General features: G+C 38.4%; 4 protein-coding genes and 1 non-coding gene across 5 annotated transcripts in view; 3 read left to right on the top strand and 2 right to left on the bottom strand.

Annotated features, from left to right (window-relative positions):
* Nucleotides 1-21,277: 21,277 nt before the first annotated feature.
* On the bottom strand, nucleotides 21,278-21,349 carry TRNAQ-CUG (transfer RNA glutamine (anticodon CUG)). The gene has a single exon. It is a non-coding gene; the product is annotated as a tRNA-Gln (tRNA).
* Nucleotides 21,350-25,273: 3,924 nt separating this feature from the next.
* LOC104229368 (lysine-specific demethylase JMJ25-like) lies at nucleotides 25,274-42,969 on the top strand. The gene is made up of 13 exons (XM_009782008.2): nucleotides 25,274-28,010; nucleotides 29,092-29,216; nucleotides 29,407-29,506; nucleotides 29,672-29,804; nucleotides 29,897-29,960; nucleotides 30,518-31,277; nucleotides 32,323-32,652; nucleotides 35,361-35,867; nucleotides 35,955-36,027; nucleotides 36,126-36,211; nucleotides 39,489-39,608; nucleotides 40,912-40,982; nucleotides 42,540-42,969. The coding sequence occupies exons 1-13, from the start codon at nucleotides 25,692-25,694 to the stop codon at nucleotides 42,649-42,651; spliced, it is 4,800 nt and encodes a 1,599-aa protein (XP_009780310.1). The 5' UTR covers nucleotides 25,274-25,691; the 3' UTR covers nucleotides 42,652-42,969.
* A 2,047-nt stretch (nucleotides 42,970-45,016) lies between these two features.
* Nucleotides 45,017-60,111, top strand: LOC104229369 (CLP protease regulatory subunit CLPX1, mitochondrial). Its single transcript, XM_070171067.1, has 15 exons — nucleotides 45,017-45,840; nucleotides 46,035-46,096; nucleotides 46,300-46,400; nucleotides 46,993-47,072; nucleotides 48,099-48,149; nucleotides 48,768-48,842; nucleotides 48,948-49,025; nucleotides 49,972-50,028; nucleotides 56,482-56,552; nucleotides 56,646-56,745; nucleotides 57,441-57,545; nucleotides 57,773-57,835; nucleotides 58,024-58,146; nucleotides 58,946-59,101; nucleotides 59,944-60,111. The coding sequence occupies exons 1-15, from the start codon at nucleotides 45,313-45,315 to the stop codon at nucleotides 60,010-60,012; spliced, it is 1,719 nt and encodes a 572-aa protein (XP_070027168.1). The 5' UTR covers nucleotides 45,017-45,312; the 3' UTR covers nucleotides 60,013-60,111.
* Nucleotides 60,112-63,474: 3,363 nt separating this feature from the next.
* On the top strand, nucleotides 63,475-70,257 carry LOC104224649 (E3 ubiquitin-protein ligase SINAT3-like). Its single transcript, XM_009776329.2, has 3 exons — nucleotides 63,475-63,973; nucleotides 68,573-68,959; nucleotides 69,682-70,257. The coding sequence occupies exons 1-3, from the start codon at nucleotides 63,779-63,781 to the stop codon at nucleotides 70,042-70,044; spliced, it is 945 nt and encodes a 314-aa protein (XP_009774631.1). The 5' UTR covers nucleotides 63,475-63,778; the 3' UTR covers nucleotides 70,045-70,257.
* A 521-nt stretch (nucleotides 70,258-70,778) lies between these two features.
* The window catches only part of LOC104224650 (pentatricopeptide repeat-containing protein At3g49240, mitochondrial), a 2,391-nt gene continuing 1,402 nt past the window's right edge, over nucleotides 70,779-71,767 (bottom strand). The window contains exon 1 of the mRNA XM_009776330.2: nucleotides 70,779-71,767. This exon is cut by the window's right edge and continues 1,402 nt beyond it. Coding sequence (XP_009774632.1) covers nucleotides 71,057-71,767 — 711 coding nt within the window. The 3' untranslated portion in view covers nucleotides 70,779-71,056.

Below are 71,767 nucleotides of genomic sequence, written 5' to 3'. Positions count from 1 at the left end.
AAAAAAGATATAGTTTTGTTTTAAATATTAGTCTTATTTTTGTAGTTATTTTGCTTACATAGGATTAGTCGAACAACGTCGTGTTCTTAATCGGGTCCGGGCAAAAGAATAATATTTGGATTCAAACTACCCGGTTTTAGGCCTAATTTTCGGACCTAGCCCATAATAATCCGAGTCCACCACACGTGGGGAACACAGACGAAATCCCATACACGGGGAACCCCACAACGCGTGGGGGACACAAGCCTCGAACCCCACCACACGTGGGGCTCATTTCCCTGGGCAAAACCATATCAAATACATGGACAAACATTTTGGAAAAGGGGGGACTTTTGATTTTTTGAACGGAAGAAAATTTTTGGAGACTGTTCATCTTCTTCTTCTTCAAAAGAAGAAGAAGAAACCCTAACGATCCCGGCCCCCACTCCTAACACCTCCAGTAAACCACCAAACGACCCTTCAACTAGCTCCCTCCGTCGTCGTCACTGCCCGTCGATCACTGCCCAAACAGCCCATCGCACTCCCCACCGTGAAACCACCATAAACAGACCCAAACACCACGTCCAAACCCACCACGACCACCGTCAACCTCCAGCTCCCCCCCCTTCGTCGTCACTTTCCAACCAACGACCAAACAACCAGCGAACACCACCACCCAAACACCAGCACCAAACAGACCCAAACTCCATCGCAACCACCGGCCCCGTCGAGTAGCAGCTGTTGCTGCTGCTGCTGTGTCACCTTCCCGACCAGTCCGTCACCCATAATCATCGTCACTCCTCCTCCTCCTAGCTCCCTCCATCGTTGCTACAAACAACCCCAACTCCACCACCCGTCACTGTCCCTATCCCCCAGCCCGGCAAGCAACGCACAGCTGCTCCTTCCTCGCATCCAAACGACCCTTTTTTCTGCTTCATCCTCCTCGCGTCGACACCGTCCAAACGCCCGTCAGCAGCCCCCCTCGCGTCGACCTTACTGCTGTCGACGTTGTTTCATCTTTCGCGAGCAGCTGTGGGTTGCTGCGATCCTGCTTGGCCGAGTTTTCTGTTTTCCTTTGAGGTCGACTTTGGTTCGTCGAGGTCCGGTACGTCGAGGTTGTTGTCCGAGGTTTCGTCGCAGGTCCAACGCATCGGACGTTAATCTCAAGTAGGTTATCTCTGCCCGTGTCCTTCATGTTTGTTGTTTAGTAATATGTATAGGTGTTTGTTGAAATACAATCCTAGTTCATGCGGATAGTACGCGAAATTGCGCGAGACATATATACATGATGATTGCGAATTGCTATTTTTGATAATTAACTCCGTATGGTATTGAAATTTGGCCGTGAATGTCTTTTCCGTTGTTTCGTTATTTTAAGTAGCTATTTGACATTTTGTTTCTTCATGTTTAAATTGTTGTTATCCAAATATTTGTCGTAATAGAGGTTTGCACATATTCTGAAAGGTGTTAATTATTTAGTTTGTCTTAATAGTTATTTATACATGTGGTAGTAATGTTGAAATTATAGTAGCAATTTTAATTCCGCGGAAAAATACTCGCTTCATCAAATAAGTTCAATTTATAACCCATGATCTCGCGAAGTAGCAAAAAACGTAGTTATTTTAGCCTTGTCCTGTTTCTAAAAGAAGAAAAAAGAAAAATAAATAAATAATAAAAATGAGACGAGCCTCGCCAAATAAAAAATACAAGCTGCGGGGCCCTCTAGATGTATATATTAAATACTTAGATTCTGGGATGGGCCGTTTAGCAAATATCACGGCCCTACCCAAAAAAATAACGCGCTAGTTGCTTTAGGCGCGCCTTCAATAATTTATTCTCCTTAAACTCGGGTGCACATTTATGTGACCCAAATCCAAATCTCAACGAAGTCGAAATGTGTCTCTAATCACGAGTACATTGATTGTGACGTGGCCGAAGATGCATTTCCATGACGTTGCAAATTCCTTTAAAAAACAAGAATGAGATGAGCCTCGCCGAATAAAAATACAAATTGCGGGGCCCTCAGTAAATACTTGTGTTAAAATTATCTAGAATTCAGGAGGGTCGTTTAGCGAATTTCACGGCCTTCCCCAAAATAATAACGCGATAGTCTCTTTAGGCGCATGTTTAATAGTTTACCTTCTTAAGCCTGGGTGTGCATTTCATGCGACCCGAATCCAAATCCCAAAACATCAAATAAAACGTGTTCCGGATTGTGGGTGCATTTCATGTGACGCAGTCCAAAGACGTGTTTTAAGCGATGTTCACATTTCTTTTAAAAACAATAATAATAAAGCGGTTAAAAGATAAAATTTGCACATAAGTTCATATTGGTGTAAAATCAGATAATCAAGCCGAATATAACAGTTGAGCGACCGTGCTAGAACCACGGAACTAGGGAATGCCTAACACCTTCTCCCGGGTTAACAGAATTCCTTATCCGGATTTCTGGTACGCAGACTGTAATATGGAGTCATTCATTTCCTCGATTCGGGATTAAAAATTGGTGACTTGGGACACCCTAAATCTCCCAAGTGGCGACTCTGAAATAAATAAACCAATCCCATTTCGATTGTCCTTTAATTGGAAAAAACTCCCTTGTACCCTCGCGGGTATGTAAAAAGGAGGTGTGACAACTATATCTGAAGATTCAGCCTCGGGCCAAGCTGGAAGGGCATAACATCGGGGATAAGCCCCACCACCCTGAACTACCTCTTTGGGACGGCCTGCTGCTGGCTGGCCTCCACCTCTGGCGGCATGAGCTCCACCTCTAGGACCTCTACCTCCACCTCTAGCACCTCTACCCCCACCTTTAACTGGCTGGGCGGGCTGTGGAACACCTGGTGCATGTACCATAACACGAGAACCCTGATGCTGAGAGCTACTCGGTGCTTGAGGGCAAAACCTAGCAATGTGACCCGGATCACCACAAGTGTAACAAGCCTTCGGCCGCTGGGACTGCTGGCCCTATCGACCTGAATGACCACCTCGGAAACTCTGGAGCGGTAGTGCACTGATTGTAGCTGGTGGTGTACTGTAAGGCTGCTGATCAGAATGGTGCGTCTAAGAACAACGACCACCTGAAGTACCATGGGAGACCTGGAGAGCTGATTGAAAGGGCCTGAGAGGATGGCATCTACCATATGAATCTCTACCTCCAGACGAGGTACCACTGAATCTGCCTGAATGATGGGGCCTCTTATCCGACCCATGACCACCTCCCTATGACAAAACCATCTCAAATCTACGGGCCACATTGGCCGCCTCCTGAAAGGTGATCTCACTACTAGCCTCCTTGGCCATCTGAAGACAAATCGGCTGAATAAGACCATCAATAAACCTCCTCACCCTCTCTCTCTCTCTCTCTCTCGGTGGGAAGTATGACAAGAGCATGGCGAGCTAGATCGATGAACCTGGTCTCATATTGGGTGACCATCATGGAACCCTGCTGGAGGCGCTCAAACTGCCTCCGAAAAGCCTCTCTCTAAGTCACGGGGAGAAACTTCTCCAAAAATAACACTGTAAATTGCTCCCATGTCAAAGATGGCAACCCGACTGGCCTGGCTAGGCAATAATCCCTCCACCAAGTCTTGGCGGATCCAAACAGATGAAAGGTAGCAAAATCAACTCCATTAGTCTCAACGATCCCCATGTTCCGAAGAACCTCGTGACAACTATCCAGATAATCCTGGGGATCCTCAGTAGATGCACTGCTGAATGTAGAAGTGAAGAGCTTGGTGAACCTATCCAGCCTCCACAAAGCATCGGCGGACATAGCCGTTCCATCGCTGGTCTGAGCCACTACACCCGGCTGAACTGCCATAGCTGGCTGAACCGTTAGAACTTGAACCTGGGGAGCTACCTGCTCCGGAGTGCGCGTAACAGGAGTCTGAGCCCCACCTCCAGCCTGAGAAGTGGCTGGTGGTACAGGAAGCAAACCCACTTGGGTGAGACTCTCCATGAGGCCCACCAATCATACCAGAGTGTCCTGAAGAACTGGGGTGGCAATGAACCCCTCTGGGACCTAAGCTGGGCCCACCGGAATTGCTGGGGACGGAATCTCCTCCTCAAAATCAACTTGAGGCTCTGCCACTGGTGTTGCTTCTTGGGGCTGAGCTCTGTCCCTACCTTGGCCTCTGGCACGGCCTCGGCCTCGCCCTCTGCCTCTAATGGGAGCTGCTGCTGGGGGCTTGGGCTACTGAGCGGTAGATGAGGAAGCGCGTGTTCTCGCCATCTACGAAAGAATTGAGTAGAAATCCAATGAGCATTTGAGGAACAAATCCGCACGACAAGAAATAACAAATGTGAAATTTTCCTAACTCTATAGCCTCTGGGGGATAAGGACACCGATCCATTAGACTCTACTGAGCTTGTCCGTGAGTTGTGAGACCTATGTAACCTAGAGCTCTGATACCAACTTGTCACGACCCGGATTTCCCACCCTCGGGAGTCGTGATGGCACCTACTAATGAGAGCTAGGCAAGCCAACCCTTAACTACCTTTTTCATTAACAAATTATTTCTTTTAACAATTATCAGTGAAAGCATGAAAACATCGGAATTAAATAAATAAGCGAAAGACCTAAATTAAATAAGTTGAACAATAATGCGAAAGTCAACATATGCCTCTACCCAAGAACTGGTGTCACATCACTCACAAACTACTAAGAGTACTAAATACAGCCATTTGAAAGAAATATACATTGTTTGTCTCGAATACATGAGATAACAGAATATGAAATAAGATAGAGGAGACGTCGGGACTGCGAACACCTGCAAGGCTACCTCGGTGTTTCGGTGGACTGAAGGCAATCTCCCGCGCTAGTGCTGCTGTACAATACCTGGATCTGCGCAAAAGAGCACAGAGTGTAGTATCGGCACAACCAACCCCATGTGTTGGCAAGTGCCTAGCCTAACCTCAGCGAAGTAGTGACGAGGCTAGGACCAGACTACCAAATAACCTGTGCAGTTCAAATATCTATATGTACAGTAGAAAAGAAATACAGGAAATAATCAGTCAATATGGGAAGGGGAAACATGTTGTGGGGAGGTAACAGTTCCAAATAGAAAATCTCAATAAAATAAAAAAACAACAAAGCCAAAATATCAACAAGAATCAGAATTCAACGATTTGCACGGCATCACCCTTCGTGCTTTTACTCTCGTCCTCACCCAAACAATATTTATAATAAAAATGTGCACGACATCACCCTTAGTGCTTTTACTCTCATTCTCACCAAATCAATCGTATCATAATAATGTGCACGGCATTACCCTTCGTGCTTTTACTATCTTTCCTAACCACATAGTCAATGAATATCGGTACGGAATGGTACATCGTACGGCACGACATCACCCTTCGTGCTTTACACTCTTTTCTCAAATAGCAAACAATGTAGGGCATCACCCTTCGTGCTTTAACACTCTTCCTCACCCAAACAACAATCACAAACAAAGGGGCAAGGGAGTAAACAAATAATAATAGAAATCCCGGCAAGGAAACACAATCAAACAGTTAAATCCCGGCAAGGGAACAATATCAATAATCTCAGCATCCCGGCAAGGGAGCAATTTAATAACTCTTTCTCTTTCTTTCACTTTTACTTCTCAACTCACTTTACCACTTCAGCCAACGCTCCAAAGAGTTCAATTATCTCATATACTTTCACAATTCGTATTATAACTCGAGCCAATGCTCCTCGAAGTTCAAAGATCAGAAATTTCTTTCACATGCTTTTTACAACATATAGAAATCATCATTAACGCATGAAAGATACAACAAAAATCAGAATATCCGCAATATAAAAACTCACTATCATGCTAGACACTAACATATAGATACGTGTCACCATGCCTATACGTCGTACTCGACAATTCGCACGTAGAAAATAAGACTCAACTCCTAATCCCTCAAGCTAAGGTTAGACCAAACACTTACCTCAAACTTCGACGGCCAAATCAATCTTCAATTACCGCTTTTCCTCTCGAATTTGGCTCCAAATCGATTGTATCTATACAATAATGACTTCAATACATCAATAAATGCTAAACAATGCGAACCCAATGCCTAATTATAGCTTTCCAAGCATTCTTCCAAAAATCCCAAAAATCGACCCCGGTCCCGCTCGGTCAAAACACGAGGTTCAGACCAAAATCAAATCACCTATTCACCCATGAGCCTGAATATATAATTTGTTTTCAAATTCTACCCCAAAACGAGGTCTAAATCAAGAAAAATCAAAAAGCCCTAACTCTACCCAATTCCCTAATTTCTACCCTTAATTACATGTTTTAGGCCTAGATTTTCAGTAGATGTTGATGAAAAATGAAGGAAACGAGTTAAAGATTACTAACCCAAGAGATTATGGTGAAGAATTGCATCAAAGATCGCCTAAGAGTTTTGGAGAAGAAGAGGTTTTGTGAAATTTTGAGAAATCCCGTAAGTGTTCTGTTTTTGGCTTTTAAAAATCACTGGGTGATTTTACCCTACGCGTTCGCGACAGACCCCTCACGTTCGCGATGGGTCGGGCTGGTTAGCCTTCGTGTTCCCATTAACGGGCTTGCGATCGTGAAGCTTTAGCTTCTCAAGCCCTCGCGTTTACGTTCTACAGGTCGTGTTCGCATAAGGTAACTACCCCTCCCCCTGCCTAGGCCCATTTGGCCTTCGCGTTCGCGTGGCCAGGAACGCGTTCGCGAAGGTATAGTCCCTCGCGTTCACGACCTGTGCTACGCGTTCGCGTAGAAGGAAGTTCCTTCAGCAACATCTTACACATCGCGTTCGCAAGGGCCATCCTGCGAACGCGAAGAAGGAAATACCAGAACACCTGAACTGCTTTTTCTGCAATTTTTTCTCAAGTCCGAAACCTTCCGAAACACATCCGAAGCACACCTGAGCCCTCGAGGCTCCTAACCAAACACATGCACTAACTCAACAACATCATACGAACTTATCTATGCGATCAAATCGCCTAAATAACCTCAAAATCAATGAATCAAACCTCAAAATCAAGAATTTTTCCTCAAACTTCATCAAGTTTCTAATTTAGAATTTTAAGTCTGAAACACGTCAAACGACGTCCGATTTCAACGAAATTTTACAAAAATGACTTAAACCATATATAAGACCTGTACCGGGAGCTGGAACTAAAATATAGGCCCAATACCATCGTTTTCTAATCGGATTTCATTTCAAAATTTCTTAAACATTTTCAGAAAACAACTTTACTTAAAAATTTATTTCTCGAGCTTGGGACCTCGGAATTCGATTACGGGCATACGCCCAAGTCCCATATTTTCCTACGGACCCTCCGGGACCATCAAATCACGGGTTCGGGTCCGTTTGCCCAAAATATTGACCAAAGTCAAACTTATTCATTTTAACATCAAAACTTAGCATTTTTCACAAAATTTCACATTTAAGCTTTACGGCTACACGCCCAGACTGCACGCGCAAATTGAGGCGACTCTAAATGAGGTTTTCAAGGCCTCGAAAGCACAGAATGGATAAGAAAATAGGTGATGACCCTTTGGGTCGTCACACGGTCCCAGCCTTCTCCCTTCTCAACCGCGTCTGCGCTCCTTTGGCCGCTTTTGCGGCTCTGCACCTGCTGCCAAAACCCCACAGGTGTGGTTACACCAGATACCAGCTGTTAAAGCCCTTCTTCAAACTCCAAATTTGATCCGTTAACCATCCGGAATCCACTCGAGGCCTCCGGAACCCCAACCAATCATACCAACTAGTCCCAAAACACAATACGGACTTGCTCGAGGCCTCAAATCATATCAAACAACGCTAAAATCATGAATCGACCCCCAATTCAAGCTTAAGGAACTTTATAATTTCAAACTTCTACATTCAATGACGAAACATATCTAATCACGTCCGATTAAGCTCAAATTATTCACACAAGTCATATTTGACATTACGGATCTACTCTAGCTTCCGGAATTGGATTCTGACCCCGATATTAAGAAGTTCACTTCCGGTCAAACTTCTCAAACCCTTAAAATTTCTATCTTTAGCCAAATGACTTCAAATTTAAGTAGTTTTTTTATTTTATTCTGCACAAGCCTGTTCTCCTTTAAATCTTTGGTCTTCGCAGAAGAAATACCAGTCATAATCAAACAACTGTTTCCAAGGGGATCCTGACCTGATAGCTGAACATTAATTAGGTATAGACTAATTAGACGTATTTGTAATTTTTGTACAACTATTAATTAGGTTGTATTCCTTTATGCGCTCTCACACATACCTTTATCAGTATGGCACAAAGGAGCAACTATGTGTGTGTACAGTAATATTTTAGAAATTATTTTACTCAAGGATACTACTTTCCCAAGTCAGTTTCTTGATTTGGTTGAACATAGAGTAAATAGTATTCCAACTTCATTGATAATCACAAATTAGTAAACAATGGAGATGATATTCAAATGTTATAGGAGTAAGCGATACAGAACCGGAGCAGAGCAGAAATAACTTTCAAAATTTTTACAAGTACAAGGTAGAAATAGTTTCCCTGCTGAAATGAATTCCCCATCAGAGTGGAAGCTTTCTTTGTACTCATGTTTGCAATGTGATTCATGGAATTATAGTCTTTCTCCAACTGTTTGTAATTAATATTGAATTTTTCTCATGATTCTATATCTACTTCTTTTTTTGTTTTCTTTATTTGTTGCCTCATATTTTTAATGTGGGGTGGTTTGTTCTTACAATTTTATGGATATCAATATGCAGGTTATATTAATAAAATGGAACAAAGACTTAGTATTAGTGAAATTATACCACAAACTACAGAATGGACTTGTAAAGTCCAGACTGTAGATAAATTTTGGCCTCGAGATAGCAGAGATCAGCGAGTTCGTTTTCAGACAATAATTGTCCAGGATGAAAACGTAAGTCAAGTTACAACTATAATTGTAACATAACATCTTCTCACTTGTACTCTTCCAATAATTACTGCATTATTGTTCTTAATAACATTGTAGGAGGAACAAATTTGTGTAATACTCTATGGTGACGACATTATACGATGTGATAACTTGTTCGAAATTTTTGAGATGTATCTGATTTCAACTGCGAAGGTTAGAATTTCGCAACTATGGAAGATGAGCCAATACTTGTGAGCGATATGAAAGGAACTAACAAACGAAAAAGGGAACAAAGTACTCTATCAAAGCCACACTCAAGGTTAGAAATTCAAATACCATATTTTACCATCTACTAATTTTCTTAAATGAATATTTTATTCGTACAGTTTGTCGAGGCTGTGATGACCACTCAGATGGTATGCGATGTATAAGCACATTTTGACAGATCGTACCGATCTTTTAAAAAGGTTTAAATAGTTCTCCGCCTTAACAAAGTGTTTCACATTTTTTGTGTAAATAATTGTTAGCACATGTTGTTGTAGTTATTAGTAAACGGACCCGGACCCATGATTTGACGGTCCAGGAGGGTCCGTAGGAAAATATGGGACTTGAGCGTATGTTCGGAATCGAATTCCGAGATCCTAAGCCCGAGAAATGAGTTTTTAAATGAAATTGTTTTCTGAAACTAGTTAAGGAAAATTGAAATGAAATTTGCTTAGAACATCATGGTATTGGGGCCGTATTTTAGTTCTGGTACCTGGTACAGGTATTATATATGATTTAAGATGTTTCTGTGGAATTTGGTGAAAAACGGATGTCATATGACGTGATTCAGACTTAAATCGCAAAGTTGATGTTTAAAAAAGTTTTGAGAAAATTTCATTGATCTCGAGATTTAATTTGATGTTCATGATGTTATTTTGACGATTTGAATGCACGAATAAGCCCGTAGGATGTTTTTGAGGATTTTGTGTATATTTGGTTTGGAGCCCCGAGGGCTCGGGTAGATTTCGGGATGCCTTAGGCCTAAAAACACAGTTGAGGCAGGATGTAATTAAGTAACTTGTGGCTAGATACGAGCGAATTGGCAGTGGAATCAAGGGGTAAAGCTATAATTGAAACTTGAGTTGTGTTCAAGGCATCGAGATAAGTGTTTGGTCTAACCTTAGCTTGAGGGATTAGGAGTTGTGTCTTATTTGCTACATGTTAATTGTGGAGTATGACATATAAACATGGTGACGAGTATCTATACGTTGGTGTCAAGCATGCCCATGAGTCTTGTATTATAATTGTTATGACTCTGTTATGGTTTATTGCGCTTCATATGTTATTATCGCCATTGTTCCCTTGCCAGGATATTTGTTTTGATATTATTGTTCCCTTGTCGGGATGTTGTTGAAATATCATTGTTCACTTGCCGAGAATTTGTTATATTGCTCTTGTTCCCTTGGCGAGATTCCTTATGATTATTGTTGGCTTGTAAATGGGAGCGGGTGGTACGCCTACTACGAGATTTAATGAAATGGAAGCGGGTGGTATGCCTACCACAAGATGTGATGAAATGGGAGCGGGTGGTACGCCTACCACAAGATATGATGAAATGGGAGCGGGTGGTACGCCTACCACAAGATAAGATGAAATAGGAGCGGGTGGTACGCCTACCATGAGGTTTGATGAAATGGGAGCGGGTGGTACAGCTACCACGAGATTTAATGAAATGGGAGCGGTTGGTATGCCTACCACAAGATATGAGAAATGGGATCGGGTTGCACGCCTGCAACAAGATGTAAACTAAAAGTGAAATTTGCCTTTATTTTCCTTATCCTTGTTAGAAGTTATATTTTTGTTTCCTTATAATTTTATTGAGATTCTGCCTTATCTGTTATTCACCGAAGCATGTTTCCCCTCCCCAGTTTTAATTGTTTGTTTCTGTCTATCTTACCGTTGTATATATATACATAACTACACAGGTTTATCTGGAGTTTGGTCCTAGCCTCGTCACTACCTCGCCGGGGTTAGACCAGACACTTACCAGCACATAGGGTCAGTTGTGTTGATGCTACACTCTGCACTTATGTGCAGATACAGGAGCAACGCTTGGTTAGTAGCTTGGGAGCCAGCCTTCAGTCTATAGAGATTCCGAGGTAGTCCTGCAGGCGTTCGCAAGCCCAGTGTCTCTTCTATCCATTTAGATGTTCTGTTTTCTTTTGTATCCGAGACAGACAATAGTTCCTTTTTTAGACACTTGTATGTAGCATTCCTAGACAGTCCGTGAATGTTGTGACACCAGTTTCTGGGTACAGATATATGTTGGATTTTTATTCGTATCGGTTTTGGTATAATATTTATCTAAGTATTCCGCTTACATTTCATCTTTCATCATTATTTAAATGCTGATTACTTGCTAATTTAATTGGTAAAAAAAAGGTTAAAATGAAAGAGGTTGAATTTTCCGCATTTCGTGGCTTGCCTAGCTTCTATGAGTAGGCTCCATCACAACTCCTGAGGGTGAAAAATCCGGGTCGTGACAAGTTGGTATCAAAGCTCTAGGTTACATAAGTCTCGCAATTCACAGACAAGCTTAGTAGAGTCTGAGGGATCGGTACAGAGACGTCTATATTTATCCCCTAGAGGCTACAGGGTTAGGAAAAACTTCACATTTGTTCTTTCTTGTCGTGTGGTTAGTTTCTCAATGCTAATTGAATTTCTACTCTGTTCTTACGTAGATGGCGAGAACACGCGCTTTCTCATCCTATGCTCAGCAGCCCGAGCGCCCAGCAGCAGCTTTCACGAGGGGCAGAAGGCGATGCCGAGGCCATGCTAGAAGCCGAGGTAAGGGCAGAGCTTAGCCCCGAGCAGCAGCACCAGTGACGGAGCCTTAGGTTGATTTTGATGAGGAGGTTCCGGCCCTAGCAATTCTGGTAGGCCCAACTCAGGTCCCAGAGGGGTTTATTGCTACCCCAGTTCTTCAAGATGCTCTGGTCCGATTAGTGGTTCTCATGGAGAGTGTCAACCAAGCAGGTTTGCTTCCTGTGGCACCAGCCGTCTCTTAGGATGGAGGAGGGGCCCAAACTCCTTCTACCCACACTCCAGAGCAGGTAGCTCCCCAGATTCAGACTCCAATGGTTTATCTAGTTGGAGTAGTTCAGCCGGGTGTGGTAGCTCAGACCGATAATAGAGCGGCTATGTCTGCCGATGCTTTGTGGAGGCTGGATAGGTTCACCAAGCTCTTCACTTCTACTTTCAGCGGTGCATCTGCTGAGGATCCCCAGGATTACCTAGACAGTTGCCACGAGGTTCTCAGGAACATGGGTATTATTGAGAGCAATGGGGTCGATTTTGCTATGTTTCGCTTGTCTGGATCCGTCAAGACTTGGTGGAGGGATTATTGCTTAGCTAGACCAGCTGGATCACCAGCCTTGACTTGGGAGCAGTTCACACAGCTATTTCTAGAGAAGTTTCTCCCCATTACTCAGAGAGAGGCCTATCGGAGGCAGTTTGAGCGCCTCCAACAGGGTTCCATGACTGTTACCCAGTATGAGACCAGGTTCATCGACTTAGCTCACTATGCTCTTGTCGTACTACCTACCGAGAGAGAGAGGGGAGGGGTAATGAGGTTTATTAATGGTTTTATTCAGCCGATTCGTCTTTAGATGTCTAGGGAGACTAGGAGTGAGATATCTTTCTAGGAGGCGGCCAATGTGGCTAGGAGAGTGGAGATGGTCTTGTCATAGGGAGGTGGTCATGGGTCGGATAAGAGGCCCCGTCATTCAGGCAGATTCAGTGGTACCTCGTCTGGAGGTAGAGATTCATACGGTAGAGGCCATCCCCCTAGGCCTTTCCAGTCAGCACTCCAGGTTTCTCACAGTGCGTCAGGTAGTCGTGGTCCTCAGATGCAGTATTCTGATCAGCAGTCCTACAGTGCGCCACCAGCACCTATCAGTGCACCACCGCTTCAGAGTTTCCAGGGTTGTCAGCCCCAGCAGTCGAGGGCTTATTTTACTTGTGGCGACACGAGGCATATTGCTAGGTATTGCCCTCGAGCTTCGAGACGTTCTCCGCATCAGGGTTCCCGTGCTATGGTTCAGGCACCAGGTGTCCCACAGGTCGCCCATCCAGCTAGAGGTGGGGGTAGAGGTGTTAGAGGTGGAGCTCAAGCTGCTAGAGGTAGAGGCCAGCCAGCTGTAGGCCATCCCAGAGATGTAGTTCAGGGTGGTGGGGCCCAACCCCGATATTATGCTCTTCCAGCCAGGCCTGAGGTTGAGGCTTCAGATGCAGTTATTACAGGTACGATTCTAGTTTGTGATAGAGATGCTTCAGTGTTGTTTGATCCAGGGTCTACATGCTCGTATGTGTCATCTTATTTTTCACCGTATTTGATCATGCCTAGTAATTCATTGATTGTTCATGTTTATATGTCTACACCGGTGGGTGATTCTATTGTGGTCAATCGAGTCCATCGTTCTTGTATTGTGGTAATTGGGGGTCTTGAGACTCATGTAGATTTGTTGCTTTTAGACATGGTCGATTTCGATGTTATATTAGGGATGGACTGGTTATCACCTTACCACGCTATCTTGGACTGTTATGCCAAGACTATGACCTTAGCTTTACCAGGTATGCCTCATTTAGAGTGGAGAGGGACTCCTGGTCATTCTACCAGCAATGTTATCTCGTATGTGAAGGCTCGGCGTATGGTCGAGAAGGGGTGTTTGGCCTATTTGGCATATGTTCACGATTCCAGTGATGAGGTTTCATCTATTGATTCTGTGCCCGTTGTTCATGAGTTCCCTAAGGTATTCCCTTCAGATCTGCCGGGTATGCTACCCGATAGGGATATTGACTTTTGCATTGATTTGGCTCCGAGCAATCAGTCAATTTCTATCCCGCCGTATCGTATGGCCTTGCCTGAGCTGAAAGAGTTGAAGGAACAGTTGCAAGACTTGCTTGAGAAGGGTTTCATTAGACCTAGTGTTTCGCCTTGGGGTGCTCCGGTGTTGTTTGTTAAGAATAAGGATGGGTCGATGAGAATGTGTATTGATTACCGGCAGTTGAACAAGGTTATGATCAAGAATAAGTATCCATTGCCGAGGATTGATGATTTGTTTGATTAGCTTTAGGGTGCCAATGTATTTTCAAAGATTGACTTGGGATCTGGCTACCATCAGCTGAGGATTAGGGCATCCGATGTCCCTAAGACAGCTTTTCGCACTCGGTACAGGCATTATGAGTTCTTGGTTATGTCATTCGGGTTGACAAATGCCCCAACAACTTTTATGAATTTGATAAACCGAGTGTTCAGGCCTTATTTGGATTCGTTCGTGATAGTCTTTATTGATGATATTTTGATATATTCCCACAGCCGGGAGGAGCACGAGCAGCATCTCAGAGTGGTTCTTCAGACTCTGAGGGATAGTCAGCTATATGCTAAGTTCTTGAAGTGTGAGTTCTGGCTGAGTTCAGTGGTATTCCTGGGTTATGTTGTATCAGCAGAGGGTATTCAGATGGATCCGAAGAAGACTGAGGCAGTCAAGAACTGGCCTAGGCCAGTATCAGCTACAGAGATTCGGAGTTTCTTGGGATTGGCAGGCTACTATCGTCGGTTCGTAGAGGGGTTTTCATCCATTGCAGCCCCGATGACCAGGTTGACCCAGAAGGGTGCCTAGTTCAGATGGTCGGACGAGTGTGAGGCGAGCTTTCAGAAGCTCAAGACAGCTCTAACTACGGCACCAGTGTTGGTTTTGCCCACAGGTTCAGGGCCTTATACAGTCTATTGTGATGCATCTCGTATTGGGCTTGGTGCAGTATTGATGCCGGAGGGCAAGGTCATTGCTTATGCTTCGTGGCAGTTGAAGATTCATGAGAAGAACTGCCCGGTTCATGATTTGGAGTTGGCAGCCATTATTCACGCATTGAAGATTTGGAGATATTATCTGTATGGCATGGCATGTGAGGTGTTCATAGATCACAAGAGTCTTCAGTATTTGTTCAAGCAAAAAGAGTTGAATTTGAGACATAGGAGGTGGTCGGAGTTGTTGAAAGATTATGATATAACTATCTTATATCACCCGGGGAAGGCCAATGTGGTGGTTGATGCGTTGAATAGGAAGTCAGCCAGTATGGGCAGTCTTGCTTATATTCTGGTCGGTGAGAGACTGCTTGCTTTGGATGTTCAGGCTTTGGCCAATCAGTTCGTGAGGTTGGATGTCTCTGAGCCCAGCCATGTGCTAGCTTGCACAGTCACTCGTTCTTCATTGTTGGAGCGTATCCGTGATCGGCAGTATGATAATCCCCATTTGTGTGTCCTTAGAGACACGGTGCAGTGCAGAGGTGCCAAGTAGGTTACCTTAGATGATGATGGATTTTTGAGATTGCAGGGTCGTGTGTGTGTGCCAAATGTGGATGGGCTTCGGGAGTTGATTTTAGAGGAGGCCCATAGCTCCCAGTACTCTATTCATCTGGGGGCCGCAAAGATGTATCAGGATTTGCGGAAGAATTATTTGTGGCGTAGAATGAAGAAGGATATTGTTGTATATGTGGCTCGGTGTTTAAATTGTCAGCAGGTTAAGTATGAGCATCAGAGGCCTGGTGGTTTATTTTAGAGGATTGAGCTTCCCGAGTGGAAGTGGGAGCGGATCACTATAGACTTTGTTGTTGGACTCCCGCAGACTCGGAGGAAGTTCGACGCAGTATGGGTCATTATTGATAGGCTGACCAAGTTAGCGCATTTCATTCCTGTGGCAGTCTCCTATTCATCCGAGAGGTTAGCTGAGATCTATATCCGGGAGATTGTTCATCTTTATGGTGTGCCTGTGTCTATCATTTCGGACCGAGATATGCAGTTTACCTCACGTTTCTGGAGAGCAGTTCAGCGAGAGTTGGGCACTCACGTTTAGTAGAGTACAGCATTTCATCCTCAGACGGACGGGCAGTCCGAGTGGACTATTCAGATTTTGGAGGATATGCTCCGAGCTTGTGTCATTGACTTTGGGGGTTCGTGGCATCAGTTGCCTTTAGCAGAGTTTGCCTACAACAATAGCTACCAGTCGAGTATCCAGATGGCTCCTTATGAGGCTTTATATGGTAGGCGGTGTCGATCTCTGGTTGGATGGTTTGAGCCGGGAGAGGCTCAGTTGTTGGGTATGGATCTGGTTCAAGAGGCCTTGGACAAGGTCAGGATTATTCAGGATAGGTTTTGAACAGCTCAGTCCAGGCAAAAGAGTTATGCAGACCGCAAGGTTCGAGACGTGGCTTTTATGGTCGGTGAGTGGGTATTACTCCGAGTGTCGCCTATGAGGGGCGTGATGAGATTTGGGAAGAAGGGCAAGCTTAGCCCTAGGTTCATTGGCCCGTTTGAGATTCTTGATCGAGTGAGAGAGGTGGCTTATAGACTTGCTTTGCCGCCAAGCTTATCAGTCGTGCATCCAGTGTTTCATGTGTCCATGCTTCGAAAGTATCACGACGATCCATCCCACGTGTTAGATTTCAGCACTGTCCAGTTGGACAAGAACTTGTCTTATGAGGAAGAGCCGGTAGCCATTCTAGACCGGCAGGTTCATCAGTTGAGGTCGAAAAGTTTTCCTTTTGTTCGTGTTCAGTGAAGAGGTCAGCCTCCTGAGGCATCGACCTGGGAGTCCGAGTCCGACATGCGGAGCCGTTATCCCCATCTTTTCTCCGACTCAGGTACTTCCTTCTTCTGTCCGTTCGAGGACGAACAATTGTTTTAGAGGTGGAGAATTGTTTTAGACGAACAATTTATTCACTTGCTTTAAATTAAATTCTGTATTTCCGAGGCCTTGAAAACCTCATTTAGAGTCACCTCGATTTGCGTACGCAATCCGGGCGCGTAGCCGAAAAGCTTAAAAGTGAAAATCTATGAAAAATGATAAGCTTTGACTTTAAAATGAATAAATTTGACATCGGTCAATATTTTGGGTAAACAGACTCGGACCCATGATAGAAAAATATGGGACTTGGGCGTATGCCCGGAATCGAATTCCGATGTCCCAAGCCCGAGAAATGAATTTTTAAAGGAAATTATTTTCTGAAACTGGTTAAGGAAAATTGAAATAAAATTTTCTTAGAACATGATGGTATCGGGCCCGTATTTTGGTTCCGGCACCCGGTACAGGTCTTATATATGATTTAAGACGTTTCTGTGGAATTTGGTGAAAAACGGATGTCATATGACGTGATTCGGACTTAAATCGCAAAGTTGATGTTTAAAGAAGTTTTGAGAAAATTTCATTGATTTTGAGATTTAATTTGATATTCATGATGTTATTTTGACGATTTGATTGCATGAATAAGTCCATAGGATGTTTTTGAGGATTTTGTTTATATTTGGTTTGGAGCCCCGAGGGCTCGGGTGAGTTTCGGGTAGGTTCCGGGATGCCTTAGGCCTAAAAACATAGTTGTGCCAGGTTCAGAGAAGTTGCAGGTCTCTGAACCCGTTAGTGCGGTCCGCACAAAAACGTGTGCGACCGCGGAAGGGGGCCAGTGCGATCCCGTGGTCGGCTTTGTGCGGTGTGCGGTGGAGGCATGTGCGGCTACAGTCCATTTCGTGCGGTCCGCACAGGGCACTGGACCGCAATACCCTCAGGAAGGCCTGTGCGGCCGCAATCCATTTTGTGCGGTCCGCATAGAGGGTCTGAGAGGGGTATAAATAGACGAGATTTTCAATTATTTTTCATTTTTTAAAACCCCAAAAATATAAGAGGCGATTTTTCAAACAACTTTTCTTCTCCAAATCAATTGGAAGCCATTTTAACTAGTTTTCTTCAATCATTAACATCTCACATTATTTCAACTTCAAATCAATGATTTTCATGGGGAAATTAGGTATTTTGGGTAGAACCTAGGATTTTCAAAAATTGAGGATTTGGACCTCGATTTGACGTCTGATTTCAAAACAAATTATATATTTGAGTTCGTGGGGGAATGGAGAATCGGATTTTGGTTCGAACCTTGGGTTTTGACCACGTGGGCCCCGAGGAGATTTTGAATTTTTGGGTAAAACTTTGGAAAACTCATTTTCATGCATTCAAATTGATTCATTTAGCGTTTATTGATGTAATTAAGTAACTTGTGGCTAGATACGAGTGAATTGGCGGTGGAATCAAGGGGTAAAGCTATAATTGAAACTTGAGTTGTGTTCGAGGCATCGAGGTAAGTGTTTGGTCTAACCTTATCTTCAGGGATTAGGAGTTGTGTCTTATTTGCTACATGCTAATTGTGGAGTACGACGTATAGGCATGGTGACGAGTTTCTATACGTTAGTGTCAAGCATGCATGTGAGTCTTGTATTATAATTGTTATGACTCCGTTATAGTTTATTGCGCTTTATATGTTATTATCACCATTGTTCCTTTGCCGGGATGTTTGTTTTGATATTATTGTTCCCTTGCCGGGATGTTGTTGAAATATCATTGTTCCTTTGTCGAGAAGCTGTTATATTGCTCTTGTTCCCTTTCCAGGATTCCTTGTGATTATTGTTGGCTTGTAAATGGGAGCGGGTGGTACATATGATGAAATATGAGCGGGTGGTATGCCTACCACAAAATATGATGAAATGGGAGCGGGTGGTACGCCTACCACAAGATATGATAAAATGGGAGCGGGTGGTATGCCTACCACGAGGTTTGATGAAATAGGAGCGGGTGGTACGCCTACCACGAGATTTAATGAAATGGGAGCGGGTGGTACGTCTACCACAAGATATGAGAAATGGCATCGGGTTGCACGCCTGCAACAAGATGTAAACTAAAAGTGAAATTTGCCTTTATTTTCCTTATCCTTATTAGAAGTTAAATTTTGGTTTCCTTATAATTTTATTGAGATTCTGCCTTATCTGTTATTCCCCGAAGCATGTTTTCCCTCCCCAGTTTTAATTGTTTGTTTTCGTATATCTTTCCGATGTATATATATACATAACTACACATGTTTATCTGGAGTCTGGTCCTAGCCTCGTCACTACCCCGCCGGGGTTAGGCCAGACACTTTCCAGCACATGGGGTCGGTTGTGCTGATGCTATACTCTACACTTATGTGCAGATACAGGAGCAACGCTTGGTCAGTAGCTTGAGAGCCAGCCTTCAGTCCATAGAGATTTCGAGGTAGTCCTGCAGGCGTTCGCAGGCCCGACGTCTCTTCTATCCATTTAGATGTTCTGTTTTCTTTTGTATCCGAGACAGACTATAGTTCCTTTTTCAGACACTTGTATGTAGCATTCCTAGACAATCTGTGAATGTTGTGACACCAGTTTCTGGGTAGAGAGATATGTTGGATTTTTATTCGTATCAGTTTTGGTATAATATTTATCTAAGTCTTCCTCTTACATTTCATCTTTCGTCATTATTTAAATGTTGATTACCTGCTAATTAAATTGGTTAAAAAAAGGCTAAAATGAAAGAGGTTGAATTTTTCGCATTTCGTGGCTTACCTAGCTTCTATGAGTAGGCGCTATCACGACTCCCGATGGTGAAAAATCCGGGTCGTGACAATAATAGAAGTGCAAATTAACAGGTAAGACAAGCGATCACTTTTCCTTCCGATTTAGCTACCTTGATTTTTTATTTGTATAATATTTGTGTGTTTGTCAAAGTTACATTTTTAGACAGAAGCTAAAGCCCAAAGAGCTTCAACGCATCTTGTGATAACTTATGAAGGAGTAAAGGTAATGTCCAACAGATTGCCTTTTTTCTCTGCCTTCGTTCTGCTTCATCCTCTGATTTCTTCTTTGTTTCAACTTTCAAGTGAGTGATGAATTTGTTATCACTGTTTATGAGTTTGTTCTGAATTATTATAAGCTCTTTGTTGTTTTGATAGCAATTTCGTTGCTGCTTTCGATTTTATAGAAAATATTTGTGCCTTCCCCTTCAATGTTGATTTTTATTGCTCATTGGTGCTTGTTTTTTGGGGGTTTCCCAGGGTTAGCACAATATCGAATGTTAATTTGTCAATTTTTATTTTTCCTGATTATGCTTTCTACCTTGTTAAATCTATTGTTCTTCTCTTATGCTCTTCATTCCATTTGTTACCTACATTATTAACAAAGAATTTCTGCCATTTCAGTTCCTTTTCGAATATAAATCTCTCGTGAATATGCTTCAATTTGTTCAGATATGATATTCGTTATCTTCTTTTTACATTGCTATGAGTAGATACAATTTCTGGAAAAAAACATAAGCTTTAAGGCTTTGCACAGTGATTATGTGTCACACCCTTGTGTATTTGTTGTTTATTTTTCTTCATAATGAAGATGATGTGCTTAAAGTTTTCAAACTATATATTCCAACTTGGCATTTTTATAAAGAAACATTTTACGCACTTCTATCAGTGGATTTGAGTTGCATATCCATTTATTATGTTGCCTCGAAGTTGTTCCAACTGCTCATTTCAAGTTTGTTGTTGTATAAACTGGTAATTGGCTAGATAGAAAGTGATGAATCATTTGTGTTTTATTCTTTTGTTGATCGCCGTTTTTTTATCATTTACTTCATGTTGTTGCTGCCCAATATGTTCTCGACATGTCTCTTTTTATTTGGTATAATTGGTCTGATTTTGGGTTTATCACATTCAAAAGTTGGCTTCCAAAAATGTATTACCACAATAACTTGAAGCTTGAAGCTAATAGTTTACATTTAGAAATTAGTCACTGAGCTATAACAATAACTTTCGCATTTACGCACATGTGCTAATGCATTTTTTACTTCTGCATTTTTCAGATCAGCTTACTTCTCGGCCGCAAGGAAAAAACATTCTGCTTTCTAAGAACACGAAAACTATTAAGGACCTAATACAACCGGTAGAATTGCAGCACAAGAAGAACAACACATTGTATATTTTTTATTAGATTTCAAATATTTTTATTAATTAGTTATATTCTTAGTCTTCAAATATTTTGAATCAAACCTTCGCTTTACAGTATGTAAAAAAGAGTTCTTTATGTTAAATAGAAAATTAATAAGGTTCTTGGGCCCGGGCACTGCCCGGGCTACCGCCAACTAGTATATTTCATACGTTTCTTTTCACTAAATCCGAGGCAGTTAATTTGGCTTATAACATATTTAAAAAGTTTGTAGTTATTAAGTTATAATCACCTAGTAAATAAATTCACCTAAACTCCCAAGTCACTGAGTGGTTAATTTGGCTCATGACTTTGAAACTTTTGTGGATATTAATGTAACATAGTAAATAGTAAAAATAACACGGTATAGCCAATTTTCGAATTGATTATTCAAAAATAACCAGTTTTCGAACTCGATTACTTTTGAAGTTGGGCGAGAAATCTGATAATTACTTCTTCTAACTTGAGTATTGATTATTGTCCTTGTATATAATTATTGCGTCAAGTTGAGTAGATAAAATGTGAGGAAGTATTAACGTGAGAGGTATATCATATATGTACAATTACAAAACAAAAAAATGAAAGGTTCCACCGAGATTTGAACTCGGGTTACTGGATTCAGAGTCCAATGTCCTGACCACTAGACCATGGAACCGTGCTTACTGCTTTACTTCGACATAAATATATCTTCCACTACATGTTAAATTTAATAGTATGAAATTCACTTTAAAACAAAGGGGTTTTGACACAGTTACCCACAAAAACAAAACTATTTACCCTTATCTACCCATTTATTTTTCTACCCATAATAGTTGTTGTGACGGATTTTTTTCTTTATTCTCCAATTCTTTTTTATTTCTATGCTTCTTTTTTTTCCCCTCCTTTTCTTCTTATTTTTTTCTTTTTCCCTTTTCTAATTTTATTTAAATTTTTTATATATTCTTTTTCTGTTCATAATCTAATTTTGTTTATTGTTTTCACTATTTTTTATTATTCTTTTTTTTATATTATTACTAAAGAAAAATTAAATTGTGTACCAATTAAATATAGTTAATACAATCAAAAATTATTAACTAACATATGATATCAGTATAGTATATAGCTATATCAACAGGGTATATAATTGTACGCAAAGAGTTAAAAAAAATATTAATTCAATTATTAAACTGAAATAATATCAGTTGTCAATAAAAATTTCAAAAAATTCTAAAAGGATCTAATTGTAAGACTATACCGTTACATTATATAGCATACTATAATATTTTATTTTATTTTGCATTTTCAATTTGCCCCTCGCGATGGGTAAAAGTTTAAAGCAAATTAAAAGGGAAAAGGCAAGTGAATTTACGGGTAATAAGTATACTATTATAACATATTGTATACTGTTACAGTATGTTGCATATTATTACAATATACTATAACAATATATTGTATACTATAATAGTATATTGTTGTAGTATAACTATATACTCCTATAATATATTGTATATTGTAGCAGTATACTGTTAGGTTACTATGTTCTTCTTCGATTATTACAATATACCATTGCATTATATTGTAAACTATAATAGTATATTGTTGCAGTATAGCTATATACTCCTACAACATATTGTATACCGTAGCAGTATATTATTATGTAGTTGTGTTCTTCTTCGATTTTTAACTGAAAAAGTCGATCTCAATCACCTCAAATCAACTCCAAATGCTATCAAATTTCAGTATGAAATTCCAGAAGGTATTATAAACAATATTTAATAGCACCCACTTTGAATCAAAGAAGAAATCTTCAAAATAAAAATTTTAAATTCAAGAGCTTCAAGCCCAACAATGGTGAATATTCAATTACACATAAAAATTTAGACAGGGAGGATCGACAGCACAAGGTAAAAAGGTTTATATTTGTAGCATTTATCTTCAGTAAAAATTTTCTTTCAGAGTTCAATTAGATCATAGTTGGTTCTGGAAAATGTTGTACTCTGACTTGTGCATTTAACTATTTTTTTTTAATTTATAAATTCTTAGTAATCCTTAATGGAAAGATTCTCAAATGATGATATTAGCATGTGACCATGCAAATCGATTGGTGTTAGCTCAAATAAAGTCAATTAATGTGTCTCTGCATCTGGGGTTGAGTCAAAAACCCATGTAGAGTTTTTTCCCCATAAAGTCGATAAAGAGGATGATTGCCTCTAACTATTCTGTTGTTGACTTAGTAGCACCTGGTTCTTCAGGGTCGCTAATTATATGTGGATTCTTGGAGTCTTCCTATTTTGTTTTATTTAATTTTTCATCAATTGAGGGGTCTAAATTGCAGATGAACCTTATTGCTTTGATATTATTCATTGCTTCCATCTTTGGCCAAGCAATGACTGGAATTAGCGGGTAAATAGTTTGGGCCCCATGGGTAGGAGTAGTAAATAGTTTGGGCCTAGGCATTGAAGAGTAAATAGTTTGAAATTAACAGTATAAAGTGAGATTTATGCTTGGAAATTCACTGTATATTTTTTAAAGATTTTTACATTCTTATGTCATATAGTAAACTATATTACCCTCCATGCTTAACTTTTAATATAATTACCTTTTATATATCTAATTACCATTTATGTACATTTTAGGAATTTTAGTGGTATTAATTAGTCTCCTAATTTAACTCTACCGTATATTCCCACTCCCCCAAGTTTCTCTCTCCAAATCTCACCCCCTCACCCACGTATTATACCACACCCCACGATTTCCTCTTCAATCACCCACTATTTCCTCTTCTAAAACCAGCAAAAATCTATAACCCCTCCGCCATCGACAACCATTAAAAAGCTTTGAAGCTTTGAATTCGAATTTGGGTTTTCAAAAGACATTGTTTGTTTGGATTGGATGTTGTTGCAAAGAATTGAGAATTCTCTCTACGTCTCTCTCTATCTCTTAATCCCAAATTTCAGTAATATAAAGCAAAGGAAAAGAGAGCAGCAATTCCACCATTGACAGCTATTAAAAAGCTTTGAATTCGAATTTGGGTTTTCAAAATCATTATTTATTTGGATTGGGTGTTGTTGCAAATAATTGAGAATATGGTTTGGAGTTTATATCTTAATTTTGAGGGTTTTTGGTGAAGATTAGACTTGATTTTGGCTGAATTTCAGATTGAAACTCGAAGAAGAAGACATGACATATATTATATTGCAAAAATTGTAGTAAAATTATAGAAATTTTGTACAAAAATTGTATTCTATTGTTTATTTATTTTTCGTTTATTCATTTAACTATTGTATGAAAGTTGAACAACATTGTATACAAATTATATTTAAGTTGTATGATATTGTAGTTGCATATAACTGAGTAGAAATAATGTACGAAAATTGTAGATAAGTTGTATAATATATAATTAGTTGTATGAAATTTATTTTTACTATGTATAAATCAGATACAAAATATACAAAGGACATATTGTATAGAGTTTGTATTTAAGTTATATGTTATTGTAGTTGTATTTAACTGGGTAGAAATAATGTGTGAAAGTTGTTAATAAATTATATAATATATAATTAGTTGAATGAAATTTATTTTTACTATGTATAGATTAGATATAAAATATACAAAAGACATATTGTAGTTGTATATACTGGGTATAAATAATGTATGAAAGTTGTAAATAAGTTTTACAAGCCTATGACATAAGCTTTGGGATTTTTTCGGTCTCTTTTAATTTAGACAATGTGATATTGAAATTATATAACGTAGTTGAAGGGGCAATTAGTGTCATAATTGTACATAGCTGGAGGAAAAGTGGTGGGACACAAATGCGCGTATTATTTTCTTTGTGTCCTCAATCGTACAAGAATCATGAATTCTTTACCAAAATAAAACTAAAATTAAAATTTATGAATTTTAATCTTAGTAAACTAATCTAGGTTGTCCGCTTGGAGCGAACATTATATAATCCTGTGAAAACATAAAGAGTTTGAAGACTGACCTTTTAGAAATAAATTTAGTATCTTACCAGAATTGGTTTTCATAATAATATTCATGATCATGCACGTTGTCGTTGAGAGTTTTATGCTCCAGAATTGGTGATCTAGTGAATAAGAGAAAAAAAAGGTAAAGGGTGTAACTAAATCCCTTAATTGAAGGCGCTAATAATGGATTGAGAGTCTTTTAAGGTGGAATGTATATATTTTGTAAACAAAACTTGTGTAGGTAGAGTAATTTACTAAACATGAACATTTAGGGTAATAAAGTTTCCAATAGTATATAGGAATGAAAAAAATCCTATTTTTTACTTTGCAAAGTTTATATTTCCTTGTTGGTTTATTTCAAAACTAATTGCCATATTTTTCTATTAGTAAAATTTTTAATTTTAATTTTTTTTATCTTTATGAGAAGATTTTAAAGTTATGTAATTCAAATATGTTTAAGGTTACAAATTTGAAAATATAATATAGAAATATTTAAGATTATAAATTTTAAATCTTTTTTGGCCCATACATTTTAATTTTGTGCTAGGTGAAACTACTATCACATTTTATAGGAAAACGAAGAAGAAAAAATATGTCGAATTAATTTGACAACTTTACATAGTTTCCAAGTAGAACATGGAAACAGGGACGAACGAATCAACAAAACCAGGTTCCCCAATTATAAGTCAAAATGACTTCACACACAACTTAGAACCAACAAATCAATAAAAATTTGATTGGTCACATTCCATATCGACAACTGATAGAGGGAAACAGAGAAAGAGATAGAGAAAAACCCGAAATAGAAGTCCAAAAGCCTCTTCCTCTTTTGTTTGTTACAGTGTAAACTACTGGTCCCTTCATTCATTAGCCTTTAAACTCTGTCAATATTTTTTGTAGGTTTTCCGTTTCTTGGGTTTGGTGAGTTGTGTTGGTGATTTATTAGGGTTATGCTGAAAACTGAAACTTAACCAAGAAAAACATGAAAAGGGTGTTCTATGACGATCGAAGTTTGAGTCTTTTCGTCAGTAGGTTTGAGAGTTAAGAATGTTCACGCAAGAAGAGCAGATGCAGGGGAATTGGGATGGCCAGCAGCAAATTGTGGTACCATTTGCAGAAAATGTAGTAGTTGCTACTGCTGCTGCTGGTGTTGTTATAGGTTCTAAAAAAAGAGGAAGACCACCAAAGGGTTTTAAAGAAAAAGGAGGATCAAAGGGTTCTTCTAAAAATAAGAGGGAAAATGTTGACGAAAATGTGGGAATTACAGTTAGTGGCATGAGGGATGTAAGTGGACAAGGGGTAGTTATGAATGAGAAGAAGAAACGAATCGGCAGACCAAAGGGTTCTAAGAATAAGAAGAGAAAGGTTGGAGAAAATGGGGAAGAATTGCCAAGTGCAGTTGACTTAGTTAATGGCTGTGGGGACATTCTTATCAAGAAGAAGAATGTAGGGGGAAAGCCCAAGGGTTCTAAGAACAAAAATAGAAATTTTGAACGAAACAAAGAAGGGATTGTCAAAAAGGCACATCAAGGAAGGCCAAAGGGTTCAAAGAATAAGAAGAAAAATGTTACCAGTGATGAAATGGAAATAGTGCTACCAATAGGTGATACTTGTCTTGAAAAGAGTAATGCTGAGATTATTGTTGCAAATGAAATGTCTAAAACTGACATTGTTGCAGCTGGTGATGTTGGGATAAGTGTAAACCAAGTTGCTGGACACAATGAGATAGTCAAGAAGAAAGCTGGTCGGCCCAAGGGTTCTAAGAATAAGAAGAAAGATGGTCGGCCCAAGGGTTCCGAGAATAAGAAGAAAGTTGGTCGGCCCAAGGGTTCAAAGAACAAGAAGAAAGTCTTGATTGGTCTTCTGACTGTTGGCCATTGGAATGGAGGTGGAGGCAAAGAACATATAGTCAAGCAAGGCCAGCGTAGGGGTTCAAAGTCTAAGAAGGAAATCACATTAGGCTATTTGAGTAATGCTAATGCTACTACTGGAGATGAAGTAGATGTTATGCGCCAGGATGCGAGGAAGAAAAGAATCACTATGGCTGGTCAAAGTGGAGTAATTCTGAATGAGGAAGAAGGGATGATAGTCAAGAAGAACGATGGGCGCGGCAGACCCAAAAAGGGTTCAAACACCAAAAACAAACTTATACTAGGCCGTTCAAGGGATATTAATACTAATAATGGATGTGGATACATGGATGCAGTCAGTCAGGAAGATAATGAAAAGAATTTTTTTTTAGCTGTGGGTAATGGAGACAGGATATTCAAGAAGAAGAGGCGTGGTCGGCCCAAGAGCTCAAAAAATAAGAAGAGAAGTACTGGTGGTAATTTCATTGATGCTAATCTTAATAATGGAGGACAAGATGTGGCTACTACGAGGATAGATGTGGTTGAAAAGGGAATTCTTTTAACTGAAGAAAATAGGGGAGACCTGAATGAATTTGCTTTTGGTTCTGCAGTTAGAGTAGTCAGGAGGAAGGGTGTCCTTGGACGGCCAAAGGGTTCAAAGAATAAAAAGAAAACTATTACAAGCAACTCCAGCGATGTTTATTCTGGTAATGGAGTTGGAGCAATGAATATCTGGAAGGAACACGAGGATAAAACGGCGAGCCTGGCAACTGACCGCATGGAGATTCTGAGTGAAGTTACTATAGCTAAGAAGGATAGCTGCAGCCTGCCCCATGGCTTACATAACGAGAATAAGATTGGTGAATCTGAAAAAGCTAATACTGTTAACTTCATTCCTTGTGAAAATGGGGTTTCTGAGCGGAAGGGTAGCCGAGGGAGGCCAAAGGGCTTGAAAAACAAAAAGAAAGTAGTATTTGATGCTGTAGAAATTCAGGGAATGACAGGTGAAATTGCTGTTGATACTAATGGGGTAAATTTGAGCATCAAGCGAAAGAATAGACCTGGACGACCCAAAGGTTCAACAAATAAGAAGTCAAAAAATAAGAGTGAAGAAAATAATAAAACTGCAGTAGCACTTATAATGCATGATAACAGAGGAGGTAGTCAAGCTGAGCAGAAAGTGAAATTTTGTGGCCTGCTTCCTGTTGCCACCAAAAATGGGGGAATATCGGGTGAACCTACTTTGTTGGATGCTGAGGGAGGCAGGGTCATTAAGAGGAGAGTTGGCAGAGGGAGACCAAAAGGTTCAAAGAACAAGAAAAAGTTAGGAGCTTTCGATATGGGATTGCCTTGTCAAGTTAGTTGTCAGAATGCTATTAGTAGGATGGTTAAGCGCAGAGGGAGGCCAAAGGGATTAAATGATAAGAAGAAAATTGCTATTGTCCCTGCATGCATGGGAGAGCAGGAACTTAGCACATATGCAGAAATAAATGGACTGACACAGCCAGGAGTATTGGTCAGGATCCCTTCTTGTCGAACATATATTGTCTTTTTGTTATGATTTGTATGGATTTTTATATGTAAAAAATAGAAGCTAAAATGTCAAATATAGATTTAAGTTAAGAGCTGCAAACTGAAGTTATAGTTCATCAAAATTTGTTGATTGTATCATTGCAATTAGAGGCCTAGGGAAGTTTTTGGGGTACCATAGCCAACTATATGCAACAAACTGCCTCTTGCCATTTATGAAAGTTGCTCGTCTTCCATCCAATTTTTGTCATGGTTAGATTCATTCGGGGCAAGAGATAGATCAGAGGAAACAGTTCTCATTATTGATGGTCCATGCTTGTATAGAGAAGTTGACAATGGATACAGCTGGACATATCAAAACAGAGACCAACTTCCTTAGGAAACTGGGGCTAATCTTTTTTCCTTTTGCATACTCAGTAGCCTTCTGATACTGATATCTAGCATATAATTCTCAATCCAACTTCTGTTAATGTTCGATTTCTCAAATAAGTGATATCTCACACACTTCAAGGAGTTAAAAAAGTTGCTCTTGCCTTCCATCCAATTTTTTGTCATGGTTAGATTCATTCGGGGCAAGAGATAGATCAGAGGAAAGAGTTCTCATTATTGATGGTCCATGCTTGCATAGTGAAGCCGACAATGGATACAGCTGGACATATCAAAACAGAGACCAACCTCCTTAGGAAATTGGGGCTAATCTTTTTTCCTTTTGCATGCTCATTAGCCTTCTGATACTGATATCTAGCATATAATTCTCAATTCAACTTTTGTTAATGTTCGATTTCTCAAATAAGTGATATCTCACACTGTTCAAGGAGTTAAAAAAGTTGGAACTATTGTATAGGTCCATTTGGCACAAATGGTCACTATAATAATTTGAACCTGAGTCTGAACAGGAAAGCTTCTTTTATACTTTTGAAGCATAAAATGAGTGTACTCCTGGAAAGAGGATTGGAGTGCCACTAAGTTATTTTCATTGATTTTAGCAGGCAAATTTGGAATAGTATCACAGGCATAGCATGTGGCTTATATTTGAAACTGTGTCCTAATGAGGTATTTATATGTAGGACACTATCAGTTGGAAGGATCAGCAGAATTTTAACTGTCATCAATGCAAACATTATAAAGCTGCTGTTGTCTTCTGTTCAAGATGCAAAAGAAAACGCTATTGCAATGATTGTATTGCGAAGTGGTAATGAAATTAATCTCCTTTGTTCACTACCTAAAAGAGAAAGGATTCTAGATTTGTTGGTCTGCAAGTTGTCTTTTTTTTTTTTTTTCCTCATTGGTGAATGGTAGAGGCTTTTTGTTGTTATAACAATTTAAACTATGTTAATTCTGATTGAGGTTGCTCTTTTCTAAAATGTCGTGATAATCAACAGGTATCCAGAGAGAACAAAAGATGAAGTAGAGTATGCATGCCCTTTCTGTTGCAGGAATTGCAATTGCGGAGCTTGTCTCCAAACAGATGTCTTTTTAAAGGTCTGTGCACAAGTTATTTTTATTTCTTGTATGATCATGTATTTATAGTGCAGGTGCTGATATTATGAAATAACTTAGCTGTAATTTCTTTTGATAAATGAAATGATTATCCTTCATGCAACATGCCAATTTGGTGTGAAAATAACTTGGTTGTTAGGATTACAGGACTGCTGCAAACAAACTGATGAAAAGATAAGACTGGAGGGTTCACTTTATTTGCTTTTCAACATTCTGCCCCTCCTCAGGCATATTCAAAGGGAGCAAAGATCTGAGCTAGATGTTGAAGCAAACATCCGTGGTACTATTTTGTTCGCTCGAATATTTTCAAGTTTGCTTGTGGTTGATGACACAGAATGTTCAATGCTGTTTTTGGTCCTCCGTTGTTTTCAGGTGTTCGGCTGACAGAAGAAGACGTTACCAAATCACTCATTGATGATGATGATCGAGTATATTGGTATGGTCCCCCAACATAATAGATTTCTTGAAGCTCTGTCTATGCTCGGAAACCAAGTGTAAGGTTATATATGGTGTTAATAAATCTATTGGGACAATTTCTTATGTTTAGCAGAGGGATGCAAGTTGTTTCTTCATGGGAATGAACAGTGTGATTTGATTGTTCAAATATTTTTCTGTTAAAATAACACTTTGTTTCTGATCTTTTCTCTAACCCAGCAGCCTTTGCTTACGTGATCAGTTTCTTGAAGCTGCCTTGTTCATGCCTCGTGATCATTTTACCTCCTACTTTGATACCAAGGGTTTCTCTGTCCTTTTGATTAAGAACAGTAATTGTCTGCAGTTAATTATATAAAGAAAAGTAGTTTGTCTGCGGTTGCTTAAAGTTTCAGCAACATATTAGTTTGGGATGTATTTTTTGTTGACCATGTTCTTTGTCTTTGTTTATTTGTTCTGGAAGAAAGGATGGAAGCTTACGCAGAAAATGTTTACTATTTCCAGAGCTCAGTTTTGTCATGACACAATAGCTGTAATGATGCATGGTTCCTTATTTGGCAGTGATAATTGCAACACATCCATTGTCAATTTCCATAGAAGCTGCCCAAATCCTGATTGCTCTTTTGAAATCTGTATCAATTGTTGTCGGGAACTCAGAGATGGTGCCCCACGTGGAGCTACTGAAGCCAGCTCATCTCTCAGCAAGTCTGTGGAAGCTAGTCATACTGCAGCTTTGAAGGGAAACGTTCCTTCAGATGATTGGAGAAGTCCAGAGGCCCTCCTTGCTAATGGTTGTCCAAATCACATGTTCTCTGATGTTGCTGAATGGAGAGCCAAATCTGATGGCAGTATACCTTGTCCTCCTAAAGAGCATGGTGGTTGTGGCTCTTCATTAATGGCTCTAAGGCGTATCTTTGAAGCAAATTGGGTTGACCAACTAATTCAAAGTGCTGAGGCCCTAACATGCAACTACCACCTTCCAGATATGGATTTATCACATGGGTGTTCAATTTGTCTTGCTACCACTTCTGTCCAAAACAGTGATAACCACTGTCAAGTAAGACAAGCATCTTTTAGGAATAACAGCCACGATAATTCTCTGTACTGTCCTAATGCTGTTCATATTGGTGGTAATGACTTTGAGCATTTTCAAATGCATTGGAGGGCTGGTGAACCTGTAATAGTTAGAAATGCACAAGCTAAGGCCTCTGGTCTTAGCTGGGAGCCAATGGTAATGTGGAGGGCCTTCAGAAACGCAAGGAAAAAGCTGAACGAGGAGACTTTCTCTGTCAAGTCCATTGATTGCTTGGATTGGTGTCAGGTATGCATTTGATTTGTGTAAATTACCCTTTAGGGAAAAAGGAGACAGAGTCTCATCATTTGAGTTCCAAGTTGTCTCATGCATCCTCAATTTTCGTCCTAAAGTCTACTGTATATAAGTAGCTAATTGCCTTTCTGTAATTTTATTGCCGTCAAATTTCATTGCACTGTGTATCATGGCTTCTTTTTAATATGAACTCCACAGACTGAATGCCATTGAACCTTTTTTCCATCAAAAATGAATTTTAATAGAGATTATCTTTTGCGTGATTTTGCCCCAACACCTCCTAGTTGATCTCTTGTGTTTTTACTGTAGCTGACAAAACTGCAGTTTTCTATTTCATGATTATAGTTGGAAATTATCCAAACAAAAAAGAAGTCTAGAATTGGCAATTAAGGGTGTGTTTGGTATCTTGAAAATAGTTTCCTGGAAAATGAGTAGTTTTATCACTTATTTTCCCATGTTTGGTTGGTGAGTGGAAAACTCTTTCCGGAAAATATTTTTTAGTGTTTGGTTAGTGAGTAAAAAGTATTTTTTGCAAAATATATAATTTAGGCAAATACTATGGGGTCTAGGGTGTGGTCTAGGGTGGGGGGTCATGGTGAGTGGGGTGGGTGGGGGCTGGGCGAGAGGGGTGGTGGGGTGGGTGGTGGCTAGGTTTGATGGGGTAGGGAATAGGGTGGAGAAGGGTGAAAAAGAAGAAAATGTTATCCCTCCTTTTGGTAGGGAAAACATTTTCCTCCAATTTGAGGAAAATGAGTTCATGGGAAAAATGTTTTCCAAAACATTTAAGCCAACCACAACAACAACAACAAACCCATGTTTAAGCCAACCAAACATGGAAGATTGGAAAATATTTTCCTTCATACCAAACACGCCCTACATTTCGTGGTAGATTGTTGCTAACCTGCTATATTGGTTTGTCTTTGTTATTTTGACCTTACAAGGATCATGATGTGCTGGTTAACTGAAAATGAATCTAAGGTTGTTATTTTTGTGTTGTTATTACTATCATTATTATTGTCATTATTATTATATGATGCAGGTTGAGATAAATATTCATCAGTTCTTCAAGGGCTACTTAGAGGGTCGTTGGCATCGCAGTGGGTGGCCAGAAATATTAAAACTGAAGGATTGGCCTCCAACAAATTCTTTTGAAGAATGTTTGCCGAGGCATGGAGCTGACTTTTTTTCTATGCTTCCCTTCAGCGAATACACTCATCCTAGACGCGGTCTTCTAAATTTGGCCACTAAGCTTCCAGATACTGCCTTGAAGCCAGACTTGGGGCCTAAAACTTATATTGCTTATGGATATCCAGAAGAGCTTCGGAGAGGTGATTCTGTCACAAAATTGCACTGTGATATCTCTGATGCGGTATGCTCATTCCAATAACTGTTCGATTATTCTATTCCAGGTTCCTGTTTGAGATTTTATTTTGCTTTTATGGGGCATGCATCCCTTTCTCAAATTCTGTGCTGACATTCTAGTGCAAACTTCCTCTTGAAACCAGAAGTTGTCTGTGTTTGATTAGGCAAAGTGTATGGTCGGATTTGTACTTTTTATGGGTACCTTATTCTGTCTTAAATGTTGTTGATATATCATATAAAATCTAGAAGTTGCTAAAGTAGTGACCATGAAAAACAATGTGAAATACTGTATTTAAATTAACAGTAGTTGCCTATATGGAAACAAATCTTTTCCTTCAAACAATATACAAAAAAACTCCCGATCTTTATGAAAAGAAAAAAAAATCGACCTTTGGAATGAGAAGACCTAAAATCTAGATTAATTTTCTTCTGGAAAGTAATACATGTGCTGGTTAGGGCAGTTTTTTTTTTATAACCGTGGTGTCCGGGCCAACTTGCGTATACCTCGACTAATTTCACGGGTTGCCTGCTACCTCCACTAATACAGGTATCGGGTAACTCTGTCCACCAAAGCTTGGACATATGAGAAGAAATCATCTAATCTTTTTGTCTCCGCTGGGATTTGAACCTGATACCTCATGGTTCTCAACCAACTTCATTGACCACTAGGCCACACCCTTGGGGTGCGTTAGGGTAGAATTTTTTAGAAAGAAAATTTTGAGAAAGAGCTGGTTAGGGCAGAATTGCAAGGAAAGAATTGAGGAAGCTGTGGAAAACTATCCCTGCCTGTAATACTGTATTTGCTGGGTTGCATGGATAGAAAGGAACCACAGGTGCTTTGAAGGGAGAGCTTCGACTGTACATATGCTAAACTTTAGATGCCTATTCTTCTTTCGCTCTCTGGTGTAGGATACAGGAAGCATGGAGAAGAGGATATGATATATTTTATTAGCCCTTTACCAGCTTGTATCTTTTTGTACATGGAACCTCAACATTTGTACAGATCTGCACTTAGACGTGATCTAACTTTCGGTAATAAAACATCTTACTTACATTTAGCTAAAAAAGGGAAAAAGGAAACAAGAAAATTTGCACTGACTTATAAATTTTTGTGACATTCTTGAAATCCCTGTCACGACATTGGTTTCAGGGCAAGCCCTAATAATGCCTTTCATGGCATTGGTAGTTGCTAGTGTTGACTGGTTGAAGTGAACATGATTTAGTTGAAAAATGATAACTTGCTGTATTTTCCTATGTAGTCCGGTTGACTGGCATTTGAGGCCCTCATCGCTAAAGGTGCTTCACCACTGTAGAGACCAAGTATAATGCTTCACGGGGTTTAAAGAAAAAAGAACGGAGAGAAAAAGAGATTTTGGAAATGAATGATTTCATTTCCCCCTCTAATTCTATTGGGATTTAAATTGTTCTACAAATAGTCTTGGAAAAGGAAAAGATGTAATTACAAGCTATAAATCTTAATTACAAAGTTATAGGGTTTCTAGATCTTTTCATGCTTACAAGGTGTGAGTTCTTGCCATATTACAAATTCTTAACACTTTCTGGAGTTGGAGCTTACATACGGTATGCTCCTATTTGTTTTTTTAATCTTTTTATTTTTATTTTTAACAAAGTATGCATTTACTACTTTTGCATGTAATATGAATTACAAAAGCTGATAATGCTAGTACTTTTAGTCGGCTCCATTGATTGAAGCTTCATAGAGATAGAAGTCTGTAATTGTCTTTCATAATGGGGTTCAAGAAGTGATGGAAATTTATGATAGAGTGAGAATAGGCATCAGGTATGATGTTGAATACTACGTTAACTTTACCAATCAAAAGCAAAAAAAGAAAAAAGAAAAAACTAAGTTAACTTTTAGATGGGCAAGGAAGTTAGACCAACGTGTTTGGAGGACAATTCCAGTATCTTGAGCCCTTTAAACTGTAGTTTCTCTTTTTGCCCCCTTTCCTTATTTCTCTTCTCTTAGCTAATTGATTATGTTTGCAGAAAATAATTGTCTTCAACTCCTAGGCTTTAAGAGATGTCGTAGAATTTTATTCCATTTTTGGGTGGTATTGTGAGCCTCTCTACTCCCTCGGGTAGGGGTAAGGTCTGCGTACACACTACCCTCCCCAGACCCCACTAGTGGGATTTTACTAGGTTGTTGTTGTTGTTTTGGGTGGTATTGTGACCTTCCCACGACCGTGGCAGACGTGTTCCTCTAAATAGCAAAAAGCGTTAAACTCTACAGAAGGGTGTCCAGTTTGCAGGCGTTAGTGCATTTAGATGCAAGCAACAACTGGATATTCGAATATCAGTTTTGCCTTTTTCTCCTTTCTTTTCCCGAAGTGGAAAGAGCAGTCTTTTTTCACTTCTCTTCGGTGTGTAGATATTCAAACTTCACTGGTCTGCCATCAGAATCTCGGAATGGAAAAATGCTCCACCTTTTCTTTTTCTGCTACCATTAAATGAACTTTCTTTGTATAGAGAAATACCCAATCCATAATGATGATATTATTTGTAACAGTCATTTAGGTCAGGTACATCGGTCCTCGTGTCAATAAAAATTGTGAATTAGCTTGTCTATTTTATTGGCATATTAGTGCACATTTTAACTTGTATATTGGCTCATCATAACACATTGCAATTTTCCTCCCATTGCTGCTTTATATAATCAACCTAATGATCATTTCAACTTTTATGTTTGTTCTTCAGGTCAACATATTGACTCATACAACCGAAGTAAATGTCGCTCACGGGCAACGTGAAATCATTGAGAAACTAAGGAAGCAACATGAGGTTGAAGATTCAAAGGAACTTTGTTCAGGCATAGCAGAGGCACTAGACTCTCAACAAAGATTTGACAAAACTGAAACAATTGATTCTAAATCACAGGGAAGCATCGACGATAACAAAAGTTGCTTGTTAGAAACTATGGACAAGGGGAAAGATTTTGATAAAGAAAAAGACATAATTTCCAATATGAAGTACACTGATATTTCTGGCAGAACTTCTCTATCCGATGAGATAAACCCAAGTACCAATAGTTTGGCAATAGTAGAAGCAAGTGTGGCTCTCGAAATCAAGCAAGATTGTGCAGAAGTTGAATGTGGCGGTGCGGTATGGGATATCTTTCGCAGACAAGATGTGCCCAAGTTAACAGAATACTTGCAGAAGCATTGGAGAGAATTTCGCCATATTAACAATGCTCCAGTGACTTCAGTAAGTATTCTTGCACTTTTAAGTTTCAAGTTTGATGATATCACAAAGTGCTGAATATTTGAATTCGCTCCTTGCTTTCACTCTTAGGTTATTCACCCTATCCATGACCAGACATTCTATTTGAATGAGAAGCACAAAAAACAGCTGAAGGAGGAGTTCAGTAAGAATCCTCTTTTCCTTAATTGATGCTGAAAAATAGTAGGTAATGACTTTTGAAGGGTATTTAATCCCACCCCGTCTCCCTCTTGTGCTGTACAGATGTTGAGCCATGGACGTTTGAGCAGTACCTTGGTGAAGCTGTTTTTATTCCTGCAGGATGCCCACATCAAGTGAGAAATAGACAGGTGAAATTCCCGGTGTAACTATGAAGCATCAGACTTTTTATATTTCATCAGTAGCATGGTTGTTGTACCTAATTTCCTGTGTGTTTGCTATGTTATCCAATGGATTCATCTGGTTAATTCTCCTTGCTTTTAGTACAGCGTACTGCTAGTTGTTTCTATAAATGAAAGGCTAAATACCTAGATACCCCCTCAAACTTAGCACGATTTTTCAGTTAGACACCTTAATGTTTCTTAGGACCATTTAGACACCTCTACTTGGTAGAGATATGTCTCGTGCATACCTCTGTCGGTAAGACCATGCACGTGAAACACGATTGCTGCTGATGTGTCACCTGAATAAATCAATGAATGACACCTGTATATGGAATAAAGAAAACGGACACATATTTATCAAAAAAAATAAATAAATTACACCCTCCCTCTTTCTTCTTCTTCTTCTTCTTCTTCTACCTCCTTATTGTTTTCTTTTTTGTGGCTTCGTCCAAATCCAGCCCCCCCCTTCTTCCCGGGCACGCTCGAACGTCTTCATGTTCAACCCCCTCTATGTTCTGTGTCCTTCAAACACCAGATCCCCCCCCCCCCCCAATTCTTCTTTCCATATTGCTATTTAGAATCTGTGAAACTTATATTACATAATCGTCGTATCGCTTTTTCCCCATAACCCATTTTGCTTTCTATTTTTAATTATCGAAGGTGGCCATGAAAAAGAAGGGATGAAGAAGGAATTGATCCATTTTAAAATAGGTTAAATATTGATGATTTGACGAAGACTTGATTGTAGGTGGTGACTGACTTTTCTAGGTGTGTGGTGGTGGTACTAGGCGGTGATTAACTTTGTTGGTGTTTTGTTTTAACGGAAAATGGAGATGAGTTCTTTTCAGTAAATCAAAATGGAGTACTTGTGGAGGAAAAATGAAAAAGAACAAAGAAGAAAAGTGAGAGTTGTTGCTGGGTTTCTTTGTCATAGCTATTGATGGAGGAAAATAACGTGGAATAAAGCCCATGGTGAAGGAAAATGAAAAAAAGGATGATTAAAATGGGTCTGGTGTTGTATGATAATGGTGGTAGTTATGCTGGATAAGCTAGCAGCTTTGGTGTGTAAAAATGAAGATTGGAGATGGATAAAGGTTTCTTTCTTACATGGTTGAAAGTGATCAAAGAAGATGAACGAAAAGGAGATGAGTTCTTTTCTGTAAATCAAAATGGAGTACTTGTGGAGGAAAAACGAAAAGAACAAAGAAGAAAAGTGAGAGTTGTTGCTGGGTTTCTTTGTCATAGATATTGATGGAGGAAAATAACGTGGAATAAAGCCCATGGTGAAGGAAAAGGAAAAAAAGAAGATAAAAAACATAATTTAACTCAATTTCACGCACTCAAATTTGAGTGAAGAACACGCTATTTGCCATGTCAATGTGAGAGGTGCACAAGACGCATTTGCCTAGTTGAGGTGCTCAACTGGTCATTAATAAAATTGACGTGTCTAACTGACACATAGTGGCAAGTTTAAGGGCTGTCTAGGTATTTAGCCTGAATGAAATGACTGAACGATAAATCCCTTCATCGCATCTCTGATCGCCTCTAATTTTCCCACAAAAGGCGGTGCATGCCAGCACTGAACTATCTATTCAAACTGAGCAGAGCTAAACCCAGAGATACCTCAGTCGAATTTCAGTGTTATATGAGACGCTCAAGTGTGATCTTCAGCATGAGTCTACTGTGGATTTTTGATCAAAGCGTGCTTTTTGCTCGAGCTTGATTGCAGTTTATGGTTTAAAAAAAGCACATTACAATCTTGAATGATCATTCTTAATTATTATGAATTGCAACAAGATATTATAGACAAGTTAAATGTCCAGAAGTGAAATTTAAATCAAAGGACGAAAGATGGTTTATTGTGGAAGTTTGTCTGGCCTCATCTTAATGATGGATATGGAGGAGGTTTTTTTCTGTCCAGTAAGCTGTTTGGCCAAGCTTCCAAAATCTGCTTATTTAAAAAGTGTAGCAGTTTGTGTGTGGCTAATCAATTTGAAAAGTACTTTTGTTAGAGCACCAATTTGTGCTTGGCCAAGGTTCCAAAAGTGCTTGAGGCAAAGCTGCTTTTTTCAACTTCTGAAATCTGCTACTACTCAAAAGCACTCATTTCCCCCCCTAAAATCTTGGCCAAAAAAACCTCAACTCTCTAAAATAAGCACTTTTGGCATTCCAGAAGCTTGGCTGAATAGGGTGTAAGTCATGTTGAGGTTGTCTGATGCAGCCTCCCTAACTGCAAACACCAAGCTGGGAAGACCATTGAGCTGTGTGTTCAATGAGGTTGTGTGGTGGCTTATGTGGAGAAGCATGAATGTCGTAACGGCCAACGGGCTAATGAGCAGGTACCCTTTTGCAATTTGTCTGATGCCTGGTGAATACTTTGCTTATGTGGTCTATGAGAGCAGAAGAAATAAGCCAGATTGGTGCAGTAGACTGATAAATGTGGAAGACCAGGCAGAGTAAGAAAGAATGCTGCATCTTTCCTAGGTCCAATAGTGATCACAGTTTACATTGACAAGGAGAATATTAAAGTATTAGAGCCTTCAGTATATTGACCCACTGAGCATCGTTGTGTTCAGACAGATTGTTAAAAGTTTATGATTCGAAGCATATCTTTCATGGGCGCCAAAACGTGAAATTTTGGTACTCTGGAGCTAATATCACAATATCTATCAATTTTATGCAAAAGGGAACATGTTTCAGAATATCAAATCCTGTTATAGTTTGACAATGCACAATGATTTTTTTGTTCTGTTTTCGACAGTGGATGATTATGTTGAGACAGTATTTTTTTGAAAATGGTAACATGATATTACAACTAGTACATTATTGCTATAATAATAGGATTTTGAGTTTGATTCATTACTTCGAGGCAAATGTCTGTTATTCTTTGTCTGAGCTTGATAATCTAAGAAGCCTAGTAATTGAAGCAAACCGAAGCTCTCTCCTTCTGGAATTTGATATAGGCTGAATCTGACTTTGGCTAGAACAGTTTTTCAGGAGTGTCTTTGTACTGTAGCTCTTCGCAGGGCCTTGCAGTTTCTTTCTTTCTCCAACAGGTTCAGGAATTAATATTATTTGAAGTCACTTATACTAATATTAGTGCTATATGAGATATGATATCTGCAACATTTCATTTTCCTGATACTTTTGTTGGTAAATTATTAATATTGCTGCTTCCATCTATGTTCACATGCTAATGTACTGATCTTGGTATTGATTCTGTCGTTGATCTACTGCTATACAGTCATGTATCAAGGTTGCTGTTGACTTTGTATCCCCTGAAAATGTTCAAGAATGTATTCGCTTGACAGAGGAGTTTCGCTTGCTCCCCAAAACCCACCGATCTAAGCAAGATATATTGGAGGTATATTCATTATTGGCATATTACGGCAAAAATGTTATTTGGTTGTCTGACTTCAACGGTTTCTTTCTACCACTATGCATTATTAAATCACAGGAAGATACCTCTGTCTGCTAATGAAGATTATGATCGAGTATTAGTAGAATCAGAACCCAATTCAAATACCAGTGATGCTATGGGGATATTATCCTGAAGCTTTTCCGAAACGTATACTTTCCATTTTTACACTCTATCCTTTTCTTTTCCTTTAAAAATGGATTTGCAGAAGAGTTGTAAATATAAGAAGTATTTTCGCTGTCAAGAACGTAGAGGAGGTAGGATGGGCAGTTGGTCAGGTCTAGTATGGATCGTACATGGACGGTAGTTGGAGTCGGCGGCTCTCCCAGGGTTCCCTCATCTGAGATCTCTGGGGATGAGACAGTATTTTGTAAATACGTAATTATCTTGAATATATTAACCATTTCTTTATTTTCCGATCGCCTCAAAGTGACAAAAGAAAGAATATACGCTGACTTGCAATTCATGTGACTTTGAGAAGTGGACTATTTTTGAAAATTTTCAGTAGATGTCTTTAATACGTGTCCCATTTTACGTTCCATATTATAGCTTCAAATTATTGGACAGTAAATTCCTTTCCTGAAGAAAATAGGGGACATTTGCTAGCAATTGTAAGAAGGATTATTCATCTCTTCAATTAATTAAGTCAGGTGGTATACCAATCATCAGGGGTAGCTGTCTGATATTGAGAATTTTTTGCTAGCTAGGACTTGCTTTTCATGGCCAAATGACGGACACTTAATATCATGGGTGTGTGTGTGCGCGCATATATATAGTCTAAAGCTTAAGCATTGCAGTTACAGCTGGTGCCATGTTTTCAATTTTTATTTCGTTTTTCTCCCTTTTTTGGTTGGTACAATCTTCATCAGCTGGACCTTTACGTGTTCTGTGACTGTTAAGTTTGACCTGGGTTGAGAATCAAATTTGACATTTTGCACTTGATGATTCAAACTCAAGAGATGTCTATCCATTATTCTTTTCCCTGTATTTATGGCGGCAACACATGTGCATTAATGATTGTGACATTTCTGTTAGTTCTTTCTGGTTTTCTGGATTTACATTTGGCACTTAGTAACTCAGAGTCAGTGATGGGTATCTCTTACTGCATACTATTTTGCTGCTCCCTGGCATGAAACTCGAAAATATAACGAAAATTACTTTTTGATCACTAACATAAGCTTGAAAAATTTGATGAATCATGCTCTGTAGATGTCCTAATATTGTTAATGATTGTTTGATATCTTTATAGGTGAAGAAGTTGGGGCTTTATGCTGCCAGTGTTGCTATTAATGAAGCCACAAATCTGATGTCGAACTTTAAGTAAGCTTTTTGTTATTTAGTCATGTTATTCATTGTTTTTGCATGTTTCTTGTGAAATGAAAAAGACCAGTGTGATCGATTACTGAATTATGACAAAATTCTGGACTTAACTAGGTTTTATATTTACTAGCCTTTCACGAAAGAAAGATGTCATCCAGATTAATCTTTCAAAGATTTCCTCAAGATGGCGGATAATAAATGCAAACTTGATTTTCTTGTGATTGTTATGAGTATAAGCAATACTACCTGTAGTGGTTGTAGCATAGAAACAAGTCAACAACAGCCTTCAGATCCCAGGGTCGAATTTCAGCTACAAAACTAGGTGTGAAGCTCATCTGCTCCAGCCTTCGTAAGCTGCATCACACTTGGCAATATGTACTTGTCGGCTAGACAAGCTGCCAGGTCTATTGGCTGAGGTGCATGCAAGCTGGTCCCCTACCACCGGATATTGTAAAAGGTCAACAATACAAACCTTGTTATGAGTATAAGCAATACTACCTGTAGTGGTTGTAGCATAGAAACAAGTCAACAACAACCTTCAGATCCCAAGGTCGAATTTCAGCTACAAAACTAGGTGTGAAGCTCATCTGCTCCAGCCTTCGTAAGCTGCATCACACTTGGCAATATGTACTTGTCGGCTAGACAAGCTGCCAGGTCTATTGGCTGAGGTGCATGCAAGCTGGTCCCCTACCACCGGATATTGTAAAAGGTCAACAATATAAACTGGTAATTGTTTCTTAAATGTCAGCTGGAATCACACTGCCAAAAGACAAAAGACGTAAGTCTATTCTGACGACTTGGACAAACCCATTTGCTGAAAATGATGCATATTCAAAGAAGAAATGAACTAAATTATCACTTTGAAAAGTAGTTCAGTGCCAATAAAAGTTCAAAAAAATTTACCCAGATTTCTTCCCAAAATTTCTGCTCCCTCTTTGTGGTACTTTCATCCTAGTTTCAGTCTAATGCTTACATTCGTCAACTGGTTTTGGCCAACTATTGTTAGGGATTTAATCAGTCTAAGTCTAACTACTTCGACAGCTCAGCTAGTTTAGGTGAAATTAGATGTTCACACTATAAGCCACGAGCATCTCCTGAATGATAATTGATAATGATGAACTTCCAATTGGAGCTCTAGGCGGACACCTTTAATGATAGTGATCCAAGGGTTCGTGGAACTACAATGTCTAGGGCGATAGGAATGTCAAGAGACAAGGTTTAAGTTCACAAAATGGATGAATATAAATATCTAATCAAAACGGCGGCCAAACTTGGGTTGACCTGATCATTGTGTTATTGATACTGAAATATGATGATCTCTTGCATTTTGCCCAAACATCAGTAAAATGATATTTGTTTTTCTTCAACATAGTGGCCAACCCTAAGAACTATTGCCTTTTTTCGCAGCTGGTATTTGTCTTTAGCTGATTTTCACATTTGAAGACATCCCCTGCCCCGGCATTTCTTGTGGCTAATTAGTTGATCTGAGGCATATTAAAATTTGACTTTTTGATATTCACACTCCTGAAATGAGCAACTTTGTATTTCATCTGGCAGTGCTCCTCAATCTTGTGATGAATTGCAACAGCAAGAACAAGCTGCCGAAACTGGGAGCTCCATTGCAGAAGGCCTAGGTGGGAGTCCATCAGCTATAGTAACCAAGAGTTGAGGCTTATCTTATTTTAATATGACGGTTTGCAAGTTGTATAGTATATTGTATTTGATTCCAATCATTTGGTTGCATTACAAGGCATGTCTATTTTTATATAGTACTTGTTTTTCGTGTTTGTAGAAGTAATGCCAGGCGTTTCTTTGAAATGTCCTCATTGCTCATTGAAGCTTGTAACGAATTCACTTTCACAGGAAATGCAGAGTAGGAAGAGTCTCATATTGATATTTAATCCAAGTGGAAATATTACAATTCTACTGTATTGACTGCATTCTGTCTCCCATTTGCTCCAGCTATGAAAGAAAAGAATAGATGCAATACTTTATTTTGTTCTACCACTCTTTGTTTGCTTTTGGCCCCCCGAACTCCTGCACGGGGGGTCAGATCTTGGGGTAAGCTCTTTTCCGTATGTAGCCTATGGCGAAAAGACAAGAACAGAGGGAAGAGAGAGAAGGGAGAATGAAGGAAGAAAGAGAGAGAGAATCAGAAAGAGTAGAGGGAGAGAAGGGGAATCAAGAGGCAATGGATAAGGAATACTTTTAGCCGGGGAAGTGCACAATTAGCTACTATTGTATTTACTCAAGTCACTGTTTAAAATGTATTTACTCGTTAGTCGGTGGTTTAATAAGTTTTTACCAGTCCGGACAAAAATACCCTTGTGCTAGACATGTCCTTAACTTCACGAATGTTGTGTAAATATTAAGGACAAAGTGTCCTGAATTAGCACCTTCTTTAGGACATCATGTCCTTAACTTCATATGTGCAATGTAAATATTAAGGACAAAGTGTTCTGTATTTGCACCTTCTGTTGCTAAATATTAGGACATCATGTCCTTAACTTCATATGTGTAGTGTAAGTGTTAAGGACACAGTATCCTTAACTTCATGTGTGCAGTGTAAATATTAAGGACATGATGTCCTTAACTTCATAAGTGTTGTGTAAATATTAAGGACATGATTGTATTGTATTTGCACCTTTTGATGTTAAACATTAGGACATCATGTCCTTAACGTCATATGTGCAGTGTAAGTGTTAAGGACATGGTGTCCTTGACTTCATGTGTGCAATGTAAATATTAAGGACAAAGTGTATTGTATTTGTACCTTCTGTTGTTAAACTTTAGGACATCATATCTTTAATATTTTTACACAGCACTCATGAAGAAAGGATAAAACTGTCTTTTCGTATTAATTTTAATAGAGTAGTAGCTATATAAAAATTAAATACCACATTAAAAAAGTGGTTACCCCACGCCATTTCTACTGAATGATCTGACTACTTCTTGATTCTCTAACCAACCTTTTAACAACTTTACTAACCACTTCTTGGTTCCCACTTCCCTCAACATGCATTTACCCCAAATCGTGACAAAGCTGAACTATTTTTCCCTTTCAGAAAATGGAATTCAGTTAACCAAGTTTTTGAGTTAGCAAAGTTGGGAAAAGAAAAGTGAAAATTTAAATAAGCCGTTTACCTTCTCTCTCTCTCTCAAAAAAAAAAAAAAAGGAAGTGAAGATTTCAAGAATTTCGTAGTATTATTTTTAATTTCGAATGCTTTTTTACCAGCATTTGGTATCAATTCGTGTCAGGTCCCAAAAATGGTAGCTTGAATGCCTCTAAGTTATGAAATTTTAACTAGGAAAACTTATTGAATAATGAGAATGTGCTAGTTTTCCTGTTAAAGTCTCTTGCACATAAAGATTTTGTGTTTTATCATGGTCTAACAACATAGATGATGTATACGTCATAACTTGCTGATATACGATAACTATTATGAGATATAACCATTTATACTCTAACAAAAACAAAAATATTTCTTCTCATTTTTTACACTTTGATTAACAAAATTACTTAATATTTCTGTTGATAAAAGATTACAAGTATTGAATGAAATGAAGCAATTGTAATGCACCATTAATATACAAATTTGGTAAAAGAGGTAAAATCTGAATAAAGGATATGAATTTAATACTCCATGAAATTATCAAAGCGAAATTTTTTTATTCAACATTAAGCTAACACCAATTTGTTTATAAGAAATATCATTTCTATATTCTCAAGGTAGGAGATAATATTTGCGCACCCTCCCACCTCTATTGTTGTCGTTGTAGTATTAAACTATACCAATTTACTATGACTATTATGACTATGTAAGAGAAGTCTATATGCAAATATATGTCCTGCACCTATTAAAATCGGCTGTAATATATATATATTTTAATCATTTACCATTGTACCCCCACCCCCACGCCCACCCGTCAGCTACCTAACTTAGAGAATCGGTACGACGTCGTTTCTTACTTGGCATAGAATCATGCAGGATGCGCCAAAAATAGATATTCCGGAAAGATTGTCCTTCCTACCAAATTAAAACTTTCATTTTCTTTGCCTGCTTTCACTCCTTGTTCGGATATTTCTGTACTCCTCTACAAAATCCTCCTTCCTCCATCATTCACTTCTCTAAAAACCTCAATCTCAAATTCCCACGAAACAATTTCTCAATTTCGGATCTTCTTTGTCTGATGGGTCATCTCCCAAATCTCACAAAAGTCTTCTCTTCTCCCACAAAGCTCCAATCTTGAAATTCTATTCTTCTTCTTCTTCAGACATATTAAGAAAGTATTTCCTACTGAATTTTCACTTTTTTAAACTAAGCACATATGGCAGCTGCATTTAGATCGAAACACAGAGCCTCTATGGCTATAACCCACTTCAGATACTTCATCATCAATGATTTTCATACGGGTCGTTTACCCAATTTCCATTTATGTACCCGAACCAGCAAATGGGACAATTTGCTCTCAAACTCGTCTGCTCCTCATAATTCTTCTTTATTTAAGCCTGTTTCATTTCTTGGTGAATTCAAGAGTTCACAGAATTATTCAAATAGGAAGAGTAATAAGAACAAAGGGAAAATAAGCATGTCTTCTAGTAGTAACTACGGGGGGGACCCACCTGAGATTTGGCAGCCACCTGGTGGTGAGGGAATTGTGGTTCGTCCAGGTGTCAAGTTTGTTCAGGCTGGTGAAGGGGAAGGGGGTCCCGGGCCGGGTTCTGGAGGTGGGTTTGGTTCCGGGTCGAAAGATGGGTCTTGGGGTGGATCCAATTTGGGTGCCCATTTTCCTACACCCAAGCAACTGTGTAAAGGGCTTGATAAGTTTGTTATAGGACAGGAGAGAGCTAAAAAGGTAGTCTTTTTCGAGTTTTCTCTTTTGGAATTGATAATTCTGAGTACCCTTTTGAGTGTAGATAAAAAGATAGTTAAGCTTGTGGTTTTTATGCTTTCTTTGTTGATTACAATACTAATACAACAAAAAAGCACTATTCTTGAGCTGCTGGAGTGACTTCCTTTATCATTTTGTAATTCAATTTGTGATTGCAGGTTCTGTCTGTAGCCGTATACAATCATTACAAGAGAATATATAATGACTCTTCACATAAGTGGTTAGTTTTGATCACTGCATAATTTCCACATTGTTTTCACCGACCCCCTTCCCTGTACTTTATGTTTTACCTCTGACGTGTGAGTTGTAACATGCGCTATGAAGTTATTTGGACCGTGGGAAGTCAGAGATGGAAATGCCTGATGCAGGCATTTGCCACTTTTTTTACTCTTCTAATGCTATTGTTTAAATGTGATAACATAGGCCCGCAGGAAATGACAGTAGTGAAAAGGCAGATGGAGCAGAAAATGAATCCGTGGAGCTTGAGAAGAGTAACATCCTTTTAATGGGGCCGACAGGTTCAGGTAATCTTTATAATGATCCATTGTGCTTCTTGAAGTCTAAAGTGTGGTAAAAACGCATTGTAGACTAATTTGCCTGTTGCGTAGTGGAACTTTAGATTCATCAGCAGAGAAATCTTTTTCCCCCTTCTCCTGCTTTCGTTTTCTTATTAGTTGTGAAATTTTTTGAAAGACAGTGAGAAGTGCTATTCACTTGTAGTGGTGGTATGAGGGACTCAAGCTAATGCTCATTGTCTGCTTCATAATGTCAAAAAGCAAACATGTGCGCTGATAAATAGATACTTCAGATTTAACTTCGTATATTAAGGCTAAAACTGTGATGATGAGAGGGCCACATGATTTTGCTTTAAGACTAATGATCATGTAATTTAAAAGCGTCATTCTCCTTTATTCTTTTTATCCTTTTAGCCCTCAACTTATCTTGGATTCCCTTCTTTTTCGTGGTAGGCCGGGGTCGGGGTGGGGGTGGGGTGGGGTGGGGTGGTATGAATTGATAGAGCTTTACTATTGCCATTATCATTGCTAAAATTATGATCCTTAATTGTTAAAAATATTACTTTTTCACTTGTGTATATTGGTGTCATATCAAGGACAGGGAAGACTTTACTTGCCAAGACCTTGGCTCGATTGGTGAACGTTCCATTTGTGATAGCAGATGCGACTACACTAACTCAGGTATGTTGTTATCCTGTCACCTTGATAGAGATAGAAAACATCTATCCCAGCTTAATAATCTTTGCAAGAGATCAATTTTTGTCTAAATCTTGTTCCCTTCCATGCATTGTTGTTTTTGCGCATTATGTTAAGTTGTTTGAACATTAGAGACCCCATAAGCCTGAGGAACCGTCTCCGAATAGTCTGTTTGAGGTCAGATTTAGGTTGTGGAGGGTGGGAAATCTGGATTAGCTCAGGGCTGCAATTGAGCTTGTTGCAGTTTGATTCATTGTAAATGTAGAAGACCTGTCTCATCTATTGAAGATGAGAATGTTTGTAAGTGCTGGTGTTGTCATTTAAGGCCATGTAGTAGATTGGTGCATGTGAGAAGCTTTGATGGGACAAAGTCATTGAAACAGTTCTCCTTAGAAGCTGAAGGCAAGATGAGAAAAGAGTCTTTCTTGATAAGATGAGAAGAAAATGTTAGAAAAGTGAAGTTGTAAGAAGATGGAAATAAAGAATAGCTAATCTCATGACGATTAGGTTAGTTGCTCCGTCACACCTGAATTTCACTATTCAACAACTATGAAATTTCACGAGTCTAGCTCAAAATATTATTATTATTATTATTATTATTATTATTATTATTATTATTATTATTATTATTATTATTATTATTATTATTATGTCCATTAGGACTAAAATTGGGAAAACCTTGTTTTTTCATTCCAAGAGATTGATACCTTTGCAAATAGATAGAATGAGACTTGAATATCCTAATTTCGGCTAACATGAACATACAAGATGCCCATTTTAATCTATGTTTATCTTGAGTTTAAACAATGATAATTCCCTGGTGGCTAAGTTAATTTTCAGAGTATGTTTATTTAAATCCTTGCTTACCATGTTCCCAAAACTTAATTCTTGATGGTCTTTTCTAGAAGTAGAATAGCAGAAACCATTTGATGTTACTATTAGAAATAATTGGCACCTTGATGGGAGTCCCAGAGCTTTGGTTCCCATTCATGACAATACTTTTGTTTGCAGGCAGGATATGTTGGGGAAGATGTTGAATCCATTCTATATAAGCTCCTTACTGTAAGTACTATACCTTTTCAGTCTTTAATCTCAGTTTATTATTTTATTCCCATATCTCATTTCTTAGAGTATTTTACACGGAAAAAGAAGAAGAAATATTATCTTTTAATCCTTGCCAATTTAAGCATAGGTTTTAATTCTAGCCAATGTGATGCAGAAAAGTGCTTATTTGGTGATTTTGCTGAATATGACAGATAATGCCCCTGACATAAGAAAATGTTCTACTATATTTTCTATTTTACTGGAGGGGGCTGACAAATCAAGTTCTAGCTTTTTTCAAACTTGTAACAAAATCCTAGTAAAAGGAGTAGATATAGCCTATAGGATGTTTTGTTCTCCAAGCAATTTGGTGGCTAGAAGTCTATAGTACCAATTGCAACCTTTTTCATTTCTGTATTTATAGTAATTTTCTGTTTTGTGTGTCTAATTAACTCATCACCAGCAATCACTGCAATATCGAATTTAGGGTTTAGGAATGGAGGAGGAAAGAAAACTGGTTACTACTGTGAGATGTTCTTGCTTTTTAGTGGGAACATAATATTGTTTTGCATCCTTTCCAGTGATTTCTAGCCTTGATATATGTTATCCTTTGATTATTCTGGTCTGATTTTATTTCAGGTTGCTGACTATAATGTAGCAGCTGCTCAGCAAGGCATAGTGTATATTGACGAAGTTGACAAGATCACGAAAAAGGTAGATGTTAGCTCATAGACTATACTTTCCTTTTTCAGATTAAACTTTCGCTGGCGACTTTTCATGTGTCAATTTAGCTGATTCCTATTATACTGACATTTCCAGGCTGAAAGCCTCAACATCAGTAGGGATGTCTCAGGAGAGGGCGTCCAGCAGGCATTGTTGAAGATGCTTGAAGGAACAGTAAGTGTTCACCTTAGTTTTTGCTTGTTAATCGTGAATCAATCCTCACAACTTTTATCAAATATGGGTATTAGTTGATGTCGCAAATGCAGAAGCAACTTTGACTGTTATTGGTCTGTTAAGATTAGAGCTAGACAAAAAGCTTTTGTATACGAAAATCACTGGGGTATGATGGACGGAGATGTTACACATAGGATAAAAGTAGATGGTTGAAATGGAGAGGACTACCGGGGTGTTATGTGATAGAAGGATACCCACAAAAGTGAAACGTAAGTTCTATAAAATAGTTGTAAGACCAGAAATATTTATATGAGAGTGAATGTTGGTATAAGATGAACTTAAAAGGAACAGCATGATAATTGAGGATTCGTATGGGTGACTTGCTTTGAAATGAGATGTAGCTGCATATGAAAATTACCAGGCTGTTATGGATGGATCACTAACTTGAGAGTTGGAGGCTTAGTGTTGGCTGCTTTGTCTTACTGAACTAGGTTTTAGATCCCACTGACTGGCTGAATGTGGCTCATCAACTATGAACTAACATTTATATTGCTGGTGGCCGTGATACCTGTTTCATCGCCTTTTGGTTTCTCGCTACAGTCTGCATGTGCTAACAATTCTTTCCTCTTTCTTCTCTACTCTGATGATGCTTGTCAGAATTGATTGAATATTGTGTCTCCAAAGCATTCGAAAAAGGATGGTATGGTTTCTAATGACCTTTAGATGTGACAAAGAATTTCTGTGATAATGGCCCGACTATCTTAGTCTGCGAACTTACTATAACAGATCAATTTACAATCTATAGTTCAGTTTTCTATGATTAGAAAAATGAATGGTTGCATCATTTGTTTGTTACTATAATGAGCTTTCTGTTATACTTATCCCAAAAGAAAAAATATTGAGTTTTTTGGTACCCAGCGTAACAATAATGAGCTTTCCGGTGCAGATAGTCAATGTGCCGGAGAAGGGAGCTCGGAAGCACCCTAGAGGGGATAATATTCAGGTAAGATGGTTATAAAAGCACTTCTTTTTGGGATTAAGATGTTTCTTTCATTTTCAAGAGAAATTTGGGAAGTCCTGAAAGTAAAAATGTTGTTCTTAGTTCTTTTTTTTGAATTGGTAACTATTGTATATATAATAAAAATCAGTACATAGGTTGCACTGAAAACCAAATTTACATAGAGAGAATTTATAGATATTCTAATTTGAGACCTAGCAGGATCCTAGTATGTCTATGATTGTCAATGTATCTTCTGTGTACATCTGTTTGCACCAAAAACAAAATAAAAGAATACAATTGAGTTTGATCTTCTGCAGTGAATTGCTTCTGTCTTCAAAACATCTAGTATTCCTTTCCCTCCAGACTGTCCACCAAATACATGCCGGAACGGTCCTCCATCTATCTCTGCTCGTTGCTTCAGCTCCAGCTTCCTCCCAGCTATAAATGACATCTTTAATCCTGAATGGCATTGACCAAGAAATACCCCTAAGACTAATAAAGATTTTCCATAGTTGGTCTGTAATCTTGCAGTGTAGAAACATATGGTTGACAGTTTCTGCATTTTCCCCACACAGAAAACATTTGAACACAGAGAAATTCCCCTTTTTATGAGATTATCCTGGGTTAAAACCGCCTCCTTTGCTAGTAGCCAAGTGAAGCAGGCTACCTTGTATGGAATCTTTGTTTTCCATATATGTTTCCAAGGCCATGTGTCTACCTGTTGATTATCATGATTCAAAATCTTATATGCATCCTTCACACGGTAAATCCCTTTGTTGTGCCTCTTCCACCATATTGAATCCAAACCTTCCTGTAGTCCTGTGAATGCTTCCAGCTCTTTGTAGAGATCAGTTAATCTTGTTATCTCCCAGTCATTCAGCTGTCTTCTTAGAGCTATTTCCCATCCTTGACAACTCCTCATATCAGCGACTGTCTTATGCTGGTTTTGTGCTAAACCGAACATATCTGGGTATCTTTCCTTTAAGCTTCCCATTCCTAGCCAGTTATCATTCCAAAAAGATGTGTTCCTTCCGTTGTTCACTCTTATAGAGGAGTGATTCTTCATTATTGGCCAAAGTTCTCTGATGGATTTCCACACACTTACTCCATATGATGTACTGACTTTTTTTGACACCCAGTTGTTTTCTTCACCATACTTTGCTTTAATCACTTTGGCCCATAAAGATTGGGGTTCTTTAGAGTACTTCCATAACCATTTAATTCTAAGAGCCTTGCTTTGGTTCTTCAAAGTCCTTATCCCTAATCCACCTTGTTTTTTATCCATTGTTAGTGTCTTCCACTTGACTAAATGGAAGACCTTTTTCTCCTTATTGCCTTGCCAGAGGAATGTTCTTCGGAGTTTGTCCAATCTCTGTAAAATGGCTGCTGGAATTGGGAACAAAGACATCATGTAAGTAGGTAGAGAGTCTAATACTGAGTTGATTAGAACTAGCCTACCCCCAATGATAGGTACTGCGATTTCCATCTTGACAACTTCTTCTCACACTTTTCTATGACTGAATTCCAGATTTCTTTTGATTTGGATCTTGCACCAAGAGGCATCCCAAGGTAAACAGTTGGTAGGGACCCAACTTCTCCTCCCAATATCTGAGTCAGTTGCCCCATGTTATTAACTTCATTAATGGGAAAAATATTGCTCTTTCTCCAGTTAATGTGTAAACCTGATACTCCTTCAAATAAAACCAAAATGATCCTTAAGAATCTAAGTTGGTCTTTTCCAGCATCACAGAAGACTAGAGTATCATCAACATATTGGAAATGTGTGATCTCTAGATTATTAGCCCCACTTCTATTTACCTCAAAGCCTTTAACCCATCCACTGACTTTAGCCGTTTTGATCATGTTGCTCAATCCTTCCATGGCTATGATGAATAGAAATGGAGATAAAGGATCACCTTGTCTGAGACCTCTGTGTGAGTGAAAATAACCTTTAGGACTTCCATTTATAAGAATGGAGAATTTCACAGTAGATATGCAAAATTTCATCCATCTAATCCATTTTTGCCCAAAACCCATTTGTTCTAACATTCTTAGTAGGAAGCTCCAGTTCACATGATCATAGGCCTTCTCGATATCCAATTTGCATAAGATTCCAGGTTCTTTCTTTTTTATTCTTGAATCCACAGCTTCATTGGCAATCATGACTGCATCAATTATTTGTCTTCCTTTGATGAACGCCATTTGTTGAGCATCAACAAGTTTCCCAACCACCCTCTTAAGTCTTTCAGTTAAGACTTTTGAGAGCAGTTTGTAGAAGCTCCCTATCAGACTGATCGGTCTGAAATCTCTCAATTCTTTCGCACCTGTCTTCTTTGGAATCAATGCTATATATGTTGCATTGAAGCTTTTCTCGAACATCTCCTGTGAATGGAAGTTGTTAAAAGCCGCCATGATATCTTCCTTCAAAATGTCCCGACACTTTCTGAAAAAACCCATTGTGTATCCATCTGGACCTGGAGCCTTGTCACTTGCACACATCTTCAAACTGCTCAGCACTTCTTGTTCCTCAAAGTTACTTTGTAAAGACTCCCTTTCCGATTCAGAAATGCTTGGACTATTTTCGAAATTGACTGTTGGTCTCCACTGTTCAGGTTCTGTGTATAGCTCCTTGTAGAAATCAATAATCTCGTTCTCTATTCTTTCTGGATCCTCAATTACTTCATGTCGAATCATTATTTGGTCAATGTTGTTGTTTCTCTTGCGTGCATTTGCAGTCCGATGGAAAAATTTTGTATTCCTATCCCCTTCTTTGAGCCACAAAGCTCTTGATTTTTGTCTCCATGCAAATTCTTCATTCTTGAGTTGCACCTCAATCTCCATTAGAGTGGCTGCTTTCCTGACTGATTCCTCCTCTGTCAACGCTCTTAGTTGTTGCGTTGTCTCAAAATCTGCTAGTTGACTTAGCAATTTTGATTTCTGCAGTCCCAAATTGCCTTCGTAACTTCTGCTCCAATCCTTTTAGCTTGCCCTTGAGAGCTTTTAACTTGCAAGCTAAAATGTAATCAGGTCTTCCTGAGAATTCAAAAGATCCCCACCACTCTCTAATTCTGTCCTCAAAACCTTCCACATTCAGCCACCAATTTTCAAACTTAAAGTATGATTTAGCTTGTTCCCACGCACCGCAGTCTAGAGCCACAGGTGAATGGTCCGAAATCAGCCTTTGTTGGATAGTTTGCTTGATGTTTCTGAACCTTACATCCCATTCTTCTGAAATGAGAAATCTATCAATTCTTGAAGCCGCTGTATGATTGTCCCCTTTGAACCAAGTATAAGTTTCCTCCTTCAAGTCGAAGATCTATCAGCTCCATATCTTCTATAAAATCCGAAAACTCCACCATCGCTCTGGACCTCCTTGAGCATTCCCGTTTTTCAGAAGGGTACCTTGTAACGTTAAAATCGCCACAAACCGCCCAAGGACCTTCCATCAATCCCCTCACTGCACCAATTTCATTCCATACTTTTTTCCTTTCTATTCTACAATTTGGAGCATACACTCCTGTTATGTGACATTGAAAATTCTGTAGAAGAGCGTCAAACTTGCACGTCAAAGTGTATGCACCAGTCTGTAACACCTCCCCTTTCCATACTCTGCAATCCCATAACATCAAAATCCCCCCTCTCGTGCCGCTAGCTTCTAAACTTGCATACCTAACCCATCTACCACCCCATATTTGCCTGACTATTTCCTCGATATCCCCCCCGACTTATGTTTCTTGCATGCAAATAATGTCTGCCCTCCAATTCTGCACTTGACTTTTTATTATCTCCCTTTTCTTCTTATCATTTAGACCCCTTACATTCCAGGAAATTACTTTGATCCTCATATAGAAATAATTGATAGATCTCTTCCCCTACTCCTTTTCCCGTCACTCTTGAATTTGACATCGAAAGAAGTCAAACCTTTTAATTCCAGTGATCCTTTGAATCTTTGTTTCTTCACCTCCAACTCTGTCTCCACCCTTCTAACCTGTCTGCAGCTGTCAATTTGCATTAACAATTCCAGTGCTTCTTCTTCATGTCCTTGGAAATCTACTCCAAACATTTTCCCCAATTTGATCATATTTTGATGGACCCATATTGTTGCATCCATGTCTTTATCCAATAATGGATTGTGTTGCTGAACTGCTAAAGGATTCACCTCCTCAATTTCCCACTCTTGAATAGGGCTAAATTGCTTTAGATGTTCCAAAGTACTTCCCACGTGATCATTCCCCATCTTTGAGTTTATGCTTTGTTCCCCTTCCTTCTGTTCCAATCTTGCTAAATCTACTCCACCTTCTGGCTGACTGCAACTGGTAATTGTTTCCTTTTGCATACTTTCACGATTCACATTAAAGGTTTGATCCCCTGGAGGTGACTCTTTTGCCCCCGATTGAGAATGGCCTCTCATTTCCTCGATATAGGGCTTCAGCCCAGTTTCATCAGAGATCTCACACGAGAGGTCATTAAAAATGACTTGTGCAGCCATATCGGGGCCATAGGATCTCAGCTTGACTTTTGACAATTTACTGCTTTGATTCATCGAAGTTGAACCTTGTGTAAATTGTCCACTTGCTTTTCCTTTACCAGTGTTTAGCTCATACCGTGTGTTTCTTTCAGCCCAGTTTGGGATGAAGAATTTGGTACCATCTTTTTCAATCCCCACCTCATTGGGAGTCTTTCTGCCATCACCAACAATTTTGATTCTCGCCCACTTAAGATGGTTTTTGAGATCAGTTTCTTCTTCTGTAGCTAACCAACCCCCACAGAGATCTCCTATTTCTTTGAAGATCTTTTGTGACCATAGATGTAAAGGAATCCCCATGGCTCTAATCCAGCATGTTTCCTCAATTTGTGAGTTTGGAATGCAACCAGCTGTATGATTCCACCAATCCAGATGAAGCTTGTATTTTTTCCATCTCCATTCTCCTTGCACAATCTGCTCTGCCATGAATCTGTTTGGAAACTCAAAAAGAAACATGTTTCCTGTCATTTCATATATGTTTACTCCGGATGCTTTGTTCCATGAAGCACTAGCCCATCGCCTTATATCTGCTAAAGTGGGTCTCTCATTGATTTCTTTCCCTAAAGACCCGATAATGCATCTTTTTAGTAGGCCTGTGTCCTCTCCTCCAGTAGGTTCCAAAACAGTGATATCGCCATTGTTCGTGCTGACCCTTGCCTCTCGAAGAGTATTGGATTGCCATTTACTCTCCTTAACTGCTTGGGCATAAGAGAAATTTTCCACAGTATTTCTGGGTGGTACTATGGGATTCAACTTGGTGGATATGAATCTCTCTATCTTAGTTGCTATGTCTTTCCAGCCAGAATTCAAAGTTAACTCTGGGATTATAATCACTGACCTCCCTTCTCTCTTCAGTGACAGAATACTCATATATCTTCCATGTGCGTTAAATTTCCTAGTACAGAAATGTTCTGTCATTTGCTCCTTGTACTTCCATCTCATCACTCGATTGTTTTGATCAGTCGACGCTTCTTTAAGTGCAAAACATATCCATTCCATTGCCTTACTACCCATGGATGATCTTCTCATCATGTTGCGGCTTCTCTCGACCCATTCAAACCAAGTATCTTTGTTGGAGTTCCATCTGGTGATGTCAAAAGATTTGAATCCTGCGTTGAAGTATATCCTGTTGTCTCCCATATTGTACTAAACAGCTGCTCAGGTTATGGAATTTTAGGGGTTGTTTGGACGGTATCACCGTGAGCTATAGAGCTTGAAAAAAAAGAACAGAAAAACCAGAATTCTGGACAGAGAGAGATTCCCCGCCACCGGAAAAACTAAAAGTTGTCGAAATTCAGAAAAAGTTGTATGGGTGTGCTCGGAATTTCCCAACGATCATGCTGTCCAAAACAAAAATTTTGAAAAGTGGCCGGGATTGAGCTCACGTGCCGGCGCGTGGCGTTTGGCTCGCCGGAAAGTGCCGCGCGTGGCGGCGCGTGAGAGGCTGTTTGTCGGAACTGTTTTCAGAGGGTTGGTCGGAATTGAGTGAGCATGCTCATGGTGTTTATGGATCCTCAAGATTCCTTGTTCTCAGGCTCCTCGGGGAGTGTGCCTGAGAGCTCAAGAAAATAGAGAGAGAAAATCAGTAAGTAGACAGTTCTTTTCTTTTTTAACTTTTTGTTGTTGTTCTTAGTTCTTTAGTGTGAATTACTTTACCATCGATGAGCAATTGTGTATCATTTACTGTCTTTATAAGTGAGATATATTAACTGTTTTGTTTAGCCTTCTGGTGTGGGTAGAAGACATTTGTTTTGTAAAAAAGAAGATAAGGAATTTTGTACTTATTTTGTTTACTCTTTACGCTTTTCCTATTTGTTGGACGCCCATTTGAGCCTCTTCTGCCATGCTAGGTTATATTGTTGGTTTGATGCTCTACAGATGTGTCTTTGAGCCAAAAAATTCTATTAGCCTTGTTATTTATGTCATTACAGATTGATACGAAAGATATTCTCTTTATATGCGGTGGTGCCTTCATTGACTTGGAGAAAACAATATCAGAGAGGTCTTACTACTTGCCCATTGTAGTTCTTATTTTCTTTCCATTTAGTCTGACATCTACCTTATTCCTGCAAGATATACTTGTTGATGTTTTCAGGCGCCAAGATTCTTCTATAGGGTTCGGTGCACCAGTTCGCGCAAACATGAGGACTGGTGGTGTTACAAGTGCTGCTGTGACATCATCTTTATTGGAGATAGTAAGTTCTTCAATCTTGCAGCTTGGCGGACCGCCCAGAGCGTATATACTAAGAGTACTTTTAGCTTGATTGTGGTTGTATTTTGCATTATCATAGATGTAGCACCATATTATCTGAAGTAAAAAACTGATGACTATGTAAATGCTAAGACGCCTATCGTCCCAATAAATTTAGTTGCATATGCATCAGATGAAGTCAAATATTTGCAACAACATGAACTGAGATAGTAACTTATTAATGTGCCAAGATGTGAAACTGTGTCTTTACTATTAGTTATCATTATTCTCCTGCATATCAAACACCCTTTTACTGGGATTCGATTTTCTCCTTGTTGTATTTTGCAGATGGGGAGTTGTATGTGCTTGTGTTTCATTTACTTCCTCTTACCCAAAATGGTTGACCTTACGCTTCATGGCAGACTTCTTTTTCCATGTTCCATTAGAAGTGATCTTTCACTTAGATTTTTAAATATATTTCTTTTGTCATTTTGATATGGAAAGGTTCTGACTTATAGTACTTTCATGTAGTTTCTAAATATTTAAGTTTTATCTTTTAAATAAATGGATTATTTTATGGCCAATTTAGCTGCAACAATAACAAAAAAAGACAAACAAGTTTGCTTATCTACTTCTTTTCTGATGGGTAACTTTTTGAAGTATTTACTAATCCTATTACATAATTCTCCTGTTATGCAGGTTGAAAGTAGTGATCTAATATCATATGGTCTGATACCTGAGTTTGTTGGACGATTCCCCATCCTTGTTAATCTGTCAGCTTTAACGGAGAATCAACTTGTGCAGGTAATGCTAATGTCTTCTGTCACTTTGGTTCTATAGTACTAACTGCTTTATGCACATAATTATGATTTTATGGAAAGCCGTTCTTCTTTGTTTGTTTGAATAAGGTGGACATGGTTGGACATTATTTATGCCTTTGGGTTACTCTTCTAGGATTTTCATTCAGAATATGAGACTATATGCCAAATCTAGATTGTTTGTTCCCTTCTCACTGTTTTGATTCTTTGCAGGTTCTAACTGAGCCAAAAAATGCACTAGGGAAGCAGTACAAAAAGATGTTCCAAATGAATGGGGCGAGTATTTGCCTCTCTAAGAAACTTCTCTGTATATGCATAAAGATGCATTTGCATTGTTTTATCTCTTTCAGATCCTGCTCGCATTTTATTTCTTTGGGCAAGGAGCAGGAAGGAACTTTTCTGGTTTTCCTTTACTTTTATTACCAGGAACTTACTTTTCTCATACTCGGAGACTTCTTTCTCAGGTAAAGCTGCATTTCACTGAAGATGCGTTAAGATTGATAGCTAAGAAAGCAATATCTAAAAATACTGGTGCTCGTGGATTGCGATCCATATTGGAGAGCCTCCTGATGGATGCTATGTATGAGGTGTGTAATTCGTCTCTCTATCTCTGTCTTTGGTTGACATACATCATATAGTGAGGGCTGCTTGGAAGAAATGTTCCTTTAGGTGCTGTATGCTGATCTTGAAATGAATTTACTAATTGTGTAAACCACAGTACTTGGCATTATGATATTCACTGAAAAAATAAGGACTCGACGATTCGTTGTGTGGTATTTCTCTCCGACTGGGATAATCTACTAAACATAATGTGTTAAAAAAACTATGAGGTCTTATCTCAAATTCTGCACATCTTTGTAATTGTACTTAGAATATGCAGGTTCAACTCTGTGCATTTGAATATTACAGAGTACTCTGAGTTGATGACAAATACTTGGTTGTCACTGAATATATATATGAAAGCTTTAGCTGAAAACAGTTGTAAACTTAATTAACAGAAAACAATTAATCAAAACCTTGAGGGAACCATCAAAACAAAATTTAAAATAAACTGGAGGCCGCGTAGGGCAGCCTTGGCGTAACTGGTAAAGTTGCTGCCATGTGACCTGGAGGTCACGGGTTCGAGTCGTGGAAATAGCCTCTTGCAGAAATGCAGGGTAAGGCTACGTATAATAGACCCTATAGACCCTTGTGGTCTGGCCCCTCCTCGGACCCCGCGTATAGCGGGAGCTTAGTTCACTGGGTTGCCCTTTTTTTTAAATCCTGGTGGGATACATTCTTCACAAGATGTAGTGTGTTGCCTTGTTCGATCAATACCACAATTATCTTTTATTTCTATTTTTTCATTCTTTTCCAGTAGAATATTTCTAATTTGTATGTTTGCAGATTCCTGATGTCAGAACAGGCGATGACATAATAGATGCCGTTGTAGTTGATGAGGAGTCTGTCGGAGCTGAGGGGCGAGGATGTGGGGCTAAAATCCTTTATGGCAAGGGTGCATTTGATCGCCACTTTTCACAGAATAGACCAAAGGATTATGAGGTTAGTTTAACCTCTCCTGATCTAGGATATATGTGATATGATGGAAATCATTTCAGGAAAATGTTTTCCATTAGGAAGTCAGGCATTTCGTCTGGAGGAAGTCATGTTCCAAGAAATATATTTTCCTTCAAAAGGGAGAAAATACTTCCCTCACTTATCGGCAGATGTCATTTTCCTTAGGAGTTACGACTATCTTTTCTTCAGTTAGTCAAAAAGTTTCATTGACAAACACCAAGTCGGTGTTATAAATTTTCCTAACAACTATATTAAACCTTTAACCTCATATTAGTTACTTCAGCTAACACTTAAACATTATTATTAATCTTTATTACTTAAAATTTTCATTGAAATGCTCTCTGATATGCTAATGTTATTATTAATCTTTAATGGGAGTGCTTTTCTTTTCTGAAAATATTTTCTATTCACCAACCAAACATTTGTTCTAAATACAATGTCAAATCATACTATTAAGGGTCCTTTGCTTAACAAACAATTATACAGGGATTGTAATATAGGGATTAGTAGTGCAGGGATTAGTAATATAGGGATTAGAATGAGAGATTAGTAGAGGGTGTTGATGATGGATTGAGGAAAAGACAAGGGGTAATTTTGTCTTCTGTGTTTAATCCATGTAATATTACTTAATTCATGTACTGTTGTCCCCTGCTATATTATGTAATAAACACCAATTGGTGTATTAAATTATATTAGGATTAACTATGCAAGATTCAAAATACACACCAAACACTGAATAAGGAATTCCAAATTTTATGCCATGCATATTTCATCTTATACCTCAAACGAAACAAGTCCTTAACGTTTTTCGTGTTGTGCTACTACAGACAAACCTGGAGGGGTCTGACGGAGACCATGAGGCGGAACAAGAGCTTCCTTCCATTGTTGCTTTGTAAATGTTCTGTGAGGTGTATTTCTGGTCTCACTTGTGTACAGTATTCTAAATTCAAATAAACATTGTTAATTTAATAAGCTCAATGTGCTTTCATACTGCATTTTTGTTGTGTTTTACTGTTATCTTGCTATTTATTCTTTGATCTACTCCAGCTATAATTCTGAAGTTAGAACCATCCTCCTCAACTTTCCTCTTGGCCATTATTTGAACTGACCATGCTCTTATGTGCTAGTCATCATTTAGAAAGGGTTGAAGGACTGAGGAACTTTTTATTCTTTTTCGGTCATTCCTTTTATATCATAGTGTTTGTAACACGGTTTCTCCAAATGGCCATCTTTAATTATTTGCTTGAATGGCCTCGGGCTTTGGCCTAGTGGTAAAAGTGCAACACATGATATGTGGAGGCGCATGTTATTGGTGGATTAGGTGTGTGTCACTAGTTCGAACCTTAACGCAGTCAAAAGCTTGGTGTTTAAGTGGAGAAAAGCACTCCACCAGCATCACCAACAACAAACACGGTATATTCCCACAAGTGAGTTCTGGATGGGTAGTGAGTACGTATACCGTGAATGTAGGGAGGTTGTTTCTAGTAGACCTTCGGCGAGGGAAAAGCAAGACACCCTACTACACTATATGATCCAGTGGGCTAAGACACAGAAGAGCTGTAAGTTGTAGTTAGCTATCGTTTTGATTATTGCACGTAGAATGATAATGATAGCAATTTGGGTGGGGACCTTAATTGGACAGAGTAATGAGGTGTATAAAATGATATGTTTTGGTACATTCTGGCAGCTGTTTGAACTAAGATTTCTTTTGTAAAAGATTAGGTGTAAGCAGTTGCATAATTTTATTGTGACTCCTATTTACCAAACTCGTGCACCAATTATTGTCTTCCCTTTTTGCCAGTCCACGTTTCTTCCCCACCATTGCCTTTCTAGACATTTTTTATGCGATTAACTTAGTAATTATCATGAAGATACGTACCAATGAAAGTTAAATTTGTCAAAATAATAACTGAGGGTGCTTATCCTTCGGTTCAAACTCAAAGTCGCGTAAAAAAACACGAACCCACGCTTAGTTTTATACTCCCTCTCTTTCCTTTTATGTGGCTTTCTTTTTTTAGTCAGTTAAAAACGATGTCTATTTCTTATATTTCGTAATAATTTAATGCCTATTGTATTATGATTTGCAGTCGTGCAAATATTTATGACTTATTGTAAATCACAAGTTCTAATTTTTTTATTTTTTTAAAAAAATATATATAATTGTGCCCAATCATAACCATCACATAAATTCGGATGGAAGGAGTAATTTGAACTATCTATCCTTTATTCAAGCTTGTAGAAAATCCAAAAATGTTAGCTTGTGACACGTCACCCGTAAAAATTATTTATAGTTGATTAAATAACTATATTTCGCTCGTAAGAGCACAATGCATATGTGAATTAGTTGCATGTTATGAATTCGGTTTTTTTTTTTTTGCAAATAGAAGTCTAATATTTAACTGAAGAAGGATAAATAGGTGAGTCTTTTATCCGTCGAGCTTTAAGCCGGCTGTCGTTAGCTCACGAGAATTTTGAGTTATTAAAAAATAATATGAATATCGTTCTAGTTGGCGACTACTGGTAATCATAGAAAATCAGTTGGCTGCATTTCAGAGCTATTTCTGTTTTTGCGCAACTGAAAAAGCGATATATGCAAGAGAAGTAAATAAATTGGCAAATAACACTGACACTCACAGGCCCACAGTGGCAATGATTCTACCCACAAAATTTCTGTTTTTGGTTCCAAAGAATATGCCAAATATTAGTAAAGTTAAGATTGCATGGAAACTGTGACAAAAACGATATACATACACTCTGTTGCAAATTATATTTATTCCCTAAAGGAAAATACTCTCTGATTTTGTACATTTAAAACTCTCTACTTGTTATAAATGAGATGAATGCATGTGAGTGAGAGGAATGCATTTGTCTGTCCATTTAACCTACTTTGTATTCATGTACTCAATTAAGAAGTACATTATTTATAACCTTTGAATGTATTTGTACCTTTATAAATAGGGAACTTTTGACCCTATAAAAAATATACCAAGAAAAGAAATAACAAAATCATTCTCCCTCATATTTATTTTGTCTTAATTAGTATATTATTCTATTATACTATCATTTCTTAATACTACAGACGATAACAATTAAATTTTCTTATTTATAGGAAACTCGCAGATCCATTTGTCCATACAATTTTTTTTCCTTTTTCCGAAACTCATCTTCAAAATATTGTTTGGTTATACATTTCATTGAATTTTTTATGATGAGTTTCAATTTAACTTAAAAAGTATTTTTGTCATATCTCGCATTTTCTTTTATGGTCAAACGCCTAGTGATTCTAAGTATCTTGTTTATTTAAAGGACTTAGTCTTAACGTATCCCTTCCACTTTGTTGTGTTGCGTCATATACTTTTAAATTCCAGTCGAATTTTACCGATATTTTTTTAAATGAAATTTTAAACAAGAACGGTGAGAAATAAAAGATTTTTTTTTTTCATTTGTCCCTTTGTTCACCTGCAGCCCACCGTCCATAAAGAAGTCGGCTCTTTTAAAATTATTTGTTGCTGGACTTTTTAAATATGTTGCTAAAATAAAATGGGTAATAATAACATCATTAGTTGTACCGAGGTATGACTTAATTCCTAATTAATCCATAAATGCATGTATATCATGCTGTTATTAGACTTTTAATAGTTTTTAATAGATCCACCGCAAAATAACCATATTTAATGATAAGAAAATTAAACAAGTCTAGTCTCATAAGTCATACTTATGTTTTAGTTAGTGGTGGAGTCAGAATTCTCAAGGGGTCCAAATATAAACAAGTAAATATACGAGAGGAAATATATATATATATATACTTATACTTAAATTATAAGTGAATGCGATAACTTATAGTATCAAGTATCCATTAGATTGATATAAATATCAAATGTACTACTCCCTCCGTTCGAGTTTATGTGAACCATTTCTTTTTTGGTCCGTTTCAAAAAGAATGACCCCTTTTCTAAATTTGGAAACAATTTAGCTTAAACTTCAAAATTTACCCTCAACGGGAAACTTTTATAAACACACAAATACTCTGTACCCTATTTTGGCTTGTTTAGGACCACAAATTTTAAAAATTTTATTTTTTCTTAAAATTCGTGCTCAATCAAACATGTTCACGTCAATTGGAAAAGAGGGATTAAGTAATTTTTATTTTTCTATCTGCAGTTAAAGAAAATACGGATAATATACTATTTTCAAAAGACCAAAAAGGAAAAACAATAAGCGCCAAATAGCTGTATTGGGAATTTGCATATTGAAGTTGAACCCAAAAAATCACATCAAATAGGTTATGCAATAATTGTTTTTTAAATATTCGCCAAAAGCAACAATTAGGAAAAATCATTGGCCGTCAGATAAAGATCTAACAACAATTTATGTCGGGAATTTAACGGTGATCCTCATTTCTCTCACACAAAGTTCAGGTGCTCAGAGAGAGAAGAAAAGAACCTCTTTTTCAGGGAAGGAAAAGGGCTTGTTTGGTTTGGTTCTTCCTCAGAATCCATAAAAAAAAAACTATCTTTCCTTTCTCTTCTCTCTTTTTCCAGTTTTTTTCTTTCAAATTCTATTTTTAAGAAATGTGAATTTTGAAACATGCGATTTGTGACTTGTAAATTATTGGGTGGGGAGAAAAAGATTGAATCTTTTTTCTGAATTTGATAAGAAGGAATGGAAATGGAGAGTATAGAGTGTGTGTCGTTATCTGATGGCATAGAAGATGAAGAGATCCAGTCTTCTTCTGTGCATCAATTTTCTTCTGCAAAAACTCACAACATTATTCCTTCCGGAATTGCCCCTACCAGTGTCCATGAATTACTTGAATGCCCCGTTTGCACCAATTCTATGTACCCTCCTATTCATCAGGTCTTCTCTTTTTTATTTTTTCTCTTGACTTTTCAAATTACCTATTGGTAGTATTTTTGTCCATTTTATGAACGTCTGTTTTTTAGGTCTTTGAATTTTTTCGATTATTAGTTTTTACTGTTCTATTGATGGATAATGATGCAAATACGTTGGAAGCGGTATGTTGATCTTTGTGCTATTTGTTTTACCTTAAAGGTGATTTCTTTAGAATTTCGAGTGCTTTTTCTACTGCCTTTAGGAATACTGTGAAAACTTTTGGTAGATGTAAAGCAGATAGTTTGACTGTGGTATGCTGATGATTATGGAAGTTTGCCTTGAGAATTTGATTAGGTTTTTATCAATTTCATAAAGATTGAACAATTTATAATCAACTTGCCGCAGCTTGAGTTCTTGAAAATGACTGCAGATTATAATTTATAGGATATGCGATATTACTTTTGACTGTTTGCCAAATGACGGCAACTGAGTTTGACTATTCTGCAATTGGCTTACTTACTTAAATCTTTTATGAATATGAGGAGAGATGATTTGCTGCCTCATGCCTGTCCATTAAACATATCAGCCTTATTCTGTACTTTAATTTTGAATCCTTCGATGAGTAGGTAAATGAGAAAGGTTAGTCAGATCCTCGTATCCAAGGGTATCTTCCAGCAGTCAATGAAGTGGGTGAAAACTATAATTCAGATTGTAGCATAGATTTAAAAAAATGTTAAGCATCATTTGACTTTGAATTGCGAAACCTTGAAAAAAAAGTAAGGACCTCTTTCCATCCATAAATTCTCTTCCTTATGCTACTTTCAGCTATCTTTCTTAACTTGCTCCAATCAAAGCAGCTTGTAAAATCCGACCATTGTCTTATTGAGGCCCATGGGTACGGGATACAAACGATTAAGAGTTCTTGCTTAAAAAAAAAGTACTAACTGAGAGTGGTATCTATCCTGACTTTCAAGTAACGCTTGATTGAGGGTGATTTCTTTTTATTTGTTAAAACGTTGATGGGAGAGTTACCTAACACCGGATACCAAGTATCTTGAAGCCAAAGTAAATTGTGTCGACTTATGAGATATGACCTAAATTAGGCCATGTGCAAATGGTGGCTAAGTATTCTCGAAGGCAAAGTAAATTGTGTTTAGTTAAAGTATTCTTGGAGCCAAAGAATAAAAGTTTTTTAAAAAAAATTTGGACACCAAGAACATGGTTTCCCTATTCATTTCTATCCATCCCATTCTCAATTACAAATCTTTTGTATTATCTCGGGTTTATAGTTAGTTAGAGAGTTTAACATATTTCACAAGAATAGTGTTGGGAAATGACACTACCCGGAATCCTGATCCTTACAAATTGGTACTAGTGCCAAGTTAATCCAGGTTGTCCTACCAGTCACCAAGACGGTAATAGAGACTTATGTTGAGAAATTTGACCGAAATGCAAGTTTTAGTATGTTGCGGCTTAAGATGGAAGCTATCGTAATCCAAGATTGATAAACTTGGCGCTACACGAAAAGGAGAATAAGCCAGAGAAAATGATGGACGAGGTGTTTGCTAGCATTGAATAAAGGCAAAATCAAGTATTATATTAAATCTTTCTGATGAGGTTTTACGTGAAGCGCTTCAGAAAACCATTGTTAAAGGCATGTGAGAAAAATTGAAGGCCTTGTATATGAAGAGGACAATAGAAAATAGACTCTACTTGAAGCAATTACATGCTTCGTACGGTTAAGGTACTTATTATGCTGACATATCGACACATTTTTATTCCATTCTTATGGATTTGAGTAAGATTGGTGTTTCACATGACTTTTGTCTATGTATTGTCATTATAAGGCTACTACAATAACAAACACAATGCAAGTCGATAGTGACGGTAAGTAATGCAAATAAAGGAGGCACAAATTTACGTGGTTCGGTAAGTGATACCTAACCCACGGGTTGAGAGGAGCAATTCTACTATATCGACAGTTACACAAAAGAGTGTACAAAATTAGAGATAAAACTCTAATAATTCTAGAAACCTCACTACATTCACTTACATAGAGGCTCACTCAAAAGTGTTTCTATGGAATGTATTGAACTCTTTAACTAATTACAGAACCAGGAATGTTATAGAATACAGAAATTTGTATTTGAGAACGGGAGGGATAAAAATGAAGTGAGATACCTTTTTTTTTTTTTGATGAAGTAATGAATTTTATAGAAAAAGGCATCAAGAAGATCCAAGAAGTACAAGAAGGGGAAAGAGTCAGCTTTGATACAAAAAGGAAAAGAAATACTAGGCTAAAGCAAAAGAGCTTACAAAATACAAAAAGTTAATATGGCAATCTACAGGGGCTAAATACTGCCAACTAAATAACCAAAGGAGACATCTAGCTTTAAGTGTGTGTGTTGGGGTTGATATCCCATCAAAACATCTGTGATTCCTTTCTGGCCAGACACACCAAAAGATACAAGCAGGGATCATCTGCCAGACTTTCCTGATGACTCTATCAACTTTCCAACCAGACCAGCATTCATAGACTTCTCTGATGCTTTGTGGCATGACGCAACTGAGACCAAAGATAGAAAGAAACATGCACCATATGTCTGAGGCAACTGAGCAACGTAGCAAAAAGTGTCTGTTGGACTCTGAATGTTGCCGGCACATAAAACATCTGTTAACAATTGGCATACCTCTTCTGTTAAGGTTGTCCTGTGTTAAACAAGATTCATTAAGGGCTATCCAGCTGAAGCAAGTGATCTTTGGGGGAAGATTTGTCTTCCAGATGTACTTCCAAGGCCATCTATCAATGATTTCATTAGTTGAGCATAAATGAGAGTACCCTGCTTTCACTGAGTAGAGGCCATCCATCCACTTAATATTGTCAGCAATGTTGTGGTTGACTGAGTATCCCTCTAATTTAGCCAGGAGACTCAACAACTGTGGAATTTCCCAGTCTTGGAAGTCCCTTCTGAATTGGATTTGCCAGCAATTGTCTTGCCAATTCTGAGAGAGAGAGGAATCTTGATCATTAGCTGTCTGGTAAAGGTCTGAGAATTCATTCATTAGGACAGTCCCTTGTAACCATCTATCCTTCCAAAACCTGATGTTGATGCCATTTCCTAACTTGAAAGAGGTATTCATAGAGAATTCATTCCAAAGTGAGATACCTACTTACAAGAGAATATTCTTTGTCTCCAATTATAAAAGAAAGAACTTTTATTCTTTGGCTACAAGAATACATTGGCTCCACACAATTTACTTTGGCTTCAAGAATAATTAGCCACTACACAAATAATTTGGACATGGCCTAATTTAGTCATATCTTAATACTTGTGCTAGTTGGAGGTATACGAAGTTGATTGAACTGTGCAAGTGTGTGCAAGCAGACCTCGACATCACATAACAAATAAAATTAGTCTCTCCCTTTAGGGACTTAGTATAGAAGCTCTGTAGGGGAGTTATATTGTTGTCATATCTGCCGGCTGTGTAGATTGGTTAGTCATATTTTGCTTATTATTGCTCCTTGAAGCTCATTTTCTTTGATTGAGATTTGTGCAGCCTTACTAGGATCGTACTCATTATATAGGGTCAAACTAGTGTGGTCTTAGAAGCTTGGATGAATTTGGTCCCATAGATGTACATCTATGGGATAGGATTGTCAGGAAAATGAGGTCTCTGTCAGGAAGGCACTCAATCTGTGGCAGACCCCATAAACCCTACCACCCTCACCCCATCCAAAGATAAATAAATAAAAACATGAAATTCCTCCTCGATGGGTAGGAAGTGAGACTTAGGGAGATGGACAAGCAACTGTGTAAGATAAGTTTGATGTGTTTGTAATGACACATCAAACTTTCTTGGGCAAACTGTAATAGATAAGTTTGACTTCACTCTCTGTAGTCATATCCAAATTTTCTTGAACAAGTTATAAATGGTGTACTCGCGCTGGGAGTAATTCAACTATGCCCTTCCAGGACATACCGAATACCACTGGGAATAATATGCTGAAAGTAGAAATTCATCAGCATATATAGTTATTGTCTTTCTATTTCATTTATAGTAAGCCTGTCAGTTGGTACAATCTCAGAGTATATTTCAGGTGACATGATTCTTTATAGTTATTTCAGGTGACTTGATTGACATTCGACATTACTTAATACTGAACGCACTAGGAATTCTATATGCAGAAGTGGAAACTCCTCAGCATATATAGATGCTGTCTTTTTGTTTCATTTATAGTATGCCTGTAGGGACCAAGCTGGAAATTTGTCACTGATACTTTGCCTACCAAATTATTGTCAATTAGTAAAAGAAGGCTTTGCTGGCTAAATCTTATAGCAGCCTGCTTTCCTACATCAGATAGAGCGGAAATGCATGTGCCTAGAGAACGTTGAGCTTGTACAACCACTAATGAATATGTGCCTTCTCCTTTCCCTATAGCTTTTCTTGTTTATTAACATTTGTTCCTTAAGATTCTCGTTGCTGTGAGTGAACTGTTTTTTTGTATGATAGTTTGGTGCATAAAGTGAGTGACCAATGATAATCTTCGATGCTTTTGTTCGTTTAGTCTTTAAATTAGAGTACATAGAGTGGTGAAGACTTAAAAGTTTGTTTATTTTGCAGTGTCATAATGGACACACGCTTTGTTCTACCTGCAAAACGAGGGTGCATAATCGTTGTCCTACATGCAGACAAGAACTTGGTGATATAAGGTGCTTAGCACTTGAGAAGGTTGCAGAGTCACTTGAACTCCCTTGCAAATATTATTCTTTGGGGTGCCCAGAAATATTCCCATATTACAGTAAGCTCAAGCATGAGGCACTGTGCAATTTTAGACCATACAATTGCCCATATGCTGGATCAGAGTGCTCAGTGACCGGTGACATCCCTTATTTGGTTGCACATTTAAGAGATGATCATAAAGTGGATATGCACACCGGATGCACATTCAACCACCGTTACGTGAAGTCAAATCCTCGAGAAGTAGAAAATGCCACATGGATGCTGACGGTAAGTCCAGCTATATTTTTAACTTTTTGGAGTTCAACGATAATGGTGACCGATGAACATCATGTGTCATTTTTTTCATTGCTTTTCTTGGATAATGAAGCTTTTAAGTTTCCTTTTCATCCACCCAACTAGCTGACTAATAGACCTGTAAAAGTTCTGTGGATGAATTATTCAAATTTGGAAAACTTGGATAACCAGATTAATCTATGACATTCTGTAGCTTTTGCTGTAATGCCCTGCATTATCTTCTTGTTCTCTCTTTCTGTGCTCATCTTCTCTTTTATAGGGTCTTGATTGGTTCCTGGAGATTCTGTTTTAGGGAATGTGTTGGACAATATTATACTATCATTTTATTGAAAGGTTAAAGGTTCTTATTAGTTGGGTATTGAGTTTCTGAAAACAATGAATGAACAAGTGCATCTTATCACCTAAAACAAAAGTGCTCCTTATGATTGACCTCAAATAAAAGAAAAACTGGCCTTTTATGAGTTAAAGGGTGTACATTTTACTTTGATACATTCAAATACAACATAGTTAGGGAAGAGTTCTGAGGCATGATGTGTTTTAAACTTTCTCTAGACATCTTATGGTGGCACACATTCTGAATAATTCCACTTTTGCCTCTTAAGACAGTGGAACCAGAAAAATTCTCCTCTCATATATTTCTATTGACGTATCCTAAGTACATTCTCATTGACTAAACCTTATTGCTCCTTTCTCAGGTCTTCCATTGTTTTGGGCAGTATTTTTGTCTCCACTTTGAGGCCTTCCAGCTTGGAGTGGCCCCTGTTTACATGGCCTTTCTACGATTTATGGGGGATGAGACTGAGGCACGCAATTACAGCTATAGTCTCGAAGTAGGTGCGAATGGTAGAAAGCTCATATGGGAGGGAACACCAAGAAGTATTCGAGATAGCCACCGCAAGGTCAGGGACAGTCATGATGGTCTTATAATCCAACGTAACATGGCACTTTTCTTTTCTGGCGGGGATCGAAAGGAGCTAAAACTTCGAGTTACTGGAAGGATATGGAAAGAACAGCAAAATCCAGAGGGTGGAGTGTGCATACCAAATCTCTGTAGCTAATTTATCTTTCGGGGTGATTGTTTTTTCCCTTTACTTTTTCCCTCCCCTATTTTTTTCCTGTGGATGTATGTGCATGTGACAGTGGGTGTAAGAGACAGATAGCAATCTGTTTGTACCGTCGCAAATTCATGCTCTGCCCGGCTACATATCATTGTCCTGAAGATTTAGTTGTATCAATTGTTAATAACCATGTTACTTTTTCTTGTGTTTGTAGCTTCATCTCGAATGATTAATGATAATTAGAAACAATCTAGATCAAGGTTCATTGGAATGATTATTCTATCGCCTATGGCTGTAATAAAAGATAATAAGAATAAGCGAAATGCTCAAAACCAGCGTCCACTACAATAAAGTTTCCATTTGCTTTCCATTCAAACAAAGGCCATCGATAATTCCTTACTTCTCAAGTTTTGAATTTTGTAAGCCCTTTGATTGTATCCATAATAAAATCTCTATGATAAATCTAATATTGGCAATAATAGTTCATGCCGCCAAATAATTCAAAGATAAACGTAGTGCAAGATTCCTAAATGAAAAGAGGCCAACCCCATAACAGATCAATAATCTTTTTTAATTAAGAACAGATTACAATATAGAGCCTGCAGTTTGTTCACATTATGGCAGTTGCTCTCTGCTTGAAAAATGTTATAGCCACGAGCATTCAGACAACCAGATTGGAAGCTAATGCCTCATAACATTTAACTATGTCAATAACACTACCTTGTAGGTAAACCTACAATCACAATATAACTTGTGTATTAGTGTAACAAGAAATAATAACAATTAGATTCCACCATACATTGTTGCATTACAACTTGTCGCCCACCATTTACTTTAAAGATGATATAGAAAATCATTCATTTCATTTTCATCTAAATTACACAATTTACCACCAGCAATTTATCAAAAGAGGATCTTATTTCATGCTTGCAACTGTGACAGCATGAAAAGAAACATGCTATTTTTCTCATTAGTTGCGACCAACATATTGCAACTTCATGCTGCTATCCGATCAAACTGCACCATCACTTCTAGCTTCTGTAGCAGCTAGGTTCTCAGCTTCTGCACCATCACTTCTAGCTTCTGTAGCAACCAGGTTCTCAGCTTCTGCACCCTCACCAGAAGAACTAGCCTCGGCAGCAATTTCTTGAGCACTCACCTCTTCTTCAGGGACCGCTTGTTTAACATCATCATTGTTGTTCGCAGCCTCACCAGCAGTTGTTGACTGCTCTTCGGGCTCCTTATTTCCAAACAATTTAGGACTATTTATCAAAGAAGAAACAGCAGCTCTTGCACTCGCCTTTGCTCTTTCAGCTGCTTCAGCTTCTGCGGCTGCAGCTTCTTTCTTCTCTCTTTCAATGTCATCCATAAGCTTGGTCAACTCCTCGTCTCTACCTTCCTTCTTCAAGGCTTCTCGAATAAACTCTTGCAACTCATCAGTGAAATCGGCTGGATCCTCCCTTAACATTCTATCCACAATCTTAAGCACCTCATCATGCTTTCCAATCTCGAACAATGCATTCATCATAAACTTGTAGCTATCATCATTCATCCTCAGCTTTCCCATCATTAAATCAAAAAATGATTTTGCTTCATCAACTTTACCAACTTTAACCAACCCATCAACCAACCTATTATAAACCCCAAGATTGGGCCTCAATTTAGCATCAACCATAGTCTTAAAATACATGGCAGCATCATCAGGCCTATTTTCTTTAAAGCA

This window comes from Nicotiana sylvestris, chromosome 3 (assembly GCF_000393655.2).
Source record: "Nicotiana sylvestris chromosome 3, ASM39365v2, whole genome shotgun sequence".
Lineage (NCBI taxonomy): Eukaryota > Viridiplantae > Streptophyta > Magnoliopsida > Solanales > Solanaceae > Nicotiana > Nicotiana sylvestris.
The sequence above is the reverse complement of the archived record's forward strand: the minus strand, read 5'-3'. Positions and strand labels throughout refer to the sequence as shown.

Bases quoted from the DNA above. Each gene is read 5' to 3' on its own strand.
- LOC104229368 (XM_009782008.2), top strand. From the start codon at position 25,692: ATGTTCACGCAAGAAGAGCAGATGCAGGGGAATTGGGATGGCCAGCAG. The intron at 29,217-29,406 runs GTAATGAAATTA...GATAATCAACAG, and splicing joins AATGATTGTATTGCGAAGTG to GTATCCAGAGAGAACAAAAG. The intron at 36,212-39,488 runs GTGAAATTCCCG...ACTGCTATACAG, and splicing joins ATCAAGTGAGAAATAGACAG to TCATGTATCAAGGTTGCTGT.
- LOC104229369 (XM_070171067.1), top strand. From the start codon at position 45,313: ATGGCAGCTGCATTTAGATCGAAACACAGAGCCTCTATGGCTATAACC. The intron at 56,553-56,645 runs GTCTTACTACTT...TGATGTTTTCAG, and splicing joins GAGAAAACAATATCAGAGAG to GCGCCAAGATTCTTCTATAG. The intron at 57,836-58,023 runs GCGAGTATTTGC...CTTCTTTCTCAG, and splicing joins AGATGTTCCAAATGAATGGG to GTAAAGCTGCATTTCACTGA.
- LOC104224649 (XM_009776329.2), top strand. From the start codon at position 63,779: ATGGAAATGGAGAGTATAGAGTGTGTGTCGTTATCTGATGGCATAGAA. The intron at 63,974-68,572 runs GTCTTCTCTTTT...TTTATTTTGCAG, and splicing joins TGTACCCTCCTATTCATCAG to TGTCATAATGGACACACGCT. The intron at 68,960-69,681 runs GTAAGTCCAGCT...CTCCTTTCTCAG, and splicing joins ATGCCACATGGATGCTGACG to GTCTTCCATTGTTTTGGGCA.